The sequence below is a fragment of the Capricornis sumatraensis genome, chromosome 1, assembly GCF_032405125.1.
Source record: "Capricornis sumatraensis isolate serow.1 chromosome 1, serow.2, whole genome shotgun sequence".
NCBI lineage: Eukaryota > Metazoa > Chordata > Mammalia > Artiodactyla > Bovidae > Capricornis > Capricornis sumatraensis.
The window spans coordinates 178,329,149-178,400,536 of record NC_091069.1 but is presented as its reverse complement, the minus strand read 5'-3'; the positions used below and the strand labels follow the sequence as shown (position 1 = coordinate 178,400,536).

The window sequence follows — 71,388 nt, the reverse complement described above, 5'->3', positions numbered from 1 at the left end:
TGTGGGGGAGGGAGAGGCTGGGATGATTTGGTAGAATGGCATTGAAACATGTATAGTATCATATAAGAAACAAATCACCAGTCCAGGTTCAATGCAGGATACAGGATGCTTGGGGCTGGTGCTCTGGGATGACCCAGAGGGATGGTGTGGGGGGGCGGGAGGAGGGAGGGGGTTCAGGATGGGGAACACGTGTATACCCGTGGCAGATTCATGCTGATGTGTGGCAAGACCAATACAATATTGTAAAGTTAAAAAAATAATAATAAATAAATAAAATAAAAAATAAAACATTTCCTTTGACGAGAAAAAAAAAGAATCCACCTGCAATGCAGGAGACCCTGGTTCAATGCCTGGGTCAGGAAGTTCCCCTGGAGAAGGGATAAGCTACCTACTCCAGTGTTCTTGGGCATCCCTGGTGGCTCAGATGGTAAAGAATCTGCCTGCAACGCGGGAGACCTGGGTTCGATCCCTGGGTTGGGAAGATCCCCTGGAGGAGGGCATGGCAACCCAGTCCAGTATTCTTGCCTAGAGAATCCCTATGGACAGAGGATCCTGGCAGGCTGCAGCTCATGGGGTTGCAAAGAGTCAGTTGTGACTGAGAGACTAAGCACAGCACATCTTTATTAAGCAGTTGGAGTCCCAGAGGAAATTATTGGGATGATTCAGAAATGAGATATAACGATAGATTTCTCACTGGACTTTGAACTTCTGATCACTTCCCATTGACTGTGATGAACAAATGAGCCTCTCCATGAGACAGTGCTCCATGATAATAGGTTACAGAAAAATAGGGTCTCAACGATAGGATAGACTCAATGTTTTACTGGACAAATACAGTGATACTTTCAAAGGTATACCGCTAGAGACTCTTCCTAACAACCATGCTAAAGTTTGCCAACTTATGACCGAAAGATCTTCCTCCCTCCCCCCTGCCAGTCATGGTGGCGTCTTTTCTCCTTTACAGGTTCCCTCGCCCACTTACTGACTATAAAGCCGTTCTTGGAAGAGTTCTTGAACTTGTATGCAAAATAAAGTCTGTGATTTTGGAATCTTAAGGTACCTAGGTGTGGTGGTCACCAGTTTTTGCCTAATAAACACTCCCCTCCTTTCTTACAATGTAGCTCTTATACTAAAGGCTTTTTAAAATTCTGAAACAGGTTCCCTTACTCCCTCCGCTAACCCCTCATCCTCCCCAATACACTGACTCACCATACTTTGGCAGGATCTGGAGCATCATGGACCATGAGAAAAGGAGAAACACAGTACAGGTTGTGAACCAAAAAAGCATATGGTACTCTCTCCCCTTCTCCTTTACACCCCTCTGCTGCCTGGGGCTAAGTACCATCCCCAGCTGCTTTCAATGAAAAAATGCTCCGTCATTACAGGGAGGGACTAAATTGTGAAATTGCTAAATGCCTATTCAACCTTTATGTCACCCTTCCTAATGTTTTATATATGTCTACAAAAGTTGGGTTTTCTGCTTTCACCCCCAGGCTAGACAGATCTGCTCTAGACACTCACCAGTCCAAGGGCCAGGAAGAAATCTTCTCTTCTCAGAACAGGTAAATTCATGAAGATGGTGGCCTCAGCCTAGTTTCCCCAGAAAACAGAGCCTGAGGCCAAGCTTGCAGGCTAAATCTCTACTGCAGAAAGGGACTGAGTTCCAAGGAAGTAAGAGTAAAGGGGAAAAGGAAGTGAGGAGGCCAGGCAATACAAGGTAGCTCCTTACTAAACAGGCCTCAGCTTCTCAAGCAAGCACAACTGGTTGCTTAGGGAACAGTGCTTGATCCAAGAGGCTGGGATGTAAGTGCCCCCAAGTAACTAAGCAAGAGCTGACTTGGCAGACACTTTCTCAAGATGGCAGATTTAACATCCTGGCAAGGACCCCAGGGCATGAGGCAAACTCTACAGTGATTCCTAGAAGCCTGGAGACAGCGATAGCCAATGCTGAGTGCTGGAGTGGACATGCCTGACACCCTGGCAGTGAGAGAATAGACAAGTTGAGGAAAGTGGGCACCTGGAATTGCTATATAACACAAGGCCAGAAGTTCCGCAGGGGAAGTATGTTGCACAGGGGTTTCTGCTGGAGGAGGAAGGTGGAGGGAAATGAAATTTTTATCTTATTTGACTAGTAATTTTTATTTTCTAAATTTTCTAGAATAAGCTCTCAGTATTAAAGTGAGCAAGTCATCATGAGTTCCTCTCAGGGGCTTCCTGGGAGGAATTGGAGGCTTCCTGGGAGCCACCTCAGTCTAGTGGCTCTGTGGTAAAGAATTCACCAGCCAAGGCAGGAGACACAGGTTCAATCCCAGATCCAGGAAGATTCCACATGCCGTGGAGCAACTAAGCCAGTGCACCACAAGCACTGAGCCTCTGCTCTAGAACCCGGGAGCTGCACCGACTAAAACCCAAGCACCCCAGAGCCCATGCTCCACCACAAGAGAAGCCACCACAATAAGAAGCTGGCACATCGCAGCTACAGAGTAGCTCCTGCTCACCACAACTAGAGAAAAGCCTGAGCAGCAACGAAGACCCAGCACAGCCAAAAACTTTACAATACCTAAATTAATTAAATTTAAAAGAAATTCCTCCCTTGGTGAGTTTTCCCAGATGCACAGGGCAGCTTCCGCAAGAGGATGGCCCACCTTTAGGAAATGAGTGCTCCAAAACGCAAAGGAAGGAAGCTCAGGAACAGTCAGCTCTCCACAGAGGATGTGTGATGTGGCAGGAGAGGGGACAGGCTGGACAGACATGAGACGGGTCAGTTCAGCAAATGACTGCAAAGCATCACCTAGGTGCCTGTAGTACAGAGGCAATCTGTACTTCTGAGGTCCAGGAGCTCCCAGATCAGTAATCAAGGCCTTGCCATGGAGGATGTCATGCCTCAGTAGAGGTCATCTTTTTGGGCCTCTCTCAGAATTGGGGGGTTGATACTGCTGGGAAGGGCTGACTTTGAGTTGCTTTCCAGGTAACAGAGAGTCCCTCTGATCCACTGGCCACACGGTGAGACTAGGTAACACTGGGGCCTGAGCTTGTCCCTAAACCTGCAGTTGCCTGTGCATGAACCAGCAGCGAGAGGAGCTGCTGACTCACTGCTGCCCAGATAGCAGCCTTCTAAGGATATCCATGAAGGAAGCACCGTGTGACATGTTTTCTCTAGGGTTTCTCTAAGGGTTCTGCCACCTTGAAAATGAAGAAGGAGAAAGAACTGGCAGCAAATGGCTGAACGAAATTCCACCAAACTGGAGAGGAGATTCTTAGTTGTGTTGCCCCTGTGCCCACGTACTCCCCGCACACCTAATAGATTCTTGGTTGTTATTGGATTCATCTGAGAAATGTTTACAGAGTATCTTTTTGTTATTGTTTTAATTATGAAAATACTAAATGCACTGACAACAAATTCAGACAGAAAGAAGTGTGAAGTAAAAACTCCACCATCAATCCCCAGGGCTTCCCTAGTGGCTCAGATGGTAAGGAATCTGCCTGCAAAGCAGGAGACCCGGGTTCGATCCCCAGGTCGGGAAGATCCCCTGGAGAAGGAAATAGCAACCCACTCCAGGGTTCTTGCCTGGGAAATCCCGTGGACAGAGGAGCCTTGTGAGCTAGTCTGTGGGGTCACAAAGAGTCGGAAACAACTTAGTCACTAACACACATCAATCCCTGCTCTTCTAATTGGAGGCAATCACCTATAATAGTTTCTTATAATTCCTCCAGAAAAATCTGTAGCAAATGTAAGCATCACAAACATACACAGTTGGTCATACAACATAAATATCAATTTGCTTTTTTGACTTAAAATATATGTATTGAAGACTTTTCATACCAGCCCAACCTATTTAATGGCTGCAGAATATATTTCAATGCATGAGTGTACTGTAATTTAGTTACCCATTCACTGTTAGATATTTATATTTGTAGCCTTTTGATTTTACATCGTTTTAGTGAACATAATTTTGCAAACACCATTAGGCACTTCTGCAAATAACTCGAGATGATTCATGACTAGAAGCAGAACTGCTGGGTTGGATTTTGGAGGATATTGTCACATTGATCTCTCCCCCAAATTAATTTGAACCAATCACTATATAAAGCTATTTCCCTACATCTAGTACCTCCTGGAAACAGGGCCAGAGGGAGCCCTGCCACGGACTCTAAGCTGAGGAAAGCTCCATTTTGGCTCTCTCTGACTGTGCCCTTCCCAAAGGGAATGGGCTGTATGGGTTCAAGGGGATGTGTTGACCTAGAGCCTGTACCCCTCCACTTCTTGATATGCTCTGGGTATCTGAGACCCTAGGATTTCTTTTCCAAAGAGCTCTAAGCCTACCTCTGGGGTAAGCACAGGCTTCTTCCAAGATCATATGGCTGGTATACTCATCCCTAGGTCCTATATGAAGTGTAGACAGAGCTTGGATGTGTGGGCTGGTTGTGCACACACACACACACAGGCCCAAGGTATCTCACAGTGGAGGATGGAGCTAGAGCGGGAAAAAAAGAGACAGGCTTTGAATTAGGGGCTGGAAGTTATCTCTGATGCAGAAGTCTGAGGGGTGTAAGAAGTCTAAACTTGAAACCTGGCCTGTCAGGTTGTGATTGAGATATATTTGTTAAGAGAAAATAATATATTTTATTTGATGGTTTGCTTGATTTATAACTTTTATGTATTGAATAATGTGATATGTGGGCATGCATTTGCATTATTGCTCTACCCCTGTACATGTTAAATGTGTGGCTCAGATGGTAAAGTGCCTGTCTGCGATGGAGAAGACCTGGGTTCGATCCCTGGGTTGGGAAGAACCCCTGGAGAAGGAAATGGCAGCCCACTCCAGTAGTCTTGCCTGGAAAATCCCATGGACGGAGGAGCCTGGTAGGCTACAGTTCATGGAGTTGCAAAGACTCGGACACGACTGAGTGATTCCGCTTAGTCTATTGGAGGGGGTGGACAGAAATGGTATATTGAACTGTGATGGGCATATCTTTAAAATTAGTAATGCTGAACACAGTCACATGATTCTTAGCCGTTTTTATATCTTTGTTCCTTTCCTCTTTCTTTTTCTTTCTCTCTCTCACTTTATTTGTAAATGTTCTCTTGTGTATGAAGCTAATTAGCTCTTTGTCACCTGTTTTGCATATGTTTGCCTTTTTGTCATTTATCTTTTATTTTCGTTTTTTTTTTTTTTTGCCAGTGTCTAGAATGTTTAGACATTTTCTGCTTTCATATGTACCTATCATTTTTCTTTTCTCCTATTTCTAATGGTGGTTGTTTACATGCTGTTTATGTTTTTCTAAAACCTATCTTACTGTAAGCTTTTTTTTTTTTTTGCCACAAAACACTTTATTTACAAAATATATGTAGTGAATACTACACATCAGCCTATCACCATGGAAATAACCCCAAAGCCAAAGCAGGGCGGGCTTTAAAAAAAAAAAAGTGATGCCCATAGAAAGAGCAGAGCTCTGTCTCTCAGCCACCCTTCCAACTCGGAAGGAAAATTTCCCATTAGCGCCTGGGAGCGGGTGGTGAGCTTAGAGCCCACAGGACTGAAGGCCTAGAGGGGAGAGAGGTGATGTGGGGGTAGGAGGGTGAGGCTGGCTGCTTGGGATACCCCTGGGAATGAGGGGGGAGGAGGAGGGGACACCCAGTATCCAGCAGGGGGCGCTGGATGCGTACAAACAGCAGAGGGAAGCCGCAGCTCACCCGGCCTTGCGCGCTCCAGGCCAGCTCCAGGCCAGAGGGTTCTGAAGATCGGGGAAAGGTGGTTAAAGCATGTCTGCACACCAGCGAGGCACTCGCTTGAGCTGGTAGCCACTCTGCCAGGCATGTACTACCTTGGGGTCCCCCACGTCAGAGGAGAGCCCCTGTTCAGCCGCTTGTATCTCAACAGGGTTGTAGCTGCACAGGGGTGGTGGTGATGATGAAGCCACTCCACCTGCTTCTTCTCCTGAAAATATATTACCAGAGCCCCTACCACCTCAACCAGGGTGAGGAAGAAAGGCGCCCACACGCAGGCCACCAGGGAGTCACTACTGACTTGGGGTAGGAGGGGCAGGCACTGGGACTGTGGTGATACTCATGAATCAGCGGCCAGAGGGTTGGGTAGTCAGGGTGGGAAATAGTGCCTCTGCAGGGCACCTCCACTGGGCTCCCTCGGCCACTGTAGCCCCAATAGGAATGCCCTGGGTTCCGGGACCTAAGATAAAAAACTGCATATGCTTCCCCCAAACCCCAGCAAAATTGGACACATATACTGCCTCCTGACCAAAGATCGGCTTCAGAGAGAGGAGAAGGAAGGCAGAACAGAATAAAATATTTGAAGAAATAATGGCCAGAAATTCCCCAAATTTGATAAAAACTATAAACTCACGGATTCAATAAGTTCAATCAACCCCAATGAAGAAAACTACATCAAAGAACATCATAATCAAATTGTTCAAAATCAATGATAGAGAGAAAATCTTAGAAGTGGCCAATGGGAGAATGAATAGAGGAACAAAGACAAGGATGACAGCAAATTTCCCACTGGGAGAAAAGAGGCAAGCAAGGCAGTAGGGAAGCATCTGTAAAGAGGAGGACAGAGGTATGAGGACTGGAAAGGCAGATGACTGCGTTACCCAGGGCCTGACACTATGATGTGCTTGGGGCCAATAGGTATGAGTATGAGTATTCGGTAAGGGGCAGATACCTGAAGGCAGGAGGAAGTTTGAGGGCCCATTTCTACTCCATTACCTTTAAGGCATCTCTCCATGGAAGGATGCTCCACTCTGAGTCCCTCTGCTTCAGAGACTTCTCCCCTGAGAAGAGGTCCCTCTTTCACAGTAATGCCTCAGGGCACTTGCTAGCTCCCGGGGATCACTAAACCCCTCAAAGGAGTGGGGTTGAATAGAAGCAAAGATAAAGAAAGGATGTCAGTATTAGATATAAGGGATACGTAAGCTTATCCTACAGACAGGAAAATAAGACCCAGAGGGGAAGTCCAAGACAGGCCAGAGTGGCCTTGATCATGGGTCAAGGTGAATGGCTCCGGACAAATGCCATGAACTGTGCAAGCGTGCTCAAGGCTCCACAGGGAGTGAAGCAGGGGCCAGGAGGCGTGGTGGTGGCAGGAAGTACACATGCGTCTCGCCGGAGACGCCAAGAGCTAAATCTCCTGCTAGCTGCTTCTGCCACCAAGGACCGATCATCAGCTGACCTGGATCTTTGAGAAGGTCACTGCCTTTCTAAAGCAGTCATTTGACCTTGGTCTCAAGATCTGTAAAACTTCACTTGGAGTATCCAAAGGGTTTGAGAGAGAGAGCAACTATCAGGAAGGCAAGGTTCAAAAAGCCTTCTAAGGACTGAGGTTACTTTAAATGTCATTGAGCATTTGGGAGATAAATGAAAATCATGCATTCTATATGATAATTTTATTAAAAAGGATAAATATCTACAACTGTGCAGAATTCAAATTTGTGCAATCCATGATTTTAGAGGCATCTTCTAAAGCCTTCTTTTAATTAATCTAAGCCCATTAAATTGAATTTCTTGCTGTTTCTGGCCCAAACTAAGTTGTCGCACTCAGATTAATTTCTCCTAGAAGAGAAGCAAGGCAATTATGAGTGTACCCATGGTGAGTCACTCTTCGCTGGCAGAGGTTTATTGATATTTGAGGGAGTATTGTTTACCTAAAATATCTCGTGATACATGGCTGGGTGATAATACGTAATTAAACCATCAAGTCAACATACAGCTTAATTCTCCATTAAGCAGGGAGCTCCACCTCTAGGCAGTTTCGTTCATTGTGGTTTCTCAAACATGCTGGAACTACCATTGGGAAGGGTACTGGCCTCTTCCCTGGTTCTCTACCTTAACTCCTGCTTGTGTGCCTTGAATCATAGGTCTTGGGCACTTGAAAGGGCAGTGAAGTTCATGGAGGAGTCAGGAGGGCATCACCCTGGATAAAAATGATGGAACACAGGAGCGCTAAGCCATCATCAGATTTACCCAAGCCCACTTTGTCATGCTATTATACAGAGACGGACGCCCAGGAAGGAGAGATTGTAAGGTCACATGGCAAAATAGTGGCAGAAACCAGATGCTGGTTTTTTGACTCTGAAAAGTGTTCAGACCTGCTGCTTTGCTAATTTATTATAAAGTCAGAGTTCTTCACAGCTTTGTCATTTTGACACAGGCCACCCCTGACAACCCTGTCCCTCAGAGTACAGTGACAAGAGCAGGAACGGAACGAGAGGAGCAGGTTCCCCCTTTTGGGGGCTCCTCTCTGACTGTCTGCCTTCAGGACAAGGGGAGTCGGTGAACACTTGCTTTTTGTCCCATTGAACCTCAGACAGAAAAAATGCTAGGAGATCCCAGAAAGTGAAAGTGAAGTCGCTCAGTCGTGTGCAGCTCTTTGCGACCCCATGGACCATAGCCTACCAGGCTTCTCCGTCCACGGGATTTTCCAGGCAAGACTACCAGAGTGGGTTGCCATTTCCTTCTCTGAGGACATCTCAGAGGTGAAGTAAAGACAGGCACAGAGCTAAGCGGTGGTCTCCAGGGACTGCCCCACTTAACTAGGATCGCAGGTTCCCTTGAGTGACTCCATTGCTACCACTTCTGGAAACAGGCTGCCTGTTACCTACTTACATTCCCTTCCATTTGCTCAGAACCTCTAGGCAAGACTGGGCAAACATTTCAGCCTGGTTTCAGAACAACTCTGCCCTCCTGGCCCTGCTAGAGTTAGGGGAAAGTTCTGTGCCCATTCCTCTGTGTGAAGCAAAAGGGGAGCAGCCTCAGGCATACCTAAGGGGAGGCAGGACTTGGGGCAGTGAGGGGCAGCCACACTCCCCGGTGTTGAAATTCTTCCCTGGATTACCTTGGAAGGTCTTGGTGGATTTTCTTAGTGCTGAAGAGAATAAGCAGGAATGTGCCTATTCAATGTAGTTGAATATTTATTTAACAAATATCTATTTATTTAACAAATACCTAGGAAGTGCCTATTATGTGCCGGGAATTGCTTATAATATTCTCTCATATGCTATTCAGTTGGCTCAGCCCCTTCACGTAAGTTCAGCTTACCCGTTCAACCATGTGATAGGACTTTTTAAAGAGATTCTTTACTCAGGCTGTGCTGAGTCTTTGTTGCTGTGCACAGGCTCTCTCTAGTTTTGGTGTGTGGGCTTCTCACTGTGGCGGCTTCTCTTGTTGCAGAGTATGGGCTCCGGAGTGCATGGGCTCCATAGTCGTGGCGCACAGGCTTAGTTGCCTCTCAGCACGTGGGACCTTCCTGGACCAGGGATCGAACCCATGTGTCCTGCCCTTGGTAGGTGGGTTCTTAACTTCTGGACCACGAGAGAAGTCCGTGACAGGGCTTTTAATTTGCACCATGGGGATTGGCCATGTCTCTAGCATTGAGTAATCCTGCTCACTCTCCTGCCTTTGGGACTGTGCCCTGCCTGCGCCTCACACTCCACTCATACTTTTGGTTCTGTATTGTAGCTCCTTGGATCCTTTAGCCTTTTGTTTGTTTTTAAACCTACTGTGCATTCAGTATTGTTCTAGAATGTGTGTTCCATAAAGGTGCACTTTTGCTGTATCTCTGGTGTCTAGATCAGGGGCCAGTGCTTCCCATAGTAAGGGCTCAATGTATATTTGTAGAATGTATAAATAAATATTGAAGCAATTGTAAAAAAAAAATATATAGGGCAGCACCCCTACTCTCAAAGTCTGTTTAATTAAAAAGTAATATACCTGGATTTTGAAGCTTAATTACATCCTCTTGAGTGTGGGCTGGACTTAGTGACTTGCCTCCAAAGAATAATATGGGAAGGGAAAAATAGGAGCTTTACAATGTAGAAACCTGGCAGTCACTTTCTTAACCAAGTAATCCAGGCTAACATCATCAGTGAAGTTATGTTGATAATATTGACCCTTCGTGATGTGATGAGGAAAGCGTTTACCTCTGTGGTATCTTCCCTCTGGAACCTGAAACCACAGTCCAGTCTTGAGAAAGGGGCTTCCCTGGTGGCTCAGTGGTAGAGAATCCACCTGCCAAGCAGGAGGCTCAGGTTCAATCCCTGGGTTGGGAAGATCCCCTAGAGAAGGAGATGGCAACCCACTCGAGTATTCTTACCTGGGAAATCCCACGGACAGAGGAGATTGCCAGGCTACAGTCTATAGGGTTGCAAAGAGTCACAACTAAGTGACTAAACAACAATCATGAGAAAGACTTCTAACAAACAAAAATTGGGGAGCATTCCACAGAACTCTTTAAAACTGTCAGAGTCCTGAAAACCAAGCAAGACTGAGAAGTTATCGTAGATTAGAGGAAACTAGGGTACATGACACCCACATGCAATGCGGCGTCTGAGATCAGATCCCGGAACACAAAAAGAACAATAGCAGGGAAAAAACAAAACGAGTGAAACCCAACTAAAGCCAGAGTTTAGTTAATAGCAATGTGGTAATTTTAGTTTCTTAGTTTTGACAAATATACTATGATTTATACAATATCAACATTAGAGAAGTTGGGCGAAGAGTATATGGGAACTCTGCACTATCTAGCAAATTTCCTATTCATCTAAAACTATTCAAAATAAAAAGTTTATTTAAAGCATAAAAGAGCAATATATTCTTAGAGTGAAAAAATTCAGACAGTTTGGAAATAAAGCAAAAAGTAAAAGCTCCTCAATCTCTCTTCCATTCTAGTCCCTTAGAAATAAGAATTATTGGGAGTTTGGTATCTAATATTCCACATCTTTTTCCATGCCTAAGTAAAGGTTTGTAATTTTGTATACTATACAAACAAATAGTTCTCTTAAAATTAAAAGAAATCTTTTGGTGGACTTGTTGTATACACATTGTTCTTTATTTTTTTCACACTACAGTATATCCTGGATATCTTTTCTTGGCTTTACGTATATACTTGGTGACAGTCTTTTTAAAGGCTGCACAGCGTTCCACAGAGGGAAAGCATGGTACTTAGTACTTGTTTGGTTGTAAGTGACTGAATGCCAGCTGGGGTAGCTTAAGGAGAAAAGAGCATAAGAATAATCACAGGATGTCTCTGGAAACTCGTGAGACAGAGGGACGCCAGAGCCAGAGTGAGTCTCTCTCACCTTCTCTGTTTGCAGGCCTTCTCTGTGTTTCAGCTTCCTTACTCTGTTCATGGGCTTCCCTGGCGGCTCAGACAGTAAAGAATCTGTCTGCAGTGCAGGAGACCAGGCTCGATCCCTGCGTCAGGAAGATCCCCTGGAGAAGGAATGGCAACCCACTCTAGTATTCTTGCCTGGAGAATTCCATGGACAGAGGAGCCTGGTGGGCTACAGACCACTGGGTCACAAAGAGTCGGACACGACTGAGCAACTAACACGCGCGCGCTCGAGCGCGCGCGCGCGCGCGCACACACACACACACACACACACACACACACACACACACACACACACACTCTCTCTCTCTCTCTCTCTCTCTCTCTCTCTCTCTCTCTCTCTCTCTCTCTCTCTCTGTTCATAATTTCTGTGGCCCAGTCAGCTGTATTTGTCCGCTTCACAGGGCAAAAATGACGTTTCTGGGAGGACTCCCCAGCTACCCCCTGAAGTTAAGATTTTACATCTTTAGACTAGCTCTCTTTCTTACTTCTAGTTCAGAAATTTCAGAGAAGGGTTCTGATTGGTTGGCCACGGATCAGGTGAGCACCATAAATCAATCAACTGTGGCCAGGATAGCAGACTTGGATCCTCTGGGAAGTACAAGCCCCTGATTTAGACAATAGAAATACAGCAAAGGTGTATCTTTATGGAACAGACATTCTAGACCAATACTGAATGCACAGTAGGTTTAAAAACAAACAAGCAAGAGTCATGTTTCGGGGATAGAGAAGCCCAGGACATGAGGAAGTGTGATCCCAGAAAAGCAGTCATTCTGGCTAGACAATATTTTGGGAATAGGTGGACCAAAATTAAATAAAATTATTTAATTTTTAAAATAATAAAAATTAATCAATTGGTTAAAATAATAAAATTATTTTAAAATTATTTTTCATTAATAAATTATTTTAATTACTTTAATTAATTAAAATTAAATAATTTATTTAAAATTCCAGTTTTAGATTATTACTCATTTTTTAATCTGTTACAAATAATGTTGCATCAAATACCCACATACATGCATCTTTGTGAAATACATTAGTATTTTTATAGAATAGAGTCCTAGAACGGAATTGCTGAGTCAAGGGGCATCATGCATGTTGCCAAATTATTTTCAAAAAATTTCACACCTGCCAGCAGTGTGTGAGGGTGCTGCCTCCTTGTGTCTCTCCAACCTTTTAATTTTCATCAATGTCGTGAATTTAAAATATACCTTTTTTTGACTTGCATTTTTAAAGTTGGTTTATTATCATAATTGAGCATATCTTCTTATGTTTATTAGGCATTTGATTTTTTTTATTGTGCTTTATCCTACGTGTATTTTTTCAAGTAGATTACTTATCTTTTTCTTTCTCATACGTAGGAGCACTTTATATGTTGTGGGTTTTTAGCCCTTATTTATATGTTATATATGTTCCAAATGTTTTCTCTCAGCCAATGATTTGAATGCTGGCTCTCCTTGTATGAAAGTTTAAATTTTTAAGTGGTCTCATCTTTTAGTCTTTTCCTTTATGTCTCCAGAGCAATGTGTTGAGGTTAGCAAAAACTTTTCCAAACTCAAGATAGTAGAGATAGTCTAATATTTCCTTCTAGTATTTTTATAGTTTCAGTTTTCATTTTAGATATTTAATTTATTTTAATTTTTGTATGTGTGGTATATATGTAAATAATTGTCCTTACACCATTAAATAATTCATCCTTTTTGATTGGCAGTGCCATTCTTATTGTCTTAAATTTCCATTAATTTGTGGTTCTCATTCTATACTGCTCATTTGTCCCATTAATCTGCTTTTACAATTCATGCATCAATATCATATACTAAGTAGATTAGCTTTGTTGTATGTTTTGATCTATGAGGCATTTTTTAAAATTTTCCTGCTTAATTCAGAATCAGTTGGTCAGGTTCTCCCTCCCGTACCTCCACCTGCCCCTGAACCAAATTCTAGAAAAACTGAATTGAATTCTAGATAAATGTAGGGGAAAGATCCATCATTTTAATATTGCCTTTCAAACTGGAAACATGGTATGTTCTCTTAATTTTCAGTCTGTTTCATGGTACTCAATAAAGACTTACAGTTTGCTTTTTCTTTATTAAGACTTTGCATTTCCCTGTTATCTATGAGTTTTTATATTTTTTGTTGTAGTGTGAGTCTTGGGAATTTTTCTTTAACATTACATTTTCTAAATGGGAAAGCTTTTCATTTTTTCCCTATATTTGTCTTGTATTCAACCAACTTACTGAACCTGTTATTATTCTAATAATACCCTAAATATTCTAGATTAATAATTATATGCCTGGAATCACAGTAGTTTTGACTCCTTTTATTTAAACTTTCTTTTTTTTTGCCTTCAGCCTCGCCTTTGAGGTGTCTGGATGTAGTTTCTGTCTTAGACATCTCTTTGGGATATGACGCTTCGATCCCCCCTTCCAGCTGTGACCCCTGCAACCATGGATGGAGCTCTGTTATTAATTATGTGTGGTGCGGGGCAGGGAGCGGGGGGCGTGGGACTCAGGCCATGAGGCAGCCTCTTCTTTCCGGAACATACTCTCCCTGTAAGCACGGCTTTCACCCTTCTCTGTTGTGGGCACTGCAGCCTCACATCATGTACAAAACTAAGAGGCCATTTGAGGGCAAACCTCCAAGGATGACCTGGTGTGCCCTGAATGCCAGTACACAGCTGGGCCCCACCATAGCCCCTTTCTCTTCATACTGCCAGTTTCCCCTTTCCTTCTAGCTCGGTCAGAACTGGAAGACTGGGCTACGTCTGCTGGTCTTTTGCTTCCCGCTTACCCTATACCCCTTTGCACATCCTCTCATGTCCTATGCTTTCCTCAACTCTTCTCTAATTGGCCTGGTAGGACCCCAATTTGTGCCTTCTGTCCTCTCCCACCCTAGACCTTTCCCATTGATGGGAGGGAGGAGCTAGCATGCTGTGGCTGGTAAACTGAATTCCTCCCGCACTGGAGGCTGGCTGCAGAACCTGGTGAAATGGGAGGGATGAAGAGGCAAGAACAGAGACCCCTGGTCTGCCTCAAGGAGTCTCCAGCTATGAGGAAACATTGTGCTAGAATCACCCAGAGATACCCCAGCTGGCCAAGGTCTCCTGAAAAAAAGACATGCTCCTGGGTTAGTTGTGTAACCTTAACCAGGCGTCTCCAACCTCTGGGTCACAGACTGGTACCTCCTGTCAGGTCAGCTGATTTACTTCCAGTCTGTTTCTGTTCTGGCTTTTATGAAAAGTTTATATGCCTCCAGAGACTGTGATTCCACGGCGCCCTCTGAACATAGGCCAATGGACACAGACCACACTTCCCTGACCATCCTCCTAACACATCCTTCCCTGCCCTCTGCCCTCATGCCTCACGCCACAGTGCAGCTCCCTGGGGTCACAGCTATTCCCTGACATGCTGGACTTTCTCACACCTATGAGAACCTCTTTACTGTTTTCTGTCTGGTGTATCCTTTCTTATCTCAGTTTGTCCAAATTCTACCTATGAGTAAGTAGAATCACCTTTATTGTATGCCTACCGAGAATGTTTGGCCTGGATCCAATCATGAGGAAATGGTCAAACAAATCCAGCCTTGGGAGTATGTCAATGTCATGAAAAATCCTCCCCTCCAGAAAAGAAAAGGCAGGATACTGTTCTAGATAAACAAGGAACTGAAGAGACAGATAACTAAATGTAAGTTAATGATCCCTTATTAGAATCCTGATTAAGGTGGAAAAACTACAAAAGTATAAGGGCATTATTGGGCTAATTGAAGGAATTTGGAGTACAGATTAATTAAATCATATTGTTATCAATGTTTAATTTCTTAAACGTGTCGGTAGTGTCATGACTGTGTCAGAGAATTGCCTTGTTCTTTTGAGATATACGGTGAAATGTTTGGGAATGATGTGTTATAATGTCTATAACATATTTTTAAATGACTCAGTGAAGTATATATGTGTATGTGTACATACAGTGAGAGGAAGGAAATATGACAAATTGCTAACAATTGGTGTATCTAGATTATGACTATATGAGTGTTCACTATACTCTTCCTTCATCTTTCTTTATGTGTTTGAACTTTTTTCAAAATATAATTTGAAGGAAAAAATATCCCATCTATCTTATAATCTGAACTCCAAGGCAGTCACTTCCTCCATGGAGCCTGTTTTTGGGCCCAAAGCTTAGGGAACAGCTCCCGTTTCCATCCTCCCAGAGCCTCCTGGTTTTGCCTGTTACATCATCTGACCCAAGCCTGAAGAGGAGTAAGCCACAGATATGTCTGTCCACCTCCCTGGGCTATGAGACCCTGGAAGGCAGTGACTGCAGAGACCCCCAGGGATGGAGAGGGTGAAAAAAGCAAGCTTTGTCATGTTCCTCCCTGGCTGGGGACCACCCCTCCTACCTCTGCTTCAGGGCCCTGAGTAAGGGCCTTTCCTGGTTCTGTTGAGTCCTGCCCCCCAGACAGAAAGAGAGACCAATCCCAGTGTAGAAGGATCTATTTCAATGCAGTATCAGGGTCCAGTCAGGGAAGCAGACCACTCTGAATGGGTGTATTAGTGAGGGTTTTCCTGAGAAACAAACCAACAGGCTGTATGTGGATGGCAAGAGAGAGGGAAACAAAAAGGGATTGATTTTGAGAAGCTGGCTCACACATTTATAGAGACTTGGCAAGTCCAAAATCTAGGTTAATCTGGCAAGGCAGAGACCTGGGGAAGAGTTGCAATTCAAGCCCAGAGGTGGTCTGTCCAGTTTCTTCTCCTTATGAAGATGTCTGTCTTTTTCTACTAAGCCCTTCATTTGCTTGGATGGGGCCCACCCACATTGCGGAGTGTAATTTGCTTTACTCAAAGTCCACCAATTTAAATGCTAACTTCATTCAAAAACAATTTCACAGAGACATTCGGGATAATGTTTGACCAAATATATGGGCTCTGTGGTCTAGCCAGATTGACACATAAAATTAACCATTGCAGTTCACTCCTTGTCAACCTGGCACCCATACATGTCTCCTTAGACCATACTAATTCTCCAAATAAAAACAATAACAAAGTCATAATTCAACCTTCATGATACAACTATGCTGTATACAACTAAAAATGCACTAACTGTTTCCCCAAAACAGGATGCAAAGTCCTTGGGTGATAGTCACTCTTACTGATGTCCCATAACTTAATACTGTGATGTGAGGTTAACAATAGTATGATGTATAATACAGAGTCAAAACCAAAGTCAAAGTCAAACATCTTTGTTCCACCAGTGGTCCACAACCTTTTGGGCACCAGGGACCGAAAGGTTTCATGGAAGACAGTTTTTCCACGGATAGGGGTTGGGGGGATGGTTTCAGGATGCATTACATTTATTGTGCACTTTATTTCTATCATTATTACATCAGCTCCACCTCAGATCATCAGACATTAGATTCCAAAGGTTAGGGATCCCTGTGTTACATGATAAGGGGATAAGAGAGAAAAGAAAGATAACATGCACATATTCATAACAAAATGAAGAAATACTCATAACAGTTATAGCCCTTGTTCTGTAACTGGTCACATGGCTGTAGCTGGTATTTTTAATTATCTTTTCTCTGCCCATTCCATATTCCCTTTGCCCTCAGCAGGTCTTTACCCGGTGAAGTGAAAAAGTAAAAGTATTAGTCATTCAGTTGTGTTTGAAACCTGCCAGGCTCCTCAGTCCATGTAACTCTCCAGGCAAGAGTACTGGAGTGGGAAGCAATTTCCTTCTCCATGGGATCTTCCCAACTCAGGGATGGAACCCAGGTCTCCTGTGTTGTGGGGTGATCCAAACTTTCATTTATGAAGAGTCTAGACCATTAGTAGTGCTGCCTGAATTCAACAGCTATATTTTTCCATTGACTTTAGTTATAAGGTATAATACTAAGAGACGCCATGATGGGATCCTCTATATTGCAGACATACTCTTCTTCACCTGATTGTGATGTCTAAGAGGTAAGTTTTGGTCTCACCTTCTTGCAGCTGGCCCTGTCCAAAGCCATCATACAATCTTTCTCAGGTCCTGATTCTGGGCTCAGGGCACTTTCTGGATATTTTTCGTTCTGTTCAGACCAGTTCCTGTGCTCATTCTTGCCCACACACCCCTGGTGGGGAGAGCTCACTATGCAGTCAGCTGCAGCTGCCCTTTGGCATCTTTTTCCTTATTCATCCCTAGGCAGCAGCATCCACCCATGACCCTCCACTTGTCAGAGGGCCAAACTTACAGACATCTTAAGCTTAAAGCAAACAGTTATTAAGATGAAGTTTGGCTTATTCAATGACAAACACAAAACACATCTCAAATCTGAATATTGTATTTTAGCATTAGTTGGCTTTGCGTATCATATGAATGTGAGAATTCCCCTTCCCAGTTAAAGACAAGCATTGGAATAATATACCTGGAAGAGGTTTCCAGGGAGTATTTATTAGACCCTATCAACTGAGAATTAAGAGAATTCCAGGTGTATTTGGCTTGTAACTTGCTTGGAGAGGATCCTGCTTGCGGACATGGTTGAGGGAGACTTGCTCCAGTCCGCCAAGGTGAGCAAATGCTGTGTGTGAAAACTAGCAGCAGAAGGAAAACCCAAGTCTTGGGAGGAGCCTGGTGTGAGGGGAGGGGAGGTTGGGGAGGAACAAATAGGCCTTTGGAAAGAGGTGCTGGCAACCCCAAAATGGAAGGCCTCAACTTGGTATTTTACTTTCCCTTTTGAAATGGTAGGCTCTGGCCCAGAAGCAATAAGCAGAAAATATAAATAATAAACCTTCATTGGGGGGGTAATGAAAAGATATTAATAAAATAAGCATATGGTTTTATATTGTGGTTTTAAAAATAATTTGTTATAACATATTAACTATTCTTTAAAAAATAGAATTTGAAGTTCAGAAAATTAAATCAGATTTAAGGGTTGAGAATTTTGTCCCGTATATTTGTCTTTCAAAGTTGATATGATCAGTTAGGACCTATAATTTCTTTTCCTAGTTGAGGGCATCAGATCTTGCCATCTGTATTGTACTCACTGAAAGAAATCTCAGTAGAACAAAGCAACTCCAGTTTCTGTTAAGATTACTCACAAAACAATGCCCAACTGGTTACAAAAACTTCTGTACTCCAAATAGCTTTATGATCGGGATTTTTATCCTTTTTTCAAAGCAAGAACCTTAGAAGAGTTGGCGGTGTGCTAAGAGTCCTTTGAGTAGGACAGACTTGTGTGGGCTCTGTCTCTGACACTTTCTAGTTGTGTTGCTGTGGGCAATTATTTGACCTCTTTGGGCCTCAACTTTCTTGGACGGAAAATGGGAATAATCTTGGGTCACTTTTAGGCCAGCTGCAGAGATTAAGTGAAATAATGCACACAAAGCCCTTGGTATAGTGTTTGGTATCCAGCGATCAGTCATCAGCTGCTAAGTCGTGTTACTGAGGACAAGGACCCCATTACTGTGTGTTTACTGTGTTCCCAGTACAAAGCAGGATGCCTGGGAACTGACGGCTCAGTTGAACTAAGCTGCATGAAGGAAGGAGTTTCAAGTAGTGCTGTAGCTTGGGGTGGACAGGCAGAGGGAGAAACACAGTCGTTTTTTATTTCCTCATACTTTTCCTTCTTCAAAGATCCCAATTACCTCAAAATAACTTTGGCTAAATTTCCAAACGGTTCCCCCTCTGCAATACAGACACGAAAAGAAAAAAATATCTCGCAAACCTGTGGCTTAAACAATCATTTAAATTACATACATTAATTAAATTTTATTTATTTAATGTCAAGAGATAGAAAGGGAGTGGGGATGTGGATGCCTGATACACCCTTTTCTCCCCCATAAGGTCTAAGTCCTTGTTTTACTTACTTGTTCATTCATTGCAGGGAGGAGGTTGGGCCTCCAGTTCTCATCCATGGGTAGAATTCAGTGTTACAGTCACGTTAGGATCAGGGCTCTCTTGCACACTAGATTCTAAGCACTACAGCTTTGTTTAGAATAGTACATTGGGTTTTTTCTTTCCTTCACTGTCAATTATAGAAAAAGCTACTCAACACTTCTAAAATTCTGCAGATTAAGGACATGATTTCTAGCCAAAAAAAAACTTTTTTAAAAAATGAAAACTCATTTGCATCAAACAAATGGGAGGCCTCCAGGGTCTGGGAGAGTAAATGGTGTTGTGCTGATTCTCTATTGCCCAGGATAACTCAGCACAGAGCACTGCCCTCATGGTTTACTGGAGGGCTCCCAGGTGGCCAGCTAAGGGCAGGGTTTAACCTGCACCATCTGGTATTGGGGGCTCCTTGTGGCTCAGACTGTAAAGAATCCCTGTGCAATGCCAGAGACCTGGGTTCCATCCCTGAGTCAGGAAGATCCCCTGGAAGAGGGAATAGCTACTCACCCCAGTATTCTTGCCTGGAAAATCTCACAGACAGAGGAGCCTGGTGGGCTACAGTCCATAAAGTTGCAGAGTCAGACATGAATAAGCAACTAACACATACACAAACATCTGTTTGTTTTTGGACACTTAATACTGAAGGAAGAGAAGAGCAGGGGCGTTCAGAGATGGGGCAGGGCCAGGTCTACCAGAGGAGGGCTGGGACTTGGGAAGATGAATGGCTAGTCTGAGCTGGGATTTAAAAAACTCCTAGATTTGTGAACATGGAAGCAATTGGGACCCGATAGATGGACAGGAGCAAACACTGGGGCTCTCTGGGAAGGGAACCCAGACTAAGCCAATGGTTAACCCAAAAGAAGCATCTCAGCCCACCTTTCAGGGTCATTCTCAGCAGACCTTTCCTGAGTTTGCTAACGAGGAATCCATAAGGAGGGGGATCTTTTGAGGGGGCTTCATCCTGAGAGTCAGGATGCTACCCTTCTATAGACCCTGTCCTGAAGCCTCACCAGAACACTCAACTACTTAAACAAGCCCCTCTTATAGAAGGGACTTCCCTGGTGGCTCAGACGGTAAAGCGTCTGTCTACAACCTGGGTTCGATCCCTGGGTTGGGAAGATCCCCTCGAGAAGGAAATGGCAATCCACTCCAGGACTATTGCCTGGAAAATCCCATGGACAGAGGAGCCTGGTAGGCTACAGCCCATGAGGTCGCAAAGAGTCGGACACGACTGAGTGACTTCACGTCACTTCACTTATAGAAGACTTACAGGGCCTCTAAGGATTCATTTAGCTTACGTACATGTCTCATTTCCCTTCTTGAGGGCTGGGACTAAGGGCTGTTTCCTCGCAAACCTAGTTTGGTAATTTGCAACAGCAGTCTCTTGATATTGAAATGAGATAAAGTGTGCTACGTGCCAAAGACCCTGGCCTGAGACCTTATATCTGAGCAGAGGAACTGCTTTCACAGCGGGCGTAGGTCAAAAAGTAGACATAATCTTGGCAACATGCTGTGTTGGGAATGACCTGGGCCCCACCCTGTCTCTGCTTCCATGTTCAACCCCAGAGCTGAAAGTTTCTCCAGTTTGCTGGTCAGCAGTCAGGACCTCCCTTGGAAGGAGGGAAAAGCTGTAAGGTGGGGCTGAGAATGGCTTTGTTCAACCCTAACCTAGACCCCGCCCTTCAGCTGGTCTGTCTTTTGGGAGTCTGATACTTCTTGCCTGCCTCCAAGAGCTTATTAATGATCAGACGGTAAACCGTTTGCCTACAATGCGGGAGACCCGGATTCAATACCTGGGTCGGGAAGATCTCCTGGAGAAGGAAATGGCAACCCACTCTAGTATTCTTGCCTGGAAAAGTCCCATGGACAGAGAAGCCTGGTGGGCTACAGTCCATGGGGTCGCAGAGTCAGACACAACTGAGCTACTTCACTCACTCACTCACTCAGTGGGCAGAGCAACTGGGGAATAAAAAGAACAAAAGTTCAAACAGAACAAATGGATTCTTCATCAGCAGACTTGGGGAAGGCCTGCTGAGAATACTCTGAAAGTTGGGCTGAAATGCCTCTTTTTTGGCTGCCTGGGTCTTTTATGTGTTTTATAAAATGTTATTTAAGTATAGTTGATTTACAATGTTGTGTTAGTTTCTCCTGTACAGCAAAGTGATTCAGCTGTACATATATACATTCTTTTTAAAAATATTTATTTCTTTGGCTGCATTGGATCTTAGTTGCAGCACATGGGATCTTTGTTGCATCATGCAGGATCTTTTGTTGCTGTGCGTGGACTCTCTAGTTGTGGCACGTGGGCTTAGTTGCTTAGTGGCATGTGGGATATTACCTCCCTGACCAGGGATTGAACCAAGGTCCCCTGCATTGCAGGGTGGATTCTTAACTACCACTGGACCACCAGGGAAATGGTTACATTCTTTTCCATATTCTTTTCCATTACAGTTTATCACAGGATATTGAATTTAGTTCCCTGTTGAGATGCCTCTTTTGCACTAACTATTGGCTTAATCTGGGATCCACCCCTACTCCCCCGCCCCCACCAAAACAGATTCTGAACAAGAATTTGTATCAGGTATTTGTATTTGAGGAATGAATCCCAAGGAACAGGACTGGAGGACTAGGAAGAGTCAGTCAAGGCAGGAAAGAAAAAGGCAATCCAAGGGTGGATTACTGAGCTGATTAAGTTGGACACTACCAAGGGCAGCCAGGGTTCTGTCATCTTAGGTGCTGTACAAAATGTACCTCGTAACTGCCCACGGAAGAGTGGAACATTTCTCCACTAGCTTCTGTTCGCTTTGGTTAGAGGTTGTCCAAGGACGTGTTAATTCCTTTGTACTTCCAGGTTTATGTTTGAATGGGCTGTGGCTTCTTGCAGGGGTCCAGACTGCAGTGGCAGAGAAGCCCTGAGATATGAAGTACAGCGGAAGCAAGGTCCTCTCAGGTTACATCTGTGTGTAGCAGGCTGCCACAGCAAAGCTGGAATAAAAAGATGGGCTGGGAAGGTGTGAGGTCAGCCACAAATGGAGTCAGATAGACGTAGACACGTCAATTGTCCTGCCTTCCATAAATAGAACTTTATTTCCATAAATTCTGGGTCCAAAGGTAGGAAGGAAGTATATTTTTCCTGGGTGGAAATATTAACTCTTTAATCAACTGCTTTTGAAGAAGTGAAGTGAAGTGGCTCAGTCGTGTTCGACTCTGTGATTCCGTGGACTGTAGCCTATCAGGCTCCTCTGTCCATGGGATTTTCCAGGCAGGAGTGCTGGAGTGGATTGCCATTTCCTTCTCCAGGGGATCTTCCCGACCCAGGAATCGAACCCCGGTCTCCCGCATTGCAGGCAGACGCTTTACCATCTGAGCCACCAGGGAAGCCCTGCTTTTGAAGCAATGCATAAACCTCAAAGTATAACCTGGTGACCCAATATAGCGATCTATGTTATGGCAGTGGTATGCTGTAACAGTGACTATTCTAAAAAACACCACTGAAGCAAGCTTGAGTCTGTCTATGAAATGGGTACAGAAAAACAAGAGTACCCTACCTTCACGTTACTCCAGGTCCTCACAGCTCTACCTGCCAGGAGCTGGAGATAAAGCAAGAAGACAGACTCAGCCCTCAAGAAACTCACAGAACGTGGAGCTGAGAGGTTTCTTTAAAGCCCTGCAGGGCCCTCACTTCCTTCCTGTTTTCATCTGCCTGGTCCCTCTCCAATCAGTTCTCCGTAATTTGACCTATACATAGGTCTGCCACTAATTTGCCAAGACAGCTTCCTTCTCCTCAGTCGGTTTCTCATCCAGGAAACTTGGCAGGGAAGCTTGACTTGTGGAGATCAGCCTCCAGTGTTCCTCTGTTGAAACTCTGGGAAGCTGTGATATTCTTAAATCTCTTTTTTTTTTTAACCCATTGGAATAACAAAATTTTAAATTCATCTGATCAAAAGACAAACTTTAAAACCAACCAACCAACCCATCTGCCTCAATGAGCTCCAGAGACAGTAAGTAGGCATAGGTCCTGGAAGGCGCCTCAATCTCACCAGCTTTCCTCACTTCCTGGGGCGGCACCTTCACCTTCCTACCCATACCCCGGGGTGGTCTTTCCCCGCTTGCTCCAGAACCAGGATGGCGGTGGAGGAGATCTGAGCGTGGTTTAGGGCTAAAGGACGGTCAGCAAGGGGTTAATCCCGGGCTAGGCGCCTAAAGAATAGAGTTACCCTCCGCGGGATGGGGGCTGTGCCTGGCGCCCCAGGACAAAGAAGGCTGCGCGGCGCCGACCGCTCCCCGCCCTGGCAACGCCCGCCGTCGGGCTCCGCCCCGCGCAGCCCTACGGCTGAGCCACTGTCGGTCGGCACACCGCGGCAGCTGAGGGTGGAGGCAGCAGGAGTGAGAGCGGGTAAGGGGCTTCGAGAAGGAAACGGTGGTAGCGCCCCCAGTCGGTGGTACGGGACGCGAGCGCGGCTGCCTGCGAAGCGCCAGGTATCGCGAACGCACCAGCTGAGCCCTCTGTAACTGGAGCCCCCGCGCCAGTTTGTTTTGGGGTAAGAGGAGGGGTCAGCACTTGTGCAGCTCAGGGGTGATGAGCGGGCACCCCTAAACCAGCATGATGCTCGGCTTGGTTTGGATTTGCGTTGCCCTTAAGCCGGGTCGCGGGGATGCGGGTGGAGAAGGGGCACCACATCCTGTAGGCTGGGCCCTGCGAACAAGGCCGGGGTAAAGGTGTAAAAAGATGTATCGATCCTGTCCAGACCTGCCTCAACCCCAGGTAATCCTCATCCTCCGCCCTCCCGGCCTGAAGATTATTCGGAATAATGTGTTCGGTAGGAGGAGACCCAGGTTGAACATGTGGCGCTGAGTCTCCCAAGTGGAACCCTCAGCACTTATTCTTCTTTGCCGCCGCATTTAACAGGAGGCGAGCACAGCCACAAGGGAAAAAACCGGTCCAAGGTCACATGGTAGTTGGAGACCGAGCCAGGACCGAAGCCAGTAGAACTGCTTTCTAGCCCGAGCCCCCGCATCTCTCCCGGCCTGCCCCGCATCCCTCGTCCTCCTTCCACGTCCTCCACCAGGCTCTGTTCTCGGGGACTTGCTGGTGATGGGAGTGCCTCCTCCCTTCCCGCGGCGCCCTCGGGAAGGATGCTGGACAGCAGTCGGGCCGCCGGTCCAGCTTCCTCGAGCACGAGCTGAGCCGGCTGTTGCTGGAGGACCGCACAGGCCGCAGGACCGAGGGAGGAGGAGGACCGAGCAAGGTGGAGGCGCCGCGGGAGCCGGCGGGAGATGCTGGGGGGGTGGTGGGCCCGGGCGGGGCAAGGCCGGGAGCCTCAGCAGCCTGCTGGCGCCCGCACAGCGCAGCTGGGTCTGGGCGGTGCCGTCTCAGCCAGTGGGAGCGCGGCTTGGGCCGAGCCCCCTCGGCTGCTCGCCTCTGGTAGGCGGGAAGGTGCGGCAGCCCTGCGATTGGCCGAGCTGCCCCGGATGCGCGGCCAGAGCGCGCGCCGCGAGTTGGCGCCTGCGCGTCTCTGGCGTCCCACGCTCTCCCGGCGCGCTGGGGCTCGTCTGAGACAGGGCTCAGGGCGGTCTGTGCGCCTCGGAGCCGCGCCCGACTGGGGGAGGGTATTCTGCCGCGCGCCACGTTAAGCGCCGTTGATCTTTGCGTGTTTTTTTCCAACCCGTCTGCCAAAGTGTGCCCCAAGTCAGCTGATGTAAAGTCACCTTCTAACCCTGCGAGAGGCTGCAGAGGCACACGTTTAGTTACGGTGGGCTTCCGACTGCCAGGATCCTTTATGACGCATCAAATATCTTCCTTTCTACCAGAGCATTGGAGCCCCGCCCTGTACAGGGCATATACCCGTAGCGGGCGAGGAAGCTGACCTTTGAAATGTGTGTAGCCCTAGTATTCTCTCAGTACACATTTAAAGAGCGGCTGCTTCCTGTCAGACACCAGAGTAGTCATTTTGGAGGAACCTGAAATCAGTGAAACAACTCGTGGGTCCTATTTGTGGGGCAGTCACAGTCCGGGTTGAGACTGGTGATCAGATGGGGACTGTGAATGGTTATAAACAGAGATACCTTTAATGCTACCCAGCCTAGGTTAAGTGCAGTTTCAGAGACGCATAAGGAAAGAGTGAAATGCAAATAAGGATGAGGTTGATTTTTTTATTTAGGGGGTCAGGAAAGGTTTCTTGAAGGAGGTTATTTGAATCAGGGCTTAATGGGTGAAGGAGACCTCAGATTAGATATAGGATGAGCAAGCCAGGAAAATTGGAAAGTACAGGCTTATTGAGAGATGATGTAGCAAATGGCATGAGTAGATGAGAAAAGCATAGTTGGAGATACAGTTTGGAGGGGCCTGGTGAGGACCGGGTGTCAGGCTTGTACATTCTGATTTGAAATGTGGTAAGCACTTCTGAGTAGGATGCTCCTTAAACTATCAGTTGTACTAATGCCTTTTTTTTTTTTAATTAACATCTGCACGAAAAAAAATCATGGAAATATCTTTGATTCTTCCTTCTTTCATATCCTACATTTAATTTGTCAGTAAAGGCTTTCCCTTCGAAACACAGCCAGATTTGACCTCGTCTGATTGGCTCTGTGGTTTCCACCAGCACGGTTTCCTCCGTGGCAGCCCTTTATATACATGTCTCCAGGGAGTACCTCTTCACGTTTTGCTGGAATTGTGCAGTACACAAACTGCATGGCTGGACATTATGGTCCTGGATTATTGCCATAGCTTATAAATGGTCTCCTTGCTTCTGCCCTTGTCCATCCTCAGTCTATTCTTAACCCAGTGAGAGTTATCATATTAAAATATAAGCCCAATATGGTATTCCTCTGCTGCAAACTCTCTTAAAGCATTCAAATATTATGTGCCTACTGTGTACTGCTCTGACTTGAATTTGGTAGGCAAGCCCTGTTCTCCTAGGGATGGAATGGCTGCTTAATCTGGTGGTTGTAATTATGGCCATTTTGATGGCTCTGGTAGCACTTTTTTGGGGAAGGACAGATGTTTCCTTGACAGATGTGAAGAGGGAGAAGCTCATGTCCTGTTATGATTATGAGGTGTGCAGCGTGGCATTCTCAGAGTATCCGGCAAGCTTGTGGCATTCTCAGAATATCAGGCAAGCTTAAGAATTGATGATAGTGTCTGCAGAAAGAACCTGCTTTCAGTGTGTTTTCACCAGTATTGTTTTGGCTGCAACTGATTTTAAGCATGTTTAAATCAACACAAAGAGTAAGGATATCACGTGCCTTACAGAGCTGAAGACGAGGGCAGCCCGGTGTCAGGAGCAGATCTGCCCCCAGGAGGCTCTGTTAGTTTTTTTCTCTCTTCACTTCCATCTCTGTTTCTATCTACATGTGTGCCTGACTTTTCTCTCTTTGCAGATTGGCTTTCTCCATCTCTCACTTTCTGGCTTCAGGCTCAATGTCACATAGCTGCCTATCTGCCTTCTCCAGCTCCAGCAGTCAGGTCACATGTCTGTGCCCCACGAGGCTGATTTGCTTGCTTTCACAGTGCCAGGAAACAGAATAACGGGTTCATCTGGGGTCGGGTGTCTCTCCCTGATATAGTCTTCCATGGCCAGAGAGTAGGGGCCGGGGGTGCTCCTCACTGCACAACTACAGCATCAGAGGCCAAACGCTGTATACAATAGGCAAGTCTGGAAGGACAGGGATCAGGCGAGCAAGATGGACATCCAAAATTTGGCCACTGCAGAGAGTGTGATGTATTTTCTGAGAAGAATTGGCCATCACCTAAGTCTAATCGGGTGACTAGAATCTGTTGGACTAATCCAAGTGTCTGTGTTAGGTTTGCCTTTGCTGAACTGAGCTTTAAAGTTAAATCCTTGGCTATTATTGAAGGTCCCTGTTAAGGGCAGCTATATAAAAGTCACTTCTGCATTTATGATAAAATGATAGGGAGAACATCATCTATAATATCATTTAGTGTTCCTTCAGGCTTTTGTTTCTGAATAGTTATCTCTGTAAGGAATAATAGGCATCTTTTTAAAATAAGTGCTTTAAAACTTCTCATGTTTCCTTTTTGCTTGACGTCAAGGAAACCCCCATTAACTGTATAGTTAACATGCGTAGCGCTGAGCTGAAATCTTCAGGCAAGATTATACTGAAAGTGATCAGAGGGAAAACAGCCAAAGGATAATAGACACCTGTCTGGTGAGATCTCAAACTCTGATTCCCACAGTGGCCAGGCAGTTAACAGAGGTGATATGGGTAGGCTTAAAATAGTAAGTATAAACTTTTTGTACTGAGTTCAAGCATAACATAGCTGCCTTGTTACATTGCCTTTTAAAACATTAGGCTGGCCAAACAAAATAGCCAAATAGAGTATGTTAGAAACTGGCTGTCGGTTGTCAGACCTTGGAGTCTCACACCACTTACTGACTTTGAGCACCTCAGTGTGGAGTCCTTGCATAGGATGGTTCTTTGCTTAAACCCAACTTGCCCTCCCCTTCCCACTTGTTAGTACCAGGGCCCATCCAGACCTCATGTCTGGAAACTCCCTCAGTTCCAGAACTCTGGGTTCTCTTTTCTGCCTAAGTATTGCTTCCTGAATTACTGTTTGTTGCTGACGCCTTGCCTTTTCTGAGGATGTCAGTACCGGGAATGTTTGCCCCTTGCAGGGGACACCTTGCCCCTGAGCACAGGAGGGCAACCAGCTGTGTCTTCTGCAAGATCTTCCTGTCAGAATGTAGCAAGTGAGCCCAGCATCAAGACAAGGATGCAGGCAGGTGTTTTTTGTTTTTTTGAGACAGTATACTTTCTGGGGATTACACATGGGTTTTTCATTGACAGTGGAAAGGAGGTACCCTTGAGAGTAGACCTAAGTGTTCTCAGAAAAGTTTCTCCCAGATTCCAGAGCATACTTGAGCATTTTGATTTTACAGCTGTATTGTATTTTATAAATTTGGTCCCCTTGGAGCAGCTAACGAATTCAAAGCTAAAGAGATGGTCTCCACCCCCAACAGGGGCTCTGCCTGTCCCCTTGAAGCATCTGCTTCCTACAGCCATTTCTGTTTCCAAACCAAAAGGCAAGTGAGTGGCATCTCAAGTTTGAGAAGCTAGTATTTACAGAGGCTAAAGCCCAGCACAAGACACTAAGATGACAAACCACCCTGAAGAGTGTGCAGCAATTTCACTGCCTGTAGCACTGTATTTGGAGTGAAAATAGCAACATACTTAAGAAATGTAAAAGTACAGAAGAAAAAAGATCTAAAATTCTAGTATTTTGTATATAAGACTACAGTGTGAGTAGTGCATTATTAAAGGGGCTGAGTTTTTATGCACTTTAAGCTATTTTGATGCCAGCACTTTTAGATGTGGCTGACTTGAAGGAAAATAAAGTTGAAAAGCAGCCCTTTATTTGGAGATGACATTGAGGCATTCTTTGCCACAGGCATTGAGCAGAAGGGATGGAAAGGGCTTGAATTATAAACAACTGGATTTAAAATTACCCAGTGGCTGTGACCTCAGACTCCAGTCCTGGTGGGAGGAGGTGGAGATGTGTGTGCTCAGCCAGCTGCTCAGTACTTGAGGGGGTGGGGGGATAGGGGCACCCCCTTAAAGAATCTGAGCCAGCATGGGCCTGTGCCTTCCGTGAAGGGCTAGTCTGTGGGTGTATGGGGGGGTGGGCTTCAAGCCCACAGCTCACCCCGACTCAGCAGAGACTCACTGAGTGCCTCCTTCGTGTCGGGTTTCTTCCAGGCACGGGGCGTTCAGTGGTGACCAAGATGGACCAGGTGCCTGGCCTCACTGAGCTTATGAGCTGGAAGGGAGAGATCAAGTAACGAAACAAGAGAATGTTGGATTGAAGAGTGATCTTACGGAGAGCAATCCCTGTGTGTGCTGCATGGGGGGTTGGGGCAGCCTCTCCGAAGTCAGAAGGGTGAGAAGGACCCAGTCATCCAGTGTGAGGAAAGGCAAAGTCCAGGGCCTCGAGGCGAGAAAGAGCTTGGCATGTGTTCAGGTCAGTGTGGCGGCAGCGCAGCGAGTGCCGGGGAGGGCAGGATCGACCAGGAAGGTAGGCAGAGGCACACTCCAGAAGGCGTGGGAAGAAGGGAGGTTTCTAGGCCAGGGAGTCACACAACCTGACTGATGTTAGAAAGATCTTTCTGGCTGCAATGCTGAGACTGCTGTGTGGCAAATAAGGGCAGGAGTGGAAGCAAGAGCCTACTGCACAGTCTGGAAGGATCACACAAGACAAAAAGCCCTATATATTGCTCTCCCAAGGATTAAACAGATGGAACACCTCCACCTGCCTCCTACAGTGAACACTGTGGGGGTTGGCCAGTCAATGAACTTATTTCAGACCTAGAACCAGGTGGCTGGTTATCAGATTAGGGTGGCAGCAAGATGACAGGGGAGGAGCTGCATCTCAGGCAGAGCCTTGTTAGACTGATAAGGGCAGTCTAACCCAACACAGGCAGGTGTGCCCAAGAGACTAGGACAGTTCACCAGGAAAAGAGCAACAGCTCCCCTGAATGTGACTGCCTGGCTCAACTCCCTCCCCACCTCCCTTTCCTTCCTTTAGGCCAGGGAGGGTCACTAGAGGGGAATTAACCAGAACCGGAGGGCAACTAGTGCACACGCTGATCAACAATTCATAATGCACAACTAGTCCTGTGCTGAGTAGACTGAAGGCACTAGTGGTACATGGTCTTGTTGCAACAAGGTTGACTTAACCTGAAAAGGGAGTGGTAGGGTGGTGGGAGAGACTGTGTGTGTGTGTGTGTGTGTGTGTGTGTGTGTGTGTGTGTGTGTGTGTGTGTGTTTTAATTTAGATTAATTCGAGCATGACTCATTTTGTAGCTCTAGCCTCCATGCTGTGATGGGTTTTGGATGAATTTAGTTCCAGAGCTGGACCCCGTGTGTGGTGAGCTGGGGAGAGAGGTGGAGTGCTGAATCAAATGATATGTGGCCCTGGGCTGGAGAAACTGCCTGTGGGGTGACGTGGACAAATTGAGATGGATGTTTTGCTGGATATGGGGAACACAGGCTAGAGAATGGGACTCATGGAGTTGGGCTCACTGAGGGCTCAGGTCCCCAAGTGCCCCACTGGTTGCTGCACAGTCTGTTTCGAGGGTCGCTGATCTGGCCCAATCTCCTCATGTGACAAACGGGTGATGATTCATCCAGGGTTGCCCCATGAGTTTGTACACAGCCAGAACCAGACTCCAGGTTTCTAGATGTTTCAGCTATCTGACTCTTTCTATCAGACGAGGCTGTAGCTTGCGAGGAGGGTGGCAGGCAGGGACTGTCTGGTGCTGTAACTGGACCTGGGCAGAACAGAGCCCGATTTGACTTTTACAACCTGGAAGGAAAATGGCCATTCCTGCCCAAAGCCCTGAAGGCAACAGGCAATGAGGGTGCTTTTTGTGTTTCAGAGCCCACCAGAAGGAGCCTGACCATTCTGCCTTTTGTGGCCACAATGCTGACAGCCCGCCTCTCCAGACCCCTGTCCCAGCTCCCAAGGAAAACCCTGAATTTCTCTGATAGAGAAAATGGGACAAGGTAAGAAAATGAAGGGTGGAGGTGGCCCTGACGGTTACACTTTCTGGCTAAAGCAGAGCTCTTCACACATAATAAGGTCTGACTCTCAAAGGTGTCTCTCAGTACCCACCATCTACCAGCAAAGGACATGCAGTGGTGTCCTTGGAAGACAGAGACCTTCCCGCAGGGCCCACAAGGCATAGAAGAATATTTTTCATCAGATTTTTTTTTAAATTTTGAACTAACTCTACGTTTGTACAAAGTTGCAAAAATAGTACAAAAATATTTCGTATCCCCTTTGCCTAACTTCCCCAAATGTTAATGTCTTACAAAACCATAGTACCTTCATTAAAAACCAAGAAATTACCACTGATATCATACTGTTAACTACAGACTTGATTCAGATTTCATCAGATAGCTCACAAATACAGCTTTTCTCAGTCTAGGATACAAACCAGGGTCCCTGCATTTAGTTGTTATGTCCCCTTACTCTTCTCCTGTTGAAAGGTTGCTGCTGCGAGACGTGTGTTATGCCGGGATTCGTGACCTCCAGAGGAGAGGATTTTGATCCAGGGTCAGAGATGAGGCTTGACTACTGGGAGCTTTTTGTGTAGCAAAGTTTTATTAAAGTATAACAGAGATAGGGAAAGCTTCTGACAGACATCAGAAGGGAACAGAAAGAGTGCCCCCTTGCTAGTTTTTAGCAAGGTGGTTTGTGTCTGTTAGAAAGCTATTATCAGGTAAGAGAGACACTTCCACGCTGAGGGAGTTTCACCAGGCCCCTCCCACAATATGCAGTTGTGAGATAGGATCCAACAAGGTGTGTCATCCCGCGGCCTTGAATCAATTGACATGAATATTGGTTTGTTGAGCCATTATCAGCCCAAGGTTTGAGAAAAGAAAAAAAAAGGTTAGTCTTAGGCAGAACCGGTTTCGACAACAGAGAAGGGAAAAAAGTTCTGCCACTTGCAGTTCTGGCCTTCCCACCTGTTACCCACGCACTTCTGGGGTCAGTTCCTCAGTCCCTGTCACGCATGACCTTGATACCCTGGGAGAAAATGTCTCTCAGTGTGGGTTGTGTGCTGTCAACATGTTATGATTCACCTAGATACCAGTCCTTTTAAAATCTCACTCGTGAAACCAGTTAACTAAAATGTCGCAAGACTTCACTGAACTGTGTGATTTAGAGAAAGCATTGAGTTGGCCAGAAGAATAATTATTGCAAACTGACTTGTTGCCAGCTTTTCTCTAACCCACTTCCCCATATTCAAATCTATCCACTCAAAGTTGGGGGTTGTATTACACCAGGTGTAATGTATAAATATTACACCTGGGTGCATTATACCAGGTGCTACTGCTCGTACCCAGCTGTCCGTGGCAAATTTGGGTTTTTCTGTAACAGCTTACGACAAACTCGAACAAACTTTTTTGCCAACTCAATACAAATTAAACAAGCAACTCTTCTTTGAGAGCTTCTGGAAACTGCCTTTTCCAAGAGGGTTCCATGTGCTCTGCTACCTCAGTTTCTTCTTTTGCAGCCAGAGCAAGGGAAAAATAATGCCTTTTTCTTTCTTTTATATTTGAGAGGAGTAAAATCAAGTGGCGGGTTAAATTCAGAGTCCCCGCAACTAGAAAATGGATGGTTATTTTCCATGCCAACGTGTGCTCTCTGGCGAAGTAGAAATTTGCCATCGACAGCTGGATGTGAGCAGTAGCGCCTGCTGTAATACACCCCTATATATGATATATATGACACACCGGTATAATACAGCCCCCACCTTTGAATGGATAGATTTGAATATGGGGAAGTGAGTTAGAGAAAATCTGGGAACAAGTCAGTTTGAAATAATTTTTTTTCTTGCTGTGACTTTTTGTAGCTTTCTAAAATATCCAGTAGCGCAAAGGGATGGCAGGGGACAAGCACAGTTCTGCCAGGAACACCTTGTCCTTTTTGTACAGCAAATCCTGGGATTATGGAAATAATAGTGATTATTTAGATAAGGTCATTTAATTAGTTTTGGGTGTAGTGACCTTACCATTCTACTCACATGTGACCAGTGTCCTCACCAGAGACTGTGTCAGAGAAAGCCAAGTAGGGGCCAGGACTTACATTCTCCCCCCCTAACCCCCCCACCCCCCCACCCCCTTAATAATGCGCCCTCCCTGCCTGAGGTGGGGGTGGGGGAGTGTCAGAGGACATCTAGTGGAGAAAGAGAATCAGGACTCCCTCCACCTCTCAGCAGTGACCTGTATACCCCCGGCATACAATGGGGAGCAGCAATGAGACACTGTACCTCCTCACAGTCAGGCAGGTGTTGGTGGAGACCCAGCGGGGAGCCAGAATGCCCATCCATATCCAGTGGCAACTCTTTCCAATTTATTTTATGAAGCTAGTATTACCCTGATTCCAAAACCAGACAAAGACCATACAAAACAGAGAACTACAGACCAATACCCCTCATGAATATAGATGTAAACTTCTTAAAATATTAGCCGATAGAATTAAGCAGTATATTAGAAGAATTGAAAACCATGAAAAAGTGGATTTGTTTCACGGATGCAAAGATGGTTCACACTGAAAATCAATTAATGTAATCTGCCAAATTGAAAATCAAAGAACAATCATATGAATCTATCAATACAGAAAAAACAAAATTTAATACTCATTTGTGATTAAGAATGCTCAGAAAAAATGGCATAGAAGGAAACTTCCTGAACTTGATAAAGAGCATCTATAAAAACCCTTGCAGCTAGCATTGTATTAATATTTTCTGGTGAAAGACTGAATACTTTCTCCCTAAGAAGATGGGCAGCAAGGTAACCGATTCACCATAGTGCAGTAAGGAAGTACAGTAAAGCAAGAATAGTAAATAGAAGTCATACAGATTGTAAAGGAAGAAATAAAACTGTCCCTAATTTGCAGATTATATGATTGACTACATAGAAAATCCCGAGGAATCCACAAAGCACTCCCTGAACTAATAAGTGAGTTCAGCAGGACACAGACTATGTGATAACACACACAGATCAGTCTTTCTCTATATCCTAGAAATGAGCTTGTGCGTATAGAAATCTAAAACAATACCATTCATAGTTGCTCAAAAGAATGAGTTACTTAGATATAAATGTAACAAATTATACACGATTTGTACATTGAAAACTATATAATGCTGATGAAAGAAATCAAAGATCTAAATAAATGGAGACCCACACTATCTTTAGAAATTGAAAGGCTCAAAAGAGTAAAGACATTGATTTTCCCCAAACTGATACACAAGTTTGGCATAATTTCTATTAAAATTTCAGTCAGATTTTTATAGATAAAGATAAGATTATTCTAATACTTATATGAAAAGGCAAAGGAAATAGAATAGTAAAAACCATTTTGAAAAAGAAAAATAAGGTGGGAGTGCATGGTTCAGTGAAACAGAGAATCCAGAAATAGAGCCACACAGATTTGCTCAACTAGAATTTGACAAAGATCAGTTCAAAGAATTTGCATAATCAGTTCAATGGAGGAAGGATAACATTTTCAAAAAATGAGACTGGAGCATGGATATTCACAGGCAGAGGCTTACCAACTCTGACTTAAGTTTCACATTTTATACAAAAGTTAACTCACAGTGGATCATGGGTTTAAATTGTAAAACAACTATAAAACTTTAAGAAAAAAATAGGAGAAAATCTTTGGTTTGGGGCATAGGCAAAGAGTTCTGAAACTTGACACCAAACATTTGGTCCTTAAAAGAAAAAAATAAATAATCAGAGTCATCACAATGAAACACCATTTCTCTACATAAGATCCTGTTAAGAAGATGAAAAGACAAGTTATGAGCTAGGAGAAAATATTTGCATATTACCTATGCAACAAAGGACTAGCATCTAGAACATATAATGAACTTTCAAAACTCCATAGTAAAATAACAATCCATAAGAACATGTACAAAAGACATGAAGAGACACTTTATCGAAAGGGATATACTGATGGCAAATAAGTGCATGAAGAGATGCTCAACATCATTAGCCCTTCAGTTCAGCTCAGTGCAGTCGCTCAGTCATGTCCGACTCTTTGCAACCCCATGAATTGCAGCACGCCAGGCCTCCCTGTCCATCACCATCTCCCGGAGTTCACTCAGACTCATGTCCATCGAGTCAGGGATGCCATCCAGCCATCTCATCCAATGTCGTCCCCTTCTCCTGCCCTCAGTCCCTCCCAGCATCAGAGTCTTTTCCAATGAGTCAACTGTCTGCATGAGGTGGCCAAAGTACTGGAGTTTCAGCTTTAGCATCAGTCCTTCCAAAGAACGCCAGGGGTGATCTCCTTCAGAATGGACTAGTTGGATCTCCTTGCAGTGCAAGGGACTCTCAAGAGTCTTCTCCAACACCACAGTTCAAAAGCATCAATTCTTCGGTGCTCAGCTTTCTTCACAGCCCAACTCTCACATCCATACATGACCACTGGAAAAACCATAGCCTTGACTAGACGGACCTTAGTCGGCAAAGTAATGTCTCTGCTTTTGAATATGCTATCTAGGTTGGTCATAATTTTTCTTCCAAGGAGTAAGCGTCTTTTAATTTCATGGCTGCTGTCACCATCTGCAGTGATTTTGGTGCCCCTCAAGATAAAGTCTGACACTGTTTCCACTGTTTCCCCATCTATTTCCCATGAAGTGATGGGACCAGATGCCGTGATCTTTGTTTTCTGAATGTTGAGCTTTAAGCCAACTTTTTCACTCTCCTCTTTCACTTTCATCAGGAGGCTTTTTAGTTCCTCTTCACTTTCTGCCATAAGGGTGGGGTCGTCTGCATACCTGAGGTTATTGATATTTCTCCCAGCAGTCTTGATTCCAGCTTGTGCTTCTTCCAGCCCAGTGTTTTTCATGATGTACTCTGCATAGAAGTTAAGTAAGCAGGGTGACAATATCCAGCCTTAATGTACTCCTTTTCCTATTTGGAACCAGTCTGTTGTTCCATGTCCAGTTCTAACTGCTGCTTCCTGACCTGCATATAGGTTTCTCAAGAGGCTGGTCAGGTGGTCTGGTATTCCCATCTCTTTCAGAATTTTCCACAGTTTATTGTGATCCACACAGTCAAAGGCTTTGTCTTTAGCCCTTAGAGAAATATAAATTAAGACCACAATGGATATCTTTACACAGGTACCAGCACGGTTAAAATGAAAAATAGTGATACTGTTAAATGCTGGTGAGGATAGAGAAACTGGAGGATAGAGGATAGAGAAACTAGATCACTCATACATTACTGCTGGGAACATGGAATGCTATAGCCATTCTGGAGAACAGTTTGAAAGTCTGTCAAAAGACTAAACATGCAACTACCGTATGACCCAGCAATTGCTCTGCTTGGCATTTACCCAAGAGAAAAACAAATTCACACAAAAGCCTATACAGGAATGTTCCTAGAAACTTATTTGTAATAGTCCTAAAAACTGGAAGCAACCCAGATGACCTTGGTCCGTGGAATACAATTTAGCAATAAAAAAGAACAAATTATTGAAACGTGGCAATCCGATGAATCTCTAGAGAATTTTATTGGGTGAAAATAACCAACCCCAGGAATGTTAATGCTGTATGATTCCATTCTTGAAATGACAGAATTATAGAGGTGCAAAACAGATGAACAGATTAGTAGTTAGGTGTTGGAATGTGTGGCTATAAAAGAATAATGCAAAGGATCCTTGCGATGGAACTGTTCTGTATTTTCACTGCATATGTCAATGTCCTGGCTATGATAGCATACTAGAGTTGTGCAAAATGCTACCAGTAGGGGTAATTGGGTAGAGGGTACAGGACCTCTCTCTGTATTATTTCTTAACTTTATGTGAATCTAAAATTATTTCAAAATAAAAAACTATGTGGAAGCCACATAAAATCTAAGGATTAAGACACTGAATTTGTACAAGGCTTTATTAACAAAGGTCTATTGATGGAAGGCTCTCTCTACACAGTGGCAAAAATGGCCGCTATGACTGCTAGCCCACTTTCTCCCAGGCTAATAACCCTGGAGGAAACAGGCCCTCCTCCTCAGTGGTACCAGCAGGTAGTCCTGAGGGGTTTGGGGTGGGAATAGTGGAGTGCTCACTGATGCCTGAGGGTCTGCTGAGTTGCTTCTGTTCTAGAACAAGGGCTTCCCTCATAGCTCAGTTGGTGAAGAATCTGCCTGCAGTGCAGGAGACCCTGGTTCGATTCCTGAGTCGGGAAGATCCCCTGGAGAAGACCCACTCCAGTATTCTTCGGCTTCCCTTGTGGCTCAGTTGGTGAAGAATCTACCTGCAATGTGGGAGACCTGGGTTTGATCCCTGGGTTGGGAAGATCCCCTGGAGAAGGGAAAGGCTACCCATTCCAGTATTCTGGCCTGGAGAATTCCCTGGACTATACAGTCCGTGGGGTCGCAAAGAGTCGGACACAACTGAGCGACTTACACATTCAGAACAAGGTCTGGTGTGACCGCAGCCTCTGGTCATGGCTTTCTTTCCTCTTTCAGAGGCTCGCTGCTGTTTTACTCTGCGCCCTTTGTCCCTGCTGGCCATCGGACTTACGCTGCTTCAGTGGACCCGGTAAGTGGCAGCCTGGCTACCTGGGAACCAGCCAGGTGGGCAGAGGCCTCCTTCTGGGCTCCCAGGCTCTAAGCCACCCTCAGAGCAAGGGCTTCCAGGGCACTCAGAGCCATCTCTCACTTGCTGAACAACCCCCAACCCCATCAAATGAAGTTAGAGGTTAAGAGTTAAAATCTCTCAGGCCCAGTTTCAGTTCCAGCTTTATCACTAATGATGTTGGGTTAAAAATGTCTGTTTCGTCACTTGAAACACGATGTAATAATCACATTTAGTGTATGGAGATATTGTGAGATTTAAAATAATGCATACACAGTGCCTTGCATAAGTACTCAATACTTGATGAGGAAGATGTCAGTGATGATGGAGATGGTGATGATAGTGAATGTAGATGAGGAAACTGAGGCCCAGAAGGGAGGTGACTTTCTCAAGCAACAACACTAGTTGGTAACAGAGTCTGGGTTAGAACCTGTCTCTTGATTCTGAGTCCAGGCATTTCTACTACACCATGGTGCTTCTCCAAACAGAAAAAACAGGTGGGGAGGACCAGGCCTGGCCCACTCAGGAAGCCCTAATTAATTGTTGCTGCCCAGAGGAGGCCTGGTCATTCAGCCCCTGCGATCCTGGATTCCTAACGTGGAGTCTGACCTTTTGAAACAGGTTGGCAGCAAAGCTGTGCTGATCACGGGCTGTGACTCGGGATTTGGGTTCTCCTTGGCCAAACATCTGCATTCAGAAGGCTTCCTTGTGTTTGCTGGCTGTTTAATGAAGGTAAGAGATGAGTCATTTTCATCATCGTCATTTTTTGTAGGGTTTTAAAATTGCAGTCAAATACACATAGCATGAAATTTACCGCCTTAACCATTTTTACATGTATAGTTCAGTGGTAATAAATATGTTCACATTATCGTGCAATCATCACCTCCATCATCCTCATAACACTTTTCATCTTGTGAAACCCAAAGTGTTTACCTAATATAAACATTAACTGTCATTTTCCCCTCCCCTCCAGCCCCTAGTAATCACTATTACAGTTTCAGTCTTTATGGATTTGACTAAGTACCTCATAGAAGGCGACTCATGCAATATTTGCATTTTTGTGACTGGCTTATGTCACTTGGCATAATGTCCTCAAAGTTCACCCATGCTATAGCATATTACAGAATTTCCTTTTTAAGGCTGGGTAATGTTCCATTGTATGTATGTATATTTTGCTTGTCTGTCCATCTGTTGATGGATACTTGGGTTTTTTCCACATTTTGGCTATTGTAAATAATGCTGCTAATGAACATGGGTGTACAGATATCTCAAGATCCTGCTTTCAATTCTTTGGGGGTATATACCCACAAGTAGAATTACTAGATCATATGAAAAGCAAAATGGCTGTCTGGGGAAGCCTCACAAATAGCTGTGAAAAGAAGAGAAGTGGAAAGCAAAGGAGAAAAGGAAAGATATAAGCATCTGAATGCAGAGTTCCAAAGAATAGCAAGGAGAGATGAGAAAGCCTTCCTCAGTGATCAATGCAAAGAAATAGAGGAAAACAACAAAATCGGAAAGACTAGAGAGATCTCTTCAAGAAAATTAGAGATACCAAGGGAACATTTCAGGCAAAGATGGCACAATAAAGGACACAAATGGTGTGGACCTAACAGAAGCAGAAGATACTAAGAAGAGGTGGCAAGAATACAGAGAAGAACTGTACAAAATGATCTTCACGACCCAGATAATCACTATGGTGTGATCACTCACCTAGAGCCAGACATCCTGGAATGTGACGTCAAGAGGGCCTTAGAAAGCATCACTACGAGCAAAGCTAGTGGAGGTGATGGGATTCCAGTTGAGCTATTTCAAATCCTGAAAGATGATGCTGTGAAAGTACTGCACTCAATATGCCAGCAAATTTGGAAAACTCAGCAGTGGCCAACAGGACTGGATAAGGTCAGTTTTCATTCCAGTCCCAAAGAAAGGCAATGCCCAAGAATGCTCAAACTACCACACAGTTGCACTCATCTCACACGCTAGTAAAGTAATGCTCAAAATTCTGCAAGCCAGGCTTCAGCAGTACGTGAACCGTGAACTTCCAGATATTCAAGCTGGTTTTAGAAAAGGCAGAGGAACCAGAGATCAAATTGCCAACATCCGCTGGATCATGGAAAAAGCAAGAGAGTTCCAGAAAAACATCTATTTCTCCTTTATTGACTTTGCCAAAGCCTTTGACTGTGTGGATCACAAGAAACTGTGGAAAATTCTTCAAGAGATGGGAATACCAGACCACCTGACCTGCCTCTTGAGAAACCTACATGCAGGTCAGGAAGCAGCAGTTAGAACTGGACATGGAACAACAGACTAGTTCCAAATAGAAAAAGGAGAATGTCAAGGCTGTATATTGTCACCCTGCTTACTTAACTTCTATGCAGAGTACATAATGAGAAACGCTGGGCTGGAAGAAGCACAAGCTGGAATCAAGATTACCAGGAGAAATATCAATAACCTCAGGTATGCAGATGACACCACCCTTATGGCAGAAAGTGAAGAGGAACTAAAAAGCCTCCTGATGAAAGTGAAAGGGGAGAGCGAAAAAGTTGGCTTAAAGCTCAACATTCAGAAAACGAAGATCATGGCATCTGGTCCTATCACTTCATGGGAAATAGATGGGGAAACAGTGGAAACAGTGTCACACTTTATTTTTGGGGGCTCCAAAATCACTGCAGATGGTGACAGCACCCCTGAAATTAACAGACAGTCCTTGGAAGGAAAGTTATGACCAACCTAGACAGCATATTGAAAAGAAAAGACATTACCTTGCCGACTAAGGTCCGTCTAGTCAAGGCTATGGTTTTTCCAGTAGTCATGTATGGATGTGAGAGTTGGACTGTGAAGAAAGCTGAGCACCGAAGAATTGATGCTTTTGAACTGTGGTGTTGGAGAAGACTCTTGAGAGTCCCTTGGACTGCAAGGAGATCCAACCAGTCCATCCTAAAGGAGATCAGTCCTGGGTGTTCATTGGAAGGACTGATGCTAAAGCTGAAACTCCAGTACTTTGGCCACCTCATGTGAAGAGTTGACTCATTGGAGAAGACCCTGATGCTGGGAGAGATTGAGGGCAGGAGGAGAAGGGGACGACAGAGGATGAGATGGCTGGATGGCATCACCGACTCAATGGACATGAGTTTGGGTGAACTCTGGGAGTTGGTGATAGACAGGGAGGCCTGGCATGCTGCGGTTCATGGGGTCACAAAGAGTCAGACACGACTGAGCGACTGAACTGAACTGAACTGAAAGGGTGTGAGGTGATATCTCATCATAGTTTTGATTTGCATTTCCCTCACAATTTTTGATGTTGAGCATCTTTTGATGTGCTTATTGGCCATTCATACATCTTCCTTGGAGAAATGTCTATTGAAGTCCTTTTTTAATGGAATGTTTTTGTTGTTGTTGTCTTAAGAGTTCTCTATATATTCTGGATATTAAGTCTTTAGCAGATATGTGATTTGTAAATATTTTCTCCCACTCTGTGGGTTGCCTTTTTATTCTGTGGATACTATCTTTTGATATACAAAATTTTAAAGTTTTATGAAGTCCAATTTACCTATTTTAAATTCTGTTACCCGCAGATTTGTTGTCGTATCCAAGAAATCATTGCCAGATTCAGTGTCGTGAAGTTTTGCTCTATGCTTTCTTCTGAGAGTTTCATTGTTTTGGGTCTTATGTACGTGTAGGTTTTTGATCCATTTCGAATTAATTTTTGTGTATGGTACTAGGTAAGGGTCCAATTTCATTCTTTTACATGTGGATATCTGGTTTTCCCAGCACCATTTGTTGAAAAGACTGTCCTTTCTCCTTTGAGTGGTCAAGGCACCCTTGTCAAAAATCATTTGACTGTATGTATTAGGGTTTATTTATGGGCTCTCTATTTTATTCCATTGATCCATATGTCTATCTTTATGCCAATACTAGGCTATTTTGTAGCTTTGTAGTAAGTTTCAAAATCAGTGAGTCTAAGTCCTCCAGTTTTGTTTGCTTTTTTGAGATTGTTTTGGCTATTTGGAATCCCTTGGGATTCCCTATGAATTTTAGGATGGGTTTTTCTATTTCTGTAAAAAATAAAATCATTAAGATTTTGCTAAGTATTCGATTAGATCTTAGATTGCTTTGAGTAGTAGACGTTTTAACAGTATTAAGTCATCTGATTCATGAACCCAGGATGTGTTTCCATTTATTCTATTATCTTTCATTTCATTCACAAATGTTTTGTAGTTTTCATAGTGCAAGTCTTTCACCTTCTTGGTTAATTTAATTCCCAAGTATTGTATTCTTTTTTGATGCTATTGTCAGTGGAGTTGTTTTTGTAATTTCCTTTTTAGGTCGTTCATTGTTTATGTATAGAAATGCACCTGATTTTTGTGTGTTGACTTGTGTCCTGCTACTTTGTTGAATTCATTTTTGAGTTCCAACAGGGTGATATTTTTATGGAATCTTTAGGGTTTTCTACATGTAAGATCATATCATCTGCGAACAGATAGTTTTATTTCTTCCTTTCCAATTTGGATATCTTTCAGTTCCTTTTCTTGCCTCATTGCTACAACTTCCAGTAATGTAGAATAATATTGAGTAATATTCAGTTATATTGAATAGAAGTGGTTAGATTGGCCAAAATCGACTGCAGTTTACCATCCACACATTCTCCTGGAAGTTGCAAGCCTTAACAGATTCTAGATTCTAACAGACAAGTTACATCAGACAGATTCTGCGAGTGCACTCTCTAGGTGAAGAGACTTTCCTGGTGCTTCCTACTCTGCCATCTTCCCAGAATCTTACATCAAGCTATGTGTTTAATATCAGTACTGCCCAGAACCCGGGCCAGTGTTTGTGGTTGATTTTAATTGCTTTGCCAACAACTGGCTCATCTGTTGCTTAAAGCAGCTGATATCTCTTCTATTCTCTTCAGTGTCCCTTATTCTTCATAGCTTCATTCATTCATTCATTTGTCACATGCTAATGATGTTAGATGCTCTGTCCCCAAGGAGCATTGTCCAGTGATGGGACAGTATGCACAGACACAGCTGGAAGAATTAGAGTGGAGAGTGTTCTCAGTGTTGTGCAAAGAATGCTTAATGAGAATACATAGAAGGAAGGGGGGCTTCCCAGGTGGCACTAGTGGTTAAGAACCTGCCTGCCCATGTAGGAGACGGAGGAGATGCAAGGAAAGGATGAATTCTGGCATGACAGAAGGGGTGACATTTGTTCTGGGTCATGGAGAATGAATAATGCTGTCATAAATGGAGACTTGAGAGGAATGACCAGTCAGACAGACAGAAGGAATAACCTAACCATATGCTTGGAAGCATGAGGCTCCACTGGGACTCATAAAGTAGAATTTAGGGGGCATGAAAGGAAGCACTGGGACATGAAGTTGCAAAAGTAATTAGGAGACCATCGTGCAACCATTACCACCATCCATTTTTAGAACATTTCCAACTTTCAAAAATTTCCCTCTTGATTATTTACACACCTACCCACTCTTCCCTCTAGTCTTAGGTAGCCACTGACTTCTGTCTCTTTAAATTTGCCCTTCTGGACTATTCAAATAAACAGAATCATACAATAAATAGTCTTTTGTGCCAGGTTTATTTTACTTAGCATACTGTGTTTGAGATTCATCGAGTTGTAGACTGTATCAGTAGTTCATTGCTTTTTACTACTGATTAGTATCTTAGTGTATGAATATGCTGCAATAAGGGCTTCCTGACGGCTCAGCGGGTAAGGAATCTGCCTGCAGTGCAGGAGACACGGGAGACACAGGTTCAACCCCTGGGTTGGGAAGATCCTCTAGAGAATGAAATGGCAACTCACTCTGGTATTCTTGCCTGGAAAACACGATGGACAGAGAAGCCTGGCGGGCCACAGTCCAAAGGGTCGCAAAGAGTCAGACACAACTAAACATGCAGGCCCAGCATATGCTAAATTAAAAAGTTTACTAATTGATAAATATTTGGATAAAAGTGTTTGGACTTTTGGCCTTTATGAATAATGTTGCTGTGAATATTCACGTACATGTCTCCATGTAGATGTATTTTTACCTGAATCCTTTTAGTGGAATTTGGACACCAACATACCAGGGCTTCCCTGGTGGCTCAGAGGTTAAAGTGTCTGCCCGCAATGCGGGAGACCTGGGTTCGATCCCTGGGTCGGGAAAATCCCCTGGAGAAGGAAATGGCAACCCACTCCAGTATTCTTGCCTGGAGAATCCCATGGACAGAGGAGCCTGGTAGGCTACAGTCCACGGGGTTGCAAAGAGTTGGACACGACTGAGCGACTTCACATCTGAATATTAGATGTGATCGTTGTTAATGGGGCTTTGCTTCTCCTTGATTGCCTCAGTGGCCAAAGCTGGAATGTGTATATAATCATATATGCATTTATATATTCATATACTGTATCTATCTCCCATATACATTTCCTATAAATATTACACACACACACACATAATTCATAAGGTTGTCCTGGGTTATTCCAGTTCATCACAGTAGCATTCTTCCTGCTTCCCTCATCCCATTTTTCTTTTTTCTTTTCCTGTAGTTAGAATGCTGACTCCCAACTATGTGGATATATATTAACTAATTTAGTTAATCCTACAATACATACACAAATGCTTCAGAATTGCTACATTCATATACTACACACAGCAAACCTACTAAGTTGTTGTGTCTGTTTGTATCCTGTGAGAAGCAGGTGCCAAAACAGGATTAGATATATTAAGAAATTGATTAGGAAATGCCAGTAATGGCTAAAGGGAACGGAGGAGGAAGAGTCAAGGAAGTCCTTTAGATTTCAATGCAGGTCTTTGAAAAGAAGTTGGAAGGAAGAGGATTAGGTAGGCAGAGCTCAGACTGCAGAACAGTCTGAGAGTCTCAGCCGGGACGATGGGGAGTCCCCAGGCAAAGGTTATTTGTTGGAGGAGACCTGTCTCGGGCAGGAGTGGCCCAGTAGCTTCCTGTCCTGCTTGGTCATTGGCTGGGAGCAGGCTAGGCACACGTGGCCACGGCCGTGGCATTCCTGCCAAGGTAGGTGTGAAGGTGCAGCAGCACGGGGCCTTCTCTTAGCCGGCCCCGCAGCAGGTAATCCTGTGGTGACTCCGGTCACCACAGTGTAGCCTAAGAGTTCTTTAAGTGTGCTTTAATCTGTTGATCAAAGGTATACAAAGTACCCTGTTTAAAAAGTTATACAAAGGTTATAAAAAAGGTATACAAAGTACCATGTTTCAAAGTTACTTGGATTAATTAATATTATTATTAAATTGGAGTAGGAAATGGCAATCCACTCCAGTATTCTTGCCTGGAAAGTCCCACAAAGAAGCCTGCCGGACCGCAGTTCATAGGGTCACTCAGACGCGACTGAGAGACTGAGCATATATACACACATTATTATATTATTTATTTGAAAAATAGTTTGACTCATTTGTTTGTATTTTGTTCCTCCCTATTCTTCTTGATTTATTTAGTTTCAGAAGATGCAAACATTAACAAGGATCTAAAGCTAAAATTATATAAAAAGGTAAACTCAAAGTGATGTTACTCCACCACCACCTATTTTTTCTACTCTATTCTTTCATTTCTACCTTCATAAACATTTGCATACTGTATGCACTCTTTTCTACCTAAAAAACTTACTGATATATCTTGGAAACCACCCCATGTGAGTTCACAGAGATCTTTTTCACATTTTTTAAACAGTATCGCAGTACTCTCCATTGTGTGAGTGGACCACAGTGTACTCCAACAGGTTCCTATATATTTACTAGCATATAGGTTTTTTCCAATATTTTGCAATTATCAATAATGCGATAATGAAGAACTTTGTGAATAGGTTTTTTTTTTTCACATATTGTTGGAAGTTTATCTTTAGGGTAAATTCCTAGGAGTGAGGTGACTCTTCAGTCAAAGGGTTAATGAAATACGTCATCATTTAAAAAGATATCCCCCAATTTCCTATCACTGGGGTTGTGTAATTTTACATTCCCACCAGCAATGTATGAAAATACCTGTTTCTACATACTTTCACCAGTAAGAGTATGCTTTAAACTTTTGATTTTTGCCAGTCTGGCAAATGAGAAATGTATCTCAGTGTAGTTGTAATTTGTATTTCTTTTACTGTGTGTGCTTCTCTTGCTGGTCTTGAAAGTCATGAGCCCTGAGTTGCACTTATGGCACCTGCGCTCTCTCTCTATTGTCCAGAGCTTAGTCACATGGCCTGCCTGGCTGCTAGGGAGGCTGGTAAATGTAGTCGTTATTCTGAAACAATATGTACCCTGCTTTAAGTCAGGGGTTTTACTGCTATAGACGAAGGGAAGAATGGGTGTTAAGAACAACTCACTGTCTCTGTTCAGTGGGTGAAACATTTTTCCTCATTTTGAAGGTAGTAGGAACCCTGGGAAGGAGTTTTTTTCACTAGGTTTAATATCTATAAAACAATATCCATGCAATGTGAAAAAGTTCAATAACATAGCAAGTACGGGTAATAATTTGCATTGTCATGGTTTGAACATATTTCCAGATCAGAGAAGAGTTTGTCCTTTCAACGTTTATTTCTTTTGAATTTTGAAAGTAGTACATATTCATAATAGACTCAAACAATATAGAAGCGTGTGATATTAAAAAGTAAAGCCTTTCCTTTCAGCTGTCGTGCCCCGCCCGTGTGCGCCTGGGTGTGCGTGCTTAGTCGCGTCCAACTCTGTGCAGCCCCATGGCAACTGCAGTCCATCTGTGCCCTTTATTTCTCGCTTTTGTTATTACAAACAAAGCCACAGTGAATAGTCTTGTTCCTGTCTCTGCAGGCTTTCATTAGTGATTGTTAGAAAAAATTTCTAGATGTGAAAGTGCTAGGTGGAAAGATTTTAGAATTTATTCACATCTGCCAGATTGCTCCCCATAAAAGCTATACCAGGGCTACTCCCTGTAACGGTGAAGGCAGGGCTCAGAATGCCTCTGATCGGGCTTTTATCAGGGAATGCCAGCAGCCTCTCTCTTGACACATCCATTGGTTACTTCTCAGGCCATTATCATACTCAACCCATCAGCAGCTTTGACTAAACAAACCACTCTTGCTTATAACACTTTGTTTCTTGATTTCAGGGACACCCTGCTCTCTAGGTTTTTCTTCATCCCCTTTGCTGGCTTCTCCTTTGGCTCATTTTGTAATATTTCAGTGCCCCAGTCTTGCTCCTCTTGTCTCCATGCTTCTAATATATGTGGCAGATGCTCGCAGATAACACATGCCAAGTGTCCTCACCTTCTCCCTGAGGTGCTAGGCTGCCTAACAGTAAAATGCTGAGAAACCATGAAACCTTTCTGCTGGGATTAGCCCCTGACCTGCCTCAACGTTAACTGATATAAAAGAGGTTGGAAGTTTAGAGACGGTAGTTAGAGTATATTTTCCCTCTGGTCTCAAGTAAAATGAGGTGGGCTTCAGGGAGCTTACTTGGAGAGCTTACCTTTTGTGCCTTGGTGATTAGAGGTCACAAAATGATGCGTTAATGTTTACCGAAACAAGTCTAAAAGCCCCCAGGTGAGGCCAGAGTGGCTCATGGAAGCAGAGCAGACGTAGCCCCAGCGAGAGAGGGCTGTCCTTCCACCCAACCAGGACACTGCTGCCTGGATGTGGACAGTGGGAGAGTTGCTTGGAGACACCTTAAGGGCATGAGATGCAGTGAGACTCCTGAGAGGCTGTGTGTGACCCCAGAGCGGCGTCGCGCTGAAGCCCGGGCTGAGGGGGGAGACGCCTCTGTAGAGGAGGGAGTGATCCAGTGGAGGGATCACAAGTGTCCCAGGAAGGGAGGGCCATCTCTGGTGCGTCTGCTGTCCCAGGGCACCAGGAGCAGACGACGACTGCACCCCCCACCCCCCAGAAGACCATGGTCTCGCCCTTTCATTGGCCAGTCCCTGCATCCAAGTCTGAAAGGGTCAGAGATTAAGGAACAGGAGACAAGGACGAGCTCGAAAAGAGTGAGACGCCCAGCTTCCAGCCCTGCTAGTTGGCACCCCGCCCCCACACCCTACCGTGCCAGGCCTGGGTCAAGGCAGGCTCTAAGCTGGATACAAGTTTGAGGGTTTGGGCATTCAAGCCAGGCTGTACTGGAGTTAGTGGATCAGTAGACTGAACCAGACTCTCTGCCAAAACAAAAAAGTTCTCTGTTAATCTGGGAATGAATGCAAAAGTTACCAGACAAGTCTGGTAAAAAGTTACAAGTCTGCCTGAATGTTCATCCAGGGGTGGAAAAATAGCTTACAGATGTAGTTTAAAGGGATTATGAAAGAAGTGGGTTTATCAAGAAACTGGTTACACAGGCACCAACACTGAAGGACCAAATGCTTGTCCCTAAGCAGCAAGACAGACGTGGACACACACAGAAACCCTGGAGCGAGGAGGTGGAATGATCTGGACAGTGCAGCCTGGGCCCTGGGACAGGAGGCTCCAGAAGGGGACACACTGCCAAGGGCTTCGGGCTGCGGGCTGCGGGCTGCGGGCTGAGGGGGTTGGGAAAAGGCTCCTTTGAACAGCTGGAGGCCAACTGACAGTCAGGGAAGCTGGACGTGGAGGCTGCTCAGAGGCGGAAGAGGACATGGGATGGTGGGGCGGGGGGTGGGGTGGAGAGGGGGCTTCAGGAGAAGGTGGGAGGGTGGGGCTTCTCTCCTGGGGGCCTGAAGGCTGAGCTGGAAGCTGTGGTTTTCTCTGTGAGAAGGCTTTTAGCTGTCAAGCAGCCAAACTATGTTCCTGTGGGCACCCTAACCTGGATTGGGGGCCACCCTAACCCAGAGTGGGGTGGGGCTCTCCCCCGGGATGCAGGGGCCTGATGCTGGCGAGAGGCACAGGAGAGGTCCAGGGTGGGGCTCAAGAGTTGTTTGTTGCACGATGGCGGCAGGGTTAACAGAGGTCAGAGGAGGAAGAGCGCTCAGCGCCTGGTCATCTCAGCTGGAATCTTTCTATTGGAGCAGACATCAGCGGCCTCAGAGACTTGGGCCATGCAGACTCTATCCTGAGGGGCTTTTGAGGAGCCCCGATAAAAAGACTGAATTAAAACAAGATAGGTGTTTTCCTAGTGCCCGTCTGCCATCCGTGGGAAAGAGAGGTGTCTGTGAGCAGCCCCTCCAGCCTCTGGACTTGAAGACGGCGTCTGGGCAGTTCTTCTCTGGTGGACCCCGGGGAGATGGCAGCAGGCGCTCAGGCTTGTCTGCTCCCCGGAGCTGGAGCACCATGTCGATTAGGAAGACCGGCACATCGCAGGGGTTCGTTGGGCAAAGCAGGCCTCACCCTGGCTGCTCTGTGCAGTGGTGACTCTGATGTATCTGGTGTTCCTGGTGCCAGGCAGGGCAGAGGCTCAGGGAGCCATGCCTCTGAGTCTTCCAGGGCCTCTGGGGAGGCTCCCTGGAGAAGTTGGCAGTCTAGGGGTGGAAGAGATATTAGAAGGGGGTCAGCCTGATGTCCTGCCTGATGCCTGAGTTTTCTCTGTACCGTGCTCTCCCATCCCATCCAGACAGACCCCACATCCACCCTTACTGTCTGAACACCTCCAGGGTAGCCCATGCCATTTCCAGACTGTAAAAGTCACTCTTTGTCTTGAGCTGCATTTGACTTCCCTGCCCTGATTCTGTTTTCTGGGCTGCACAGGACAAGTGGGCCCCCTGCCATCCTGTTCTCCCAAGTCCTCTCCAGAGAGACTATCCTCTCCAGTCCTCTCCAGCCCTGGTGGTCCAACGTGATAGAGAGCCTCCCCCATTCCCTTCTCGGTCCCTCTGACATTCATGATGTGGGTTCTTCACGCCTGGGGTTAGGGGCCTCCTGGTTCAAACCACTGATGACACTCAGCACATCTTGTAGAGAACTTTCCCCCACAGCCATCCTCATGCTCCCTGCTCTGGCCTTGCTGGAGATGTTTGTTTCAGTACCAGATGTAGCCCAGGCCAGCCCTCGGCTGAGTGACTTTTCTCAGTGGTCCATGGAACAGTGAGGCATCTCTCCGTCCCTTCATCTTCTGGCAGCTACTCCTGTCCTCTCCTGAGATGCATCACTGTTCTGTGGGCCACTGAGAAAAGTCACTGCCAGTCAAATTATGACTTGACAGTGTCTCATTTTCACATTGATTGTAGCTCACCCCTATGGTGAAAAAGTGTGTGTCATAGAATATAGGCAGTATGGTAATACACCCTGCTCTGGATGGGAGGACTAATGAGATAATGCACTTCAAACAGCACTGTGAAGCACAGTAAACAATAAGTGATGTCTGCTTTATTCAGATGCTGCAGCTGCTCACCGCTGCCCCCAAGCAGGCCCTTGCCTGACTCTCCGGCCTCGCATGCCGCCACCTCCTCTGCCTCTGCTGTGCCTTCAGTGGCTTATGGTAGGACCGGAGTCATCCTCTTCAGGAAGTGCCTGGTCCCCCGGTGCCCCTCTGCTTCATGTCCTCAGCTGGCACTGCTTTTGGAGGACCTTCCCTGCCCGCCCCACTTTCTGGGCAGCCTCCTGCCTCCCACAAGCTTTCATGCAGCATAGTTGCCCAGTCTTGTCTGCCCACACATCTGCCTCCTTCCTTAAAACATGACTCTTTGAGAACAGAGGCTGTTATTTATTTTCATGTCTGTGTTATTAGCCCAGTGCTTGAACATGATAGAGGCCCAGGACATGAGTGCTGAGTGAGTGACACTTTTCTCTTGTTTAATAATACCTGAATCTGCATAGTGCTTTGTCATTTAGGAAGGTTTTTTTTTTTTAAAGCGATTTCCTCATGCCATTAACCTGAGCAGGTCAGTTAGGTGGCAATGCCCTTGGAAATAGCAGTGTTTGGAAAAACTGGGCCCCTCTTAAGGGATGCACCTGAGTGCACAGAGCCTGGTTCGTGACCCAACTGCAGTTGCAGTCTGGCTCTGGTCAAGATGATGTGACTGGCTCTCGGCTTAGAACAGAGGTGACCGACTGGCATCCTGCTGGTCACATGCAGCTGTGCGTGTGCTTTGGCATGCAGTGGATTTTTTTTTTTTTAAGGGTAATTTTTCTAACACTTGAAACTTTAGGAGATCCTAGTTACTAGCTTAAAAATCTAAGCGTCTGGCAGCCCTGGGATTGCATACCCACATGGACAACAGCTGGCAGGTTGAGAGGGCATGTGCTCCGTTCCTGAGCTCCACCCTCCCCACTGTCTGATCCCCACATGCCTGGCCCCGGTCCGTACTGGGTTTGTGACCTCTGCTGGGAGATAGCATCCTGTCAGGGGGCTTTGGGGGCTTGTGTCTGAGGCACTTAGTTTGGTATTTGATGTGCCAGCTGGCTCAGGGGTTGACTAGAACCATTTACTGGTGGAGCAGGTCCAGGTGGGTCCCCAAAGACCACCCCCGTGGCTGTTAATAAGCTGTGTGTAAGCCCCAGGCTTTGGTTGGGACTGGGGGCAGTTCCCTGCCTTGGCCCTGGTCCTCATCCCGCAGGCTGGGTGGGAAGGAGGCGGGTGCGGCAGCTCCTCTCTTCTCCCCAGGACAAAGGGAGTGATGGGGTCAAAGAGCTGGACAGCATGAAGAGTGATCGCTTAAGAACTGTCCAGCTCAACGTCTGCAAAAGTGAAGAGGTGGATAAAGCAGCAGAGGTCATCCGTTCAAGCCTGGCGGACCCTGAGAAAGGTAAGGGCGCCTTGGGGCAGTGGGGGTGGCACCTGGGCTGGCTGTTCTGAGGGGACCCTCCCCAAACACCCCCTTCCATATGCTAACATCCTGCCAAAAGACAGCTATCTCTCTTGTTTGGGCTCTTCTTCCTGCTGCAGAGTGGAGGAAATAGGTTAAATTTCACACTGCACGGAGGCCATACAGACCAACCCAGCCAATCCTCACTGAGTGCAGCTCTGGGTGCTGGGCTGATGCCAGGGACACAAAGATGGCCAAGACAGCCCCTGACTCCAGGGACCTCACAGTTCACTGGGGAGTTGACCCAGATATCTCCATATCCCCTCTCAGAGTGCAACATGGGACAGAGGGACATAGGCTGGTCTTGGGGTGGGCTGGGGGAGGGTCAGCCAGGGCAGGTTGGCAGAGCACAGGACAGGCATTCCAAGTGGGAGGGAGAGCGTGAACAGTGGTGGGGAGCACACAGGCTGTGCTGACCGGCAGCCAGCCAGTCAGGCTGGCGGTTGTGTTGGCAGCACGTGAGGTCAGGCAGCGAGGTCGTGCAGGGCTTGGGGCCCACGTGAAGGAGCGTGGCTGCTCTCTTGAGGGCAAGGGGAGCCACTGAAGGGGCTTTGCTGTGAGGAATGACCTGCTCAGACTTGTAGTCTGGGGACGGTGGTGGCAGTGTGGAGGGGGGCTTAAAGGGAGAGCGTGAGTGTGAGCCTCCTGAATTAGCACACTGGGTGTTGGAAAAGAGGAGGTACCAGATTCAGGGAGTATTGCGGAGACAGAGCGGCTGGGCTTTGTGTGTGGGGGTGAGGGAGAGGCGAAAGGTCTATATCCTGGACAGCTGCTGCCCCGCACTGGAGGAGCAGCCGAGGGATGGGAGATGCTGACATGCCTATGCACACACCCCCTTCCCCGGAAGTCTGTGGGCTGGAAATCAGGTGTGCATGGTTGGAAGTGAGACTAGGAGTGGAGGAGATGCAAGGAGGAACTCCTGGGGAATAGAAGCAATGTGGGGCCAGAGAAGAGAAAGACAACTCTCAGAGAGGTTTGGTACAGTGCCCCAGAAGCTAGGGGAACAGAAAGTTGGGGGCCCATCGCCAACAGGGTCACATGCTGCAGAAAATTCTGTATCATAAGAACTCGAGTGCCCTCCCAGTCCAGGCCACGGAGGACTTTGGTGGGAGAGGCTCTGTCGTATAGCAGAGAGGAGGGGACATGGCTCCTGCCGTGGGACGGTGCTGCATTCTGGTTCCGTCACTTCTTCCCGGACATTTACCTTCGAGCTTCCTGTCAGCCCAGGCAAAAAGGGGGTGCCTTATTCAGCCCTCTGCCATCCTGCAGAGTGGGGTGGGGCAGCTCTCCTGAGCCTTTACTTCAGTTGGTGGTAGGGAGCTGGCAAGTGGGTGGGTGACCCGGGCCAGTGCTGGCCGCGCTGCTGAGCATTTATCAGTCAGGTGGAGATGCTGTCATCCCCCAGCGGTGACCCCAGGGGCTCCCATGCTGTGAGGCTCTCAGAGAAGCTGTCACTGATACATCACCCTGTCAGCCCAGGGCCACCCCCACCCCCACAGCAGGCCAGTCCCAGGCCCCGCTGCTGTCTGAGGAGAGGAGCACGAGTCCCAGAACTCACTGAACATCTGTTTAGTAATGGACAGGCAGCGCCAAGACTCCTGCCCCATTAAGCGAAGGCAGGATGGGTCCCACTGGGATGATTACCAGCTTGGAAGGTACAGCTTGCCTCGCCTCCTCCCCGGTGGTAAATCCTCCCCCTGCCTGCCTTCTCTGGGTCGCCTTCATAAATGATTAGGCTGGAAAACAGCTGCAGTCAGCACCATAAACTGACTTCATCACAGCCTGTGGGTTTGTGGTGATAAAACGGCCATGGAAAGGAAGGGTCAGGGTAGAACTGAGCACAGAACAGGGCTACACTGGGGATGGGGGCAGCTCAGGACCCTGGTCCTTGTCCTCAGCCACCAAGACGGAATCAACTCTATCCCAATACTAGTTTGCCCGGTTAGCCTAACTGGGCAAGTTGGGGAGGACCCCAGGCTCCCCTCTGCCCTTGGATTGGGCTCAAATCCCAGCACCAACCCTGGTGCAGAAACCTTTCCCTGTTCCTTTTTTCCACATGACGCATTCCTGCAAGGGTTGTTAAACTACTCACCATCACCTTAATTAACTAGTACTGCATTTTTTGGAAAAAAAAGATTTGAAGATTTTTTAGATTTGAAAAAGAAAATAAATCTGCCATATATGTGGCTGCCCAGGTCTCTTCCCTTTTCCCTTCCTTCAGCCCCCTCTCCCCCCACCACCAACCCCTCATGGATGTCTCTTACTGGGCTGTTGTTGTTTATTATTAAGTCACTGAGCTGTGTCAGACTCTTGCGACCCCCCTGGGCTACATCCCTGAACTCTAGCCCACCAGGTTCCTCTGTCTGTGGGATTTCCCAAGCAAGAATGCTGGAGTGGGTTGCCATTTCTTTCTCCAGGGGATCTTTCTGACCCCTGGATCTTTCTGACAAGGGCTTAAACCCTCGTCTTCTGCATTGACAGGCAGATTCTTTACCACAGAGCCACCAGGGAAGCCCCGTTTTTCTGGGTTGCTGCTGCTGCTGCTAAGTCGCTTCAGTCGTGTCCCACTCTGTGCAACCTCATAGACGGCAGCCCACCAGGCTCCGCCGTCCCTAGGATTCTCCAGGCAAGAACACTGGAGTGGGTTTTCTGGGTTCAGTTCAGTTCAGTTCAGTCGCTCAGTCGTGTCTGACTCTTTGTGACCCCATGAATCGCAGCACGCCAGGCCTCCCTGTCCATCACCAACTCCCGGAGTTCACTCAAACTCATGTCCATTGAGTCAGTGATGCCATCCAGCCATCTCATCCTCTATCGTCCCCTTCTCCTCCTGCCCCCAATCCCTCCCAGCATCAGAGTCTTTTCCAATGAGTCAACTCTTTGCATGAGGTGGCCAAAGTACTGGAGTTTCAGCTTTAGCATCATTCCTTCCAAAGAAATCCCAGGGCTGATCTCCTTCAGAATGGACTGGTTGGATCTCCTTGCAGTCAAAGGGACTCTCAAGAATCTTCTCCAACACCACAGTTCAAAAGCATCAATTCTTCAGTGCTCAGCCTTCTTCACAGTCCAACTCTCACATCCATACATGACCACTGGAAAAACCATAGCCTTGACTAGACGGGCCTTAGTCGGCAAAGTAATGTCTCTGGTTTTGAATATACTATCTAGGTTGGTCATAACTTTTCTTCCAAGAAGTAAGCATCTTTTAATTTCATGGCTGCAATCACCATCTGCAGTGATTTTGGAGCCCAGAAAAATAAAGTCTGACAGTTTCCACTGTTTCCCCATCTAGTTTCCATGAAGTGATGGGACCGGATGCCATGATCTTAGTTTTCTGAATGTTTGGTCATAACTTTTTCTGTCTTACACAGTGCAAATTCCCTGCCTCCTTCTCAGGCGATACTGTCTTTGACCACCAGATGGCGCCCTCCCTGAGCTGCAGACCAGATGCCTTCTCTAAGCCTGTGGCCGCTTTTGACTCACTCCACCCACCCACCTTGACTTCTCAGATGGTGCTAGTGGTCAAGAAGCCGCCTGCCAAAGTAGGAGACATTAAAGATCTGGGTTCGATCCCTGGGTCAGGAAGATCCCCTGGAAAAGGAAATGGCAACCCACTCCAGTATTCTTGCCTAGAAAATCCCATGGACAGAGGAGCCTGGCGGGCTACAGTCCATGGGTCTCAAAGAGTCGGACACAACTGAAGTGACTTAGCACACACACGCACAGCCATCCACCTCAGCAGGAACCTTGCAGGAGACAGTCCATTCTTCCCACCCCCACCCCCAGTTCCCACAGCGTGGAAGGCACATTTTGATGGAGAGTCATCACATTTTGATGGCGAGTTTGATGCCCTTCACCCTGGCTCTGTGGAACAGTTGCTGCCAAAGCCAGGAGAGCCGGCGGTGGTGGTAAGATGAAGGAGATTTTCAGGTTAGAGCTGGTGAGCCTTCTGCCACCAGCCCCTTTGCTCCCCCACAGGGACCTGAGGGACCGGCCATCCAGAGCCTGTGACCATAGGCTTCCTCCACCACCATAGGGAAAGGCCAAGCAAGTGGACCGACCTGCAGGCTGTAGGCATGGCCTGATCTTGAAACCGCCTCTTACCTTGCATTCAGTAAACATTTATTGAGTGCTTGCTGTATGTTTGGTAGTGTGCTGAGCACCTGAAAGGATATGAGCTGGCAGAGGAAGTTTGTAGTTGGGCGAAATGGAAGTCAGTGGCTTCACGGCCAGACCTATGAGGATCGGTTATAACACTGGGGACATTATGCCATGGACAGGGAGGTCCCTACATCTGGGGCGTACTCAGTCTGGGAGTGAGAAGGCTGCAGTTGCTCTGGGCTTAGCCTTTTACTAGTGGTGTGAGCTTGGGTTTGTACCTTCAACCATGTGGGCCTGAGGGTGCCCATCTGTGAGGCTCACAGCTCGATCCAACCACAGCAGGAGCACTTCAACAGAAGCTGCGCTCAGGCTGAGGGTCAGGGCGGCTGAGCAGAGTTAGGACACCATGGAGGCAGGAGGGCCCATGGTATCAGAAGAGAGGCAGACTGTCCAGGCTCAGAAAGGGCAGAGTCCTTGGCGGGCAGTGGATGACAAGCGTGGGAAAGGAGGCTCGCACATCCCACTCCAAAGGGAAGCAGAGGAGCAGGAAGTGGCTGGCTGAGAAGGAGAGCCTGGTGGAGCGGGTCGGATCAGGATGGGGGAGGAGAGCAACTGACAGGGACACCTGGGAGAGCTTCTCCAACAACAGGGACCCAAACTAATGCTGTGGACACCAGAAAGAAGGCAGTGATTCTAGCGACCCAGCAGAGGAAGCCAGCAGCAGCACGGGATTAAGGGCGAGAGCTATGTCCTCATGCAGACCTGGGTCCTGCGCCATCCTATCCACTGGTTAGCTGGGTGATGTTGAACAAGTTGCTTAACCTCTCTGAGCCTCAGTTGCTTCATCTGGACATGGGACAATACAGTATCTATTGATTGGTTATAAGGATCAGGTGAATGAATGGATACCAAGTGCTTAGTTCAGGGCCCAGCGGCCATCCTTTTGCTCCTTCTTGGTAATTTTAAAGTACTCATGACTCATTAGATGGGGGAGAAATGAAGGGGCTGGAGGAGTCAAAGATGACAGGGAAACTGTTAGCGGAGGGAAACTACTAGCAAAGCAGGCTTGAGCACTTGGTGGTTAGTTAGGGTGAGTCGGGGACCTGTGGATGAAAATGACCATCAGGAGGAGGCGGTGGGGCTGGGAGAGCCATGACTCTTGAGGGGTGTGTGGGAAGTTACTCAGAGGTGGCGAAGGGGCGGTTACAGGAAAGCAGCTGTCACCCAGACCAGCAGGAAGGTTGTGAGTCTATTCAGAATGTTGACCCAGGACTCCAGGGATCTCCTGGGTGCCCAGACTTGTTACTTATCGCATCATCGGAGCCGAAATCCAGGAGCACTGTGCTTCCACAGGTCAAGTGCAGCTAACCTTTCTTCACATTGGAGTCAGATGTAATTAATTTTTAGGTGGATAAAAGGGCGGTATGTGTTTTAGGTCATGTATACTGTCCAAATGAACCAAACACAAAGCAGCTGGGAACTTTCATGAGCATAAGGAAGATGGGGCTGCCTGAGCATCGCGTGTCACTGCATGGCAGCTGCTGTAGGACAGGACCCTGGAGGACAGGTGGGAGAAGGGGTCGGCGGAGATGAAGCGGGTGTGTGGGTATCAGTAGCGCTCACACCGGGGGCAGGCTGAGGTCAGAGAAGATGGCAGGGAATGAGGGTGGGAGAGATATCCCTAGCAAGGGGATGCCCTGGACACCCTGGAGCAGTGTGGGGCTGGGACCCAGACTGGCAGGAAAATGGGAAACTGGAGAGTGTAGCTTGTGTTCTCAGAAGCCTGGCCGTGAGGGAAGGAGAGCAGACCGTGGTGTGAGGGGCGGCGTGATTCAGAGAAAGTTCTTTGGGATATGAAACGTGTTATTGATAGTTACATTCTCATTCACCTGACATACATTTATTGAGCATCTAACGTGTACACTGTTGAAGGGAGGGAAGCATGGACGGGAGAGGAGTGAAAGCTGCATAAAAAGATAGGTGGATGGCTCATGATGTGGAAGCCAGTGGAGGGTGAAGTGTCGGCCTTGACAATTGCTGAGAGGCCTCCTGCTCCTCCTGGGAAGAGGAGGGGGGCAGTGACTCCCAGGGGAAGGTCTGCAGGGGGTCGGGGTGGAGGGGAGTGGCTGCGTCACTGTGAGGTCACTCGTGAGCACTGAGGGGGTGGCTTTTGCTTGGTTGCCATGGGGAGTGCAGGTGAGAGTGTCATGAGCACTTTGTTAACCGGCAATTTCCTTTCTCTAATAAATGCTCTTAATTCTCCATAATTGAAGGAGAAAGCACAAGAGGTCAGTTGCCAAAGCTTTAATTTGGGTAACACAGAAGGAAAGCAGTTAGAGACCAATTACTCTGTCATTTACACAAACTCACTTCCGTGATTAACTGGGGTGAAGCAGGCCAAAGTTCCCACAGGAGGGGACAGCCCCCAGGAGGCAGCTCTGCCCGAGGCTACATCTTGGGAAGGAGCACTTTCACGGCCACGGGAGACTAAACCCTGAGGGCTTCCGCAGAGAAGAGGCAGGGCCCGGCTGCCCTGAGGTTCCAGCGTGTCCAGTCCTTGTACCTGAAAAAACAAAACTCAGAGGGGGCCCCACTGCACAAGGCTGCCCCTCACTGTCTCGCCCCTCGCTGTCTCGCCCCTCGCTGTCTCGTCCCCTCACTGTCTTGTCTCGCCCCTCGCTGTCTCGTCCCCTTGCTGTCTCGTCCCCTCGCTGTCTTGTCCCCTCACTGTCTCGCCCCTCGCTGTCTCGTCCCCTCACTGTCTTGTCTCGCCCCTCGCTGTCTCGTCCCCTTGCTGTCTCGTCCCCTCGCTGTCTTGTCCCCTCACTGTCTCGCCCCTCGCTGTCTCGTCCCCTCGCTGTCTTGTCCCCTCACTGTCTCGCCCCTCGCTGTCTCGTCCCCTCACTGTCTTGTCTCGCCCCTCGCTGTCTCGTCCCCTCACTGTCTTGTCTCGCCCCTCGCTGTCTCGTCCCCTTGCTGTCTCGTCCCCTCGCTGTCTTGTCCCCTCACTGTCTCGCCCCTCGCTGTCTCGTCCCCTCACTGTCTTGTCTCGCCCCTCGCTGTCTCGTCCCCTTGCTGTCTCGTCCCCTCGCTGTCTTGTCCCCTCACTGTCTCGCCCCTCGCTGTCTCGTCCCCTTGCTGTCTCGTCCCCTCGCTGTCTTGTCCCCTCACTGTCTCGCCCCTCGCTGTCTCGTCCCCTCACTGTCTTGTCTCGCCCCTCGCTGTCTCGTCCCCTTGCTGTCTCGTCCCCTCGCTGTCTTGTCCCCTCACTGTCTCGCCCCTCGCTGTCTCGTCCCCTTGCTGTCTCGCCCCTCGCTGTCTCGTCCCCTCGCTGTCTCGCCCCTCGCTGTCTCGTCCCCTCACTGTCTTGTCCCCTCACTGTCTCGCCCCTCGCTGTCTCGTCCCCTCACTGTCTTGTCTCGCCCCTCGCTGTCTCGTCCCCTTGCTGTCTCGTCCCCTCACTGTCTTGTCTCGCCCCTCGCTGTCTCGTCCCCTTGCTGTCTCGTCCCCTCGCTGTCTTGTCCCCTCACTGTCTCGCCCCTCGCTGTCTCGTCCCCTCACTGTCTTGTCTCACCCCTCGCTGTCTCGTCCCCTTGCTGTCTCGTCCCCTCGCTGTCTTGTCCCCTCACTGTCTCGCCCCTCGCTGTCTCGTCCCCTTGCTGTCTCGCCCCTCGCTGTCTCATCCCCTCGCTGTCTCATCCCCTCGCTGTCTGTCTCGCCCCTCGCTGTCTCGTCCCCTCGCTGTCTAGTCCCCCGCTGTCTGTCTCGTCCCCTCGCTGTCTCTTGACCCTCACTGTCTCATCCCAGTTCAGCTCTGCCCTGGCCTCACTGGTCCCACTGAAGCCAGGCTTCCCTCTCAGGTCCTCTGGCTCCCTACCCATGAGAGTAATTATCAGACTAAGTGCACTCGGATGATCCTTCAAGTTGGTCTTGCAGGAAACACAACCCAAGTGCAGTTGGAGAGTTTGCTCTGACCATGTACTAAGGCCCGTGGGATCACACAGGCTGAGGGGTCTTTGCTACCTGCAAAGACCAGGTGTGTTCAGTGTTCATATTGATGACTGATGACATATTGATAGCTGACCACATGACATATAGCCCGTAGTGCCTGGTTCAGAGCAGAGAGCAGAGGATGGAGGAGTTGTTAGCATCTCAGAGTGGAATTGGACTGGGGCCTGACCTGACATCAAGGTTTGGCTGAGCTTCTGACTTGCTATGTGACCTTGGATGCTATGTCCCTTCTCTGGTTCTCCAGAGAGGACTTGGCCTGGAAGACTCCTGAGGTTCCCCTGGTTTCTGGCAAGAGGGAGAAGATAAGCAAAGGCTCAGAGGCAGGAATGAATAAATAGGTGCAGGGTGCAGGATGAGACTGGAGGGTAGAAGTGAGTAAGGTGAGGGGTGGGGGAGCTCCGGGCTGGGGGTGCCAGCAGGGCTGAGTCGTGATGGATCAGAGAGTGGCTGCAGGCAGAAGCGAGATGAGAATTGGAAACTGTAGACTGAAGGGAGGTCACAGCCGGCACTTTAGACCTCTCCATCTCTGGTTATTCCTGGGTGACTCTAGAACATGTCTTGAGAGCCTTGGACAAGAAGCTGCCAAGTTATGGGGAAAAGGAATGAAAGTGCATAGGAGGATGGGCTGCAGGCTGCTGGGTGATCCCTGAGGCTGAGCCCTGTGGTGACCCAGTTCTGTCTCCTCTGGTGCAGGCTTATGGGGCCTGGTTAACAATGCGGGCATCTCAACGTTTGGAGACGTGGAGTTCACCAGCATGGAGACCTACAAGGAGGTGGCGGAAGTGAACCTCTGGGGCACTGTTCGGGTGACGAAAGCCTTCCTCCCCCTCATCCGCAGGGCAAAAGGTAAGGTGGAAGGGGACCTTCTTCCTGCCCCCTGGACCCGCTCTGCCTTTCCATCTTCACTCAGAATGGTAACAGGTCTCAGAGCACCCACTACCCACCACCATCACTGGCTGAGCCCATAAACCCCAGGGGTGACACAGGGCCTGTGGATGGTGGCCAGTGGGGGTGCCCTGGGCAGGGGGTGGAAAGGGATGTGTGGTTTTCAGATAGTAGAGCAGGTAAGAGGTCAGCATTCTACACCAAAGGCTAAAAGATTATAGCAGTAATCCTAGTCTGAGAACTTAATCTAGACAAATAACCACCCTTGTGCACAGAGCTTTGTGTATACATCACGTACTGACAGAGGTGTGCTTAAGTAAATGTTTGTAGATCCATCCTATGGGTTACTATGCCATAGTTTAAAAATGAGACAATTGTGGTAGTAGTTGAAAATAATAATAATCAAGATTAGAAATTGGCAAAACAGACAAAATGCCCAAACCATGTTATGTAGCCAAATGTAAGCAAGCCACCTAAGAAGTCCTGGGCTCACATTTTCTCCCTAGAGTAGCAAACAATATGGCAAAAAAGGGAAGATCCATACCCTCCGTCCCCGTGACCCAGCAGTGGCAGGAGGGACCCAAAGAGCAGCTGTGGGGTTTTTGAAGAAAACGCCAATGTTTCAGCGACTTCCAAGTTGGAGGTTTCTGGAAGGTGTCTTCCCATAGTGCCCTAGTGGGGCCGTGCCTTGACTTACTGGGGGCACACCCAGGGCAAGGGGGTCTGTGGTCTGCCTGGCCTTCCGGGGAAGGCTGGATGGGCTCCTTCTCCACCTACTGCTCCAGGGCAGGGAGAGGCTGTGTCAACTCCTAGCGCCCCCAGGCTGGGCCTGTGGGAGAGCTTCTCCAGGTCCCCTCTCCCCTAGTGCCTGAGGCTCCGCTCAGGCTATTGTCTTAGACCTGAAGGCATGTTTGGAACCATGCTTCTGCCTGCTTGGCAACAGAGCCAGGCCAGGTAATAACAGTTTGGAGTTACTGGCAATAGGAGAACGTGGCAGGCAAGACAGAGCTGTTGCCCTTTATGTTGTGCCCTCCTGTTCTGCGAGCCTACTTCTCTTTTCTCCTTCCCTATCCTGCTTGGGCCCACCTGGCTACCCAGGAAATACCAGGGATGCTGATGCTGACCTGAGCTGGCCTCCACTATAAACGAGAAACCCGCCTGACCCTGGGTGGTTCAGAAGGCTGAGCCCCAGCCATGCAGGCTGCAAAAGGGGTCTCGGGCCAAGAGGCCGGGTTGTAAGCAGGCCTCCGGAAACACGCCAGGCCCCAGGCCCCCTGCAGGTGGAGCCCCTGAGCCGGTGTTTGCTGTCCTCCTCTACAGGCCGCGTGGTTAACATCAGCAGCATGATGGGCCGCATGGCCAACGTGGCCCGCTCCCCGTACTGCATCACCAAGTTCGGGGTGGAGGCTTTCTCTGACTGCCTGCGCTACGAGATGCACCCGCTGGGAGTGAAGGTCAGCGTGGTGGAACCCGGCAACTTCATCGCCGCCACCAGCCTCTACGGCGGCACTGAGCGCATCCAGGCCATCGCCAACAAGATGTGGGAGGAGCTGCCTGAGGTGGTGCGCCAGGACTACGGCAGGAAGTACTTCGATGAGAAGGTCGCCAGGATGGAGAGCTACTGCACCAGCGGCTCCACAGACACGTCCCCTGTCATCAAGGCTGTGACCCACGCCCTGACTGCCGCCACTCCCTACACTCGCTACCACCCCATGGACTACTACTGGTGGCTGCGGATGCAGATCATGACCCACTTCCCCGGAGCCATCTCCGACAGGATCTATATCCACTGACAAGTTTCACTCTGGCCTCTGCCGGGGAGCCCTGGGTGTGGGGGAGGAGGAGGGAGGGAGGGCAGGGGAGGGGCTTGGGCCATCACCTCTTGTCTCTCTGGTGGATTAGTCCCATCCCAGGAGGACCCGCCACCAGTCTGAGCATTAACTAGAGCAGGTAGCCCAGCCCAATTTACATACCCAGTGAATGATGGCTCAGGCCTTCTCAGTTGGGGTGCAGAGTCGTGGGCAGGGCCCCCAAACCTCAGGGCAAACATGGTGCATCTGTCTTTCTGGAGTTGATTTTATACAAAGATTTTAGGTAGATATCTTTATGTTAACAACAGATTTATTATAAAATAGAATACAAATCCTTTATATTTTAAAGCCAAACACCAGTTGAAAAAATATATCTAATTTGAGCCTTAAACCAGCCTCATAAGTTAAAAGAATGGGTATTTTTTTCTTTTGTACATGAAGCATTTTTGGCCCAAAGAGGATACGTGAGTTGCCCTTTTATTGCTTATAAGTCAATTTTGCTTATGTTGATTTCTATAAAATATAAAGGTCCAAGGTGTGTGTTCCTGCCACCGCTATAGAAATGTTTCACGGTTTATGTTCCAGGGCAGCTCTTCACGTTTTATGTTCCGGGCTGGCTCTTCACGTTTTATGTTCCGGGCTGGCTCTTCACGTTTTTCGTTCCGGGCTGGCTCTTCACGTTTTATGTTCCGGGCTGGCTCTTCACGTTTTACGCTCCAGGGCAGCTCTTCACATTTTATGTTCCGGGGTGGCTCTGGGGCCAGTCACTGGAAGATCCGGGATGAGCTCTGCACCCTCCTTGCCTCAGCCGTGCACACCACGTGCCCACCGTGCACCTCTCTCCATGTCCTTGGTGTTGCTGTGTGCAGCCTGCAGCCGGCGATTCAGAGCTGAGTGAAGGGGGTGGCAACATTCTGGAGATTTACGTTTGAAATTTCTCCAGCCTGTTTTAGGACAAACGTGTGGAGGTGCTCAATGGCTAAGGGGTAGTTTGTTTCTGGTTTGGATCCGCCTGGTTCTGCCCAGGGTGGGATGCACGCTGATGGGGCATCCTTGGCAGGAGCTGTGATATATAGGACGTGCACTGTGGCATCTTCTCCCCTGGGTGGGTCCAGGTTCCCTGTCTGTCTCATGTGCTGCTTGCACACACACCTGTTGTATGCACTCTAGTGTGGCCTTCATTGACCGCTCACCTTCCAGCTATGGCCTTATTTTTAATTAAGCCAGGTCACTGATAAGTAGTTTGTGTTATCACTTCTTGGGTTTGGCTTTGAAGGCTAAACTCATAGTATCCCTGAAATTGTCCAGAACCTGCATGTTTGGACCAGAACCAGGCAACACCCTTCTCTAGGTAGCTGCAGACCTTGAGACAGGGCCCTGAGTTCCAGCCCTGCAAATCAAACCAGCCCTTCTGCCTCGCCCTGAAAGGGCCAGGCCTGCCGCTAGAGGGCGCCCTGCCTCCTTCACAGCCGGAGTGGCCTCAGCTCCCGATTTGGGAGCTTCCACCAAAGCCTGAGGTCTCAAAGGGCTAGTGCTTCCCACCTTGGAAGAACTCCAGGCACAAAGACACAAAGCCCCTTTAGAAACAGTGTTCCTGCTCTTCTAGTAGCTTCCTGGATTAAACATGGAGTCTGGTTCCAGAAGAAGGCAGAACCTGGGCAGCTGGAACCTGCCGCAGGGCTCAGGCAAAGCCAAAGAAGAGGGGGTCTCACAGCCATTGAATTCAGCTTACCTCTTAGGGATTTGTCCCCTGTGTTGTCAATCAGGGATGCCATGCCCAGCTCACTGTGTGCGGAGTGAGGCCCAGAGGGCCTGTGTGGGTGACAGGTGGGCAGGGAGGCTGAAACCCTCCAGAAACCCTGGGAGGGACACTTGATGGCCATTGCCTTTCCACAACAGGAAGACCTTTTGAATCACAGAACTTGCTTTTCAGAATCTCATTTTTTATATCTTGGGAGATTTTGTGTCCATGCCTAATTTTATTAAGGAAAAATGTATGCAGCAGTTGTTCATCTGCATGGACGCCTGGGAACCGTCAGGAAAGGGAGATGGTCACATTCTGTGGGTCAGGATCAGTAGTAAACTGGACACTGGAGAAGCCACGTCTGCATCTGGGACCTCCAGGAGTAAGTCAGAACTGTTAGGCTGCCCTGCAGGCCACCCTGATTTCTAATTTTTACCCCAGTGATTGAAAAACCCAGAACAACTTCCCTCCAGATGACCTCAAAACTAATTAAAACCTGATGTGAAGAACTGACTCATTGGAAAAGACCCTGATGCTGGGAAAGATTGAAGGCAGGAGGAGAAGGGGACGACAGAGGATGAGATGCTTGGATGGCGTCACTGACTCGATGGACATGAGTTTGAGTAAGCTCCGGGAGTTCGTGATGGACAGGGAAGCCTGGCATGCTGCAGTCCATGGGGTCAGTCAGAGTCGGACATGATTGAGCGACTGAACTGAATTAAAACCTCACAATTACCATTCACCTTCTGGTGGCTGAGTGCCTCCTTGGGGGCAGGTCTAGTTTTGATCCTTTACAAGAGACAACTGAAGTGGGCAGAATAGATGTCTGTTCCCCTTTTACAAATGACATTAGAGACCCAGAGAGGGGAAGTGACTCACCCAGCATCACAGTGGGTCTGAGCAGATCCAGGGCTAGCACAGAAGTCTCCTGAGAGGTGCTGTTCATCATCACCTCACCCTGTGACCCCAGGGGCCTGGGAACTAGGCGGACAGGTCAGGGGCACCTGGTACCTAGACCCCCACTGCCTGTCAGCAGAGCTGCCCCTTCTTGTGGGGGTAGGGGTGTGGGGCTGTCACCTGCTCCTGCTGTCCGGGGCTGCTTAGGACTAATGACATCTGCTGATGCTGCCTTGGATAGGAGCACTGTCTCTGGCACCCTCTTCTTGGAAAGGTTTGCTCAGTTGGTAAGGCTTGAGGATGTGTCTCCAGTTCAGGCCCGAAGCTCTGGGCCTGGTCCTCTAGGAGTATAGTCCCATCTCCCAAGCAGCAGGGACCCACACAGGGCCCTGGGCCAGGAACCAGGCATTCTTGTCTCATTGGATCTTCCTCAAGGGGTGTGAGGTGGAGGGGAGGGGGTGAGTCCTGCACCCCAATCCCATGGTGTAACCTTGAGCCAGTAGTAGCACTGGGTCCCAGGCCTTAATGAGGCCTGAGGCAAGAGGAGGGGAAGCTGCAGACAAAGCCTGGCCCTGGGGAGCAGGGTGCTGGCTGGGCTTGGCCTGCACCCAGGGTTTGGTGCAATAGTACCTCTGTCTGTGGGGACAGGGGCCCATGCCTTCAACTGCCCCTCCCTTGATGGCTGGAGGCTGGGTGAGGGCTTTCTGCAAGATGCTCCTGACAGCGCCTTGTTATGGAGCACGGGCTGTGCTTAACATTCCACCCAGGGCCATAGGCTATGCAAGCAGCTGACAGACCAGCCTGGCCCTGCCTGCCATGAGCTGCTTGGAGTGCCCCTGCTGCCCAGGGCAGGGGGCCTGCTTGCTTTGCTCACTTCCTGTATTTCAAGTGGGGCCTGGCTCTGCAAACTTGTACCGAGCTCTTCTGGTGCAGGTGTGGACGCGAGCAAGCAGAGGCTCCCTCAGCTTGGGTAGAGCCAGGCCCGGGCTGTCAGAGCACAGGCAGGCCCATCTGTGTGGTGCCAGGCCCCATGCACAGCCAGCTCAGCCGCTCCCCTCCTCCGATTCTCGCAGCAGCACTGGGAGGTAGGCAGGGTGGGGTTATTATCTCATTTTACACATGAGGAAACAGACTACCCCATGTCTCTCACCAAGGGAGGGATAGAACCAGGTGGCCAAGTCAGCTCTAACCTCCAGCCCAGAGTTAGTGATGCATGGAAAGCAGGGCAGATGGCACCCAGATCTAAAATAAGGAGGGGAAAAAATACCTCAGTTACGTAACAGTGAGAAAGATCTGTAGGCATATGGACAGTACAACCACAAGCGCTGCCCCATGAGCCTCCCCTCCCCTCCCCCATCTTCTTCCCTCTCCCAGGCTCGGGGCACTGCTCCCTGGAAGGGGTTGTGCCGGAGGAGCCCTCAGTGGCCCTCCGAGGGAATCTGCCTGGCCTGGCTCACAGTGCCCCGTCCCGGGCCTTTCTGAGGGTGTGCTCCAAGAACACCAACACCTCACCTTGAACACATTTAGGAGCTGCCCTCGGAGGGCATGAGGTTGTATGAGCACACGGCTTGAGAACCCTCAGATACGGATCTGCGTCAGGGAGGGCTGTGGGGCTCCGGTGCTGGGTTGTAGACCAAGCAAACCCAGAGCATCTAGGCCCATTTTGATGTGTGTGGGCACTAAGGAAGGTGGTTTGTGAAGTTTGTGGCTTCAGAAGTCTAGGGTGAGCAGCTACTAGGCTGGGCCCACGGCCTGGACTTAGGAATGGGAAGATCACCAGGACCTTTGGAACCTCAGAGAAGGAAAAGAGACTCAGCCATCATCCAGCATGACTCCCAGCCTCCAGGCAGCTGGCCAGGCTTTGAAGCCCTTCAGTGACAAATTTCTCCTTGCTTCCTAAGACAGCATTTCATTGGTTAGGGAAAATTTACCTGAAGACAGCTGAAATCTACCATCTGTGACGTAAGTCCTTTGACACTTGGCCATGACCCAGAATTGCACAAAACACTGGGTTGGAAATGGCCAAGTCCCTCACTTGACAAGGTTTCCATACTCCTCACTGTCTGAGCAGAAGGTTCCAGCTGTGGTTATTCCATCTTTCATTCTTGATGACACATAGCAGGCTGAATGGTCACCTAAGTCCCCTCAAGCAGCAAGAAAATCTGAGGCAGGTTTTAATACATCTGTTGAGATGCTAACAATTTCTTACACACACGTGCCCCCTCACAACTCATCTCTCCTCTGATCCTCATAAATGCCTTAGGAGTTAGGCAAGGCTATTGTTCCCATTTTACAGATAGGAAACTGAGCCTCAGGGAGGGGGAATGTTTCGCATAAAATCACAAAGCCAGGAAGTGGGAGAGCCAAGGCAGAAATCCAGGCCTGGCCTCCATCCCTTGGACCCCTTCCTTTATGCCCAGGCTGCCTCAGCTTCTCTATCAAGGCTCCGGAGCTGGGCTGGACCACTCACTCAAAGGCTGGTCATATAACCTGTGAAGGAATGATGGGTGGGGAGCATTTAAACTCAACTCTCTCCCAGCCCAGTTTTGAAGATAGCAGTTGGGGGAGGGAGGCCGAGCCTTTCCCACAGTCACTGCAAGTGTGTCCATTGAATATGGAGCTGCCCCTGGTCTGGACTCTGAGAGAGGGCCTGAGGTGGAGAGACCAGGGCCGGGAGGTATTCCCAGGGCTGTGGCTGGGGACCCCCAGACTCAGCGCCGATGACATGCATGAGAGGAGAGAGGATGGGAATGGAGACTGACCTCCAGGGATGCTGGAGACCAGAAGCTCCTTGTGCTGTTCTCTCAGTGAGCCTTAATTACTCTATAAAATGCGAGGCTGCTCCCACTTATCAAATTATAGACGAGCTTAATTGCAGTTCACTGAGTAACCACACCGGGTGGCTTCAGAAATAGCAGTGGACTGATTGCCCTTCTCAGCTTCAGCTGTGGTCACCTGGGTTTCAGGAGGAAGTGCCCATCGTTTCCAGATCTCAATGCTGTTCAACTCCACTCTCAGCTTTCAGAAGGAGCTGAATGCCGGGACAGGTCAGGCATGCTCCTATCCTGACTACCACCTGGCTGGGCCTGCTTGTGCTCTGCTGGGCCATCTCTGTTCAGTTGCTGAGTTGTTTCTTCTGCCAGGGCCCCTCTCTCTCCTACTTATATTGTTTTCTGACTAAATATTTTGGCTACTAATGTCTGACCCAAAGTGTGCAAAGTAGTGCAGGACAGGCCTTAAGAGACAAGGAAAGAACATGGTGCTGGATGAAAGAACATGGTGCTGGCTGAGAAAACACATGTTATGGAGACTCAAGGGCACATTCAAGGAAACAAGTAAATAGCAGCAGGCCCGTAGGGATTGGTGAAAGGTCTGTGACATTATGAAGGCACCATAAACTTCCCTGAGGGCTGGCAGGATTGACAGACTTGTTGCAGTAGAAGAAACCAGTGGAAGGCATGATGTGATTTCAGGGCCTTTGATGGGAATGGATTGAAGGTGGGAGGAGAAGGGGACGACAGAGGATGAGATGGCTGGATGGCATCACCGGCTTGATGGACTTGAGTTTGGGTAAACCCCGGGATTTGGTGATGGACAGGGAGGCCTGGCGTGCTGCAGTCCATGGGATCGGACACAGCTCAGCAACGGAACTGAACCGGTGGGAATAGAGGAGCAAGCTGAGGATGAGACACCTGCCCTTCGAGTTCCCACCTTCAGAGGTGCCCCTGGGGCTTGTGAGCTTAATAGCATCTGCTCCCTCTCTTTATTATTTGCATCCGTGTCAGGGGCTGTGCTGGGCACAGGGCATCCGGTGGCAGGCAACTCACTGCTCTCCCAGAAACTTCACTGACAGAGACCATGATCTGGGGCAGGAACTAAATGCTCTATTCTGTCAGCAACGAATTACTGTATTGGTCATTTTCAGCCTACACACAACCCAAACTGCCTTCTTCCCTTTACAGCCTCAGCACCCAGGTGACAGCAGCTGTGAGGGGGCAGGAATGGGCAGGGGTCTTTTTCTACTTGTGGAGTCACCTGACTTTCTCAGAGGAAAAATAAAAAGTGAGTGTCCCTGGAAGAACACTGCTGGGCCTTGTCCAGATGCCAACAACAGGAAGTGGCCAAGACAACAGTGCTGTGACCACTGATCTGGAGGCTGAAGGCAGAAGCAGACCAGACATTCAGGCTGAGGGCAGACAAGGAGGGGTGGATGCCGCCTCGAGGAACGTGATGAATTGGAGTTTTTCGTTTTGGGGTCGACTTTGTGTGAGGTTAAGCGTACAACAAAAAAATGCAGCAGAACGCTAAAAAGATACTCTCGGGGAAGCTGTTGTTTTCATGCAGCAGAGAAACAAGGGCCAAATCTGGGGTCCCCGAGCAGACAGCCTTTGGGGAAGAGAGCCCTTCGGTGATGCCCTGTTAGAGATGCAAGGACCTCAGAGAACCTGTAGCCAGACTGAGGAGTGGAAAGAAACAGTCTTTGCTGGAAATATTCTGGGCAAGGTTAGGTAGAAAGAACAGAAGCTCTGGAGTCAGACAGACCTGACTTTGAATCTTGTTCTGCATCCTTCTTATAACACAGTGATGTCAAGTAATCAGTCTCTCCAAGCCTCAGTTTCTGTATGTCTAAACTGGGGATAACAATGAGTCCCTTGTGGGGTCGTTAGGTCCCTAGCATCTAGCACAGAGAAGGGACTCAGGAGGCTCCTGGCCAGTACAGGCCAGGCCTAAGTAACTCTCTGCCACCCCCAGCCGACGCCACCTCAACCTTTCAGAGAAATACACAGGTCTCACTCCAAGGGTGTTCAGAGGCAGAGAAGTCAGGAAACACTCACAGTCGAACCCTAGCAGCCAGAGTCCACCTCACCGCTCACCCTGCTCCTTCCAGGGACCTGGGACAGAGGAGGTAATTTCCTCCTCCAGGTGTTCCTTTCTGATTACCAAATGCAGAACAAACTACAGCCCTACATCACCTCCTCGCCAGAAATCCCTGAGAGAATGTCAGGTGGGTTAAGGAATTATTGGCCAGAAGGACTTCAGCCCTCAAAGCCTGGAAAACAAGTGCATCCCTGGCAAGGAGGTATTTCCTCCAGCACAAACCTTTGAAACTGTCCAGGGAGATCAGTCCATTTATTCAGCTTTGGGGAGGATGGACTGGTTCCTCCCACTCCCCTCACCCCCCTACCTTGGGCTGTCTGCACTGGGAGCGCATCACCACTCCTCCCCAACCCCAGGCTGTCTGTGTTTGGGTTCTGCATTGAGAGTGCAGAATCTTAGCCACTGGACCACCAGGGAAGTCTTCTGATGGCTTGTTTTAGAAGTACCAGGGTAGGGAGATGCTGGTGAACTCTCCTCCCTTTTCAGAGACCTTTGTGGGGTGAGGGAAGGAGAAGGAAAGTATTCCCTGAGCCCTGGCAGAGGCCAGGTGGCCGACTGGAGTGTTCCTGTTAGGAAGAGAAGGGTGGAAGGCCCAGTGCAGATCTGTCTGTCCAGTTAGGCATCTGGATTGTGCTACTAGTTGGGGGCCCAGCCTCCCCACAATTTTCAGGGAAGAGTTCATTAGGCCGTGCCAAGCCCACCTTCTGTGTCACTCTGCCCCCTGGAACCCCTGTGTCATTCAGTGTCCTCTCTTTGGCCAGGAGGGGGCATCAGCTGCATCTCCAGTTTTCTTCCTGCCTTTAGAGTTGAAGCCTGGGAGGGCCCAGGAGGTAGTTGAACAGGATAGGACTTTCTCTGACCCACAGCAGGAGGCCTGAATTCCACAATCTCATTGCAGATTGAGCCACCAGGGAAAGCTGAGGAGAAGCAACATGCTCCCATTCCTGTTTATTAGTGCTCTGAGACGTGACTTCAAGCTGCCTAGCTCTCCTGCACAAGCCAGAGGCCTGGGGCAGATCCTGCTACAGGTTTCTGATATATATTATACATTCTCCCTTTCTATAGCCCTGTACCCATCAATGTTTAGCTGGATGCATGGCTGCCCATTATAGAGACTACATGTCCCAACTTCCTTTGCAGCTATAGGTGATCATGTGACTATGTTCTAGCCGATGGCATTTGAGCAGACATATTAGTAATGGCACCCCACTCCAGTACTCTTGCCTGGAGAATCCCAGGGACGGGGGAGCCTGGTGGGCTGCAGTCCATGGGGTCGCTGGGAGTCAAACACGACTGAGCGACTTCACTTTCACTTTTCCCTTTGATGCATTGGAGAAGGAAATGGCAACCTACTCCAGTGTTCTTGCGTGGAGAATCCCAGGGATGGAGGAGGCTTGGTGGGCTGCTGTCTATGGGGTCGCACAGAGTCGGACACGACTGAAGCGACGCAGCAGCAGTAGTAAAACAGCTTTCAGGAATCTTTCTTATGAGAGAGCCCACAAGCACCCTTTGGCTCCTTCATTCTGTCTTTCTGCTGCCTGGAACTTGGATACTGCCATCTTAGACCATGGGGTCAAGGCCATGTATGGCATTATAAGATAATGTCTGAATCCCAGATACAAGGGAACTGTTACTTTCCACACTTGATCAGCTACTCAAATTTTATGTGAGAAGAAATAAACTTCTGTCTTTTCTACATTACTACTAAATTATGTAGTTTGGGATTATTTCTTTGGAGGCAAACCAAATTCTGACTAATGTAGGCCACAGCAGACAGAAGATGAGGAAGTCATTGCACACATATGGGGGCAGGCAGACACATTTGATGATAAAAGTCTTGAGCATTTATTGAGCGCTTCCTAGTGCCAAGCCCTGGGTTAAGCACTTTATATGCCTTATCCCATTCGATCCTCCTGATGATACTGTGAGGCAAGATTTATAATCCCAATTTTATAGATGATTAAACTGAGGCTTAGGTTTAAATCCTTGCCCAGTCAGTCAGAAAGCGACAGGATTCAGAACCAGATTCTCTTTAACTGCTGGGCACAAGCCCTGACTGTTCCTCAGGTTTTAAGCAGGGTCCCTCTCAAGCCGGGCTCAGCTTAGATTGAGAGGAGAGACTCATGAATCTGTGACTGAACTGAAATTGACCATAAATCAGGCTGAGACCCTGAGCAACCCAAACTCTAGACTGTATTCTCCAAACAAAAGTCAGACTTCAAATTTTTTGAGGTCTAGTTCCTCCCCCTAATGAGGGTGTCCCCTAAAGTGCACCCCCC

General features: G+C 47.6%; 1 protein-coding gene across 1 annotated transcript; it reads left to right on the top strand.

Annotated features, from left to right (window-relative positions):
* The first annotated feature begins 30,431 nt into the window (after nt 1–30,431).
* Nucleotides 30,432–61,572, top strand: BDH1 (3-hydroxybutyrate dehydrogenase 1). The gene is made up of 6 exons (XM_068982965.1): nt 30,432–30,514; nt 36,995–37,067; nt 37,725–37,835; nt 50,584–50,725; nt 59,588–59,740; nt 61,100–61,572. The coding sequence occupies exons 1-6, from the start codon at nt 30,432–30,434 to the stop codon at nt 61,570–61,572; spliced, it is 1,035 nt and encodes a 344-aa protein (XP_068839066.1).
* The last annotated feature ends 9,816 nt before the right edge of the window (nt 61,573–71,388 follow it).

Excerpts from the sequence above, each read along its gene's own strand:
- BDH1 (XM_068982965.1), top strand. The coding sequence starts at position 30,432 with ATGCTGACAGCCCGCCTCTCCAGACCCCTGTCCCAGCTCCCAAGGAAA. Across the intron at positions 30,515-36,994 it reads GATAGAGAAAATGGGACAAG|AGGCTCGCTGCTGTTTTACT; the intron begins GTAAGAAAATGA and ends TTCCTCTTTCAG. Across the intron at positions 37,836-50,583 it reads TTGCTGGCTGTTTAATGAAG|GACAAAGGGAGTGATGGGGT; the intron begins GTAAGAGATGAG and ends TCTTCTCCCCAG.